At 36.4% G+C, this 69,142-nt stretch overlaps 10 protein-coding genes across 14 annotated transcripts; 5 read left to right on the plus strand and 5 right to left on the minus strand.

Annotated features, from left to right (window-relative positions):
- The first annotated feature begins 13,908 nt into the window (after nucleotides 1-13,908).
- On the plus strand, nucleotides 13,909-15,867 carry LOC124933682 (probable inactive receptor kinase RLK902). Its single transcript, XM_047474124.1, has one exon. The coding sequence runs from the start codon at nucleotides 13,909-13,911 to the stop codon at nucleotides 15,865-15,867; it is 1,959 nt and encodes a 652-aa protein (XP_047330080.1).
- Nucleotides 15,868-17,224: 1,357 nt separating this feature from the next.
- LOC124934439 (protein C2-DOMAIN ABA-RELATED 7-like) lies at nucleotides 17,225-17,973 on the plus strand. Its single transcript, XM_047474973.1, has 3 exons — nucleotides 17,225-17,335; nucleotides 17,403-17,498; nucleotides 17,617-17,973. Exons 1-3 carry the CDS (start codon nucleotides 17,225-17,227, stop codon nucleotides 17,971-17,973), a joined length of 564 nt encoding a protein of 187 aa, XP_047330929.1.
- On the minus strand, nucleotides 17,445-20,891 carry LOC124934438 (uncharacterized lipoprotein syc1174_c-like). The gene is made up of 9 exons (XM_047474972.1): nucleotides 20,443-20,891; nucleotides 20,191-20,325; nucleotides 19,842-19,958; nucleotides 19,609-19,737; nucleotides 19,241-19,420; nucleotides 18,980-19,120; nucleotides 18,665-18,883; nucleotides 18,456-18,527; nucleotides 17,445-18,379 (listed from the first exon to the last, which is right to left on the minus strand). Exons 1-9 carry the CDS (start codon nucleotides 20,587-20,589, stop codon nucleotides 18,260-18,262), a joined length of 1,260 nt encoding a protein of 419 aa, XP_047330928.1. The 5' UTR covers nucleotides 20,590-20,891; the 3' UTR covers nucleotides 17,445-18,259.
- A 479-nt stretch (nucleotides 20,892-21,370) lies between these two features.
- On the minus strand, nucleotides 21,371-29,186 carry LOC124936677 (sulfhydryl oxidase 2-like). Of its 3 annotated transcripts, none has more exons than XM_047477195.1 (12): nucleotides 28,744-29,186; nucleotides 28,442-28,466; nucleotides 28,243-28,335; nucleotides 27,819-28,003; nucleotides 27,373-27,442; nucleotides 27,210-27,278; nucleotides 27,065-27,138; nucleotides 26,822-26,975; nucleotides 26,689-26,729; nucleotides 22,354-22,500; nucleotides 21,829-22,272; nucleotides 21,371-21,628 (listed from the first exon to the last, which is right to left on the minus strand). In XM_047477195.1, the coding sequence occupies exons 1-12, from the start codon at nucleotides 28,962-28,964 to the stop codon at nucleotides 21,607-21,609; spliced, it is 1,545 nt and encodes a 514-aa protein (XP_047333151.1). In that variant the 5' UTR covers nucleotides 28,965-29,186; the 3' UTR covers nucleotides 21,371-21,606. The 3 variants fall into 3 exon arrangements, with proteins under 3 accessions (XP_047333151.1, XP_047333150.1, XP_047333152.1); XM_047477194.1 differs by having other exon boundaries at nucleotides 21,787-22,272; nucleotides 28,744-29,185; XM_047477196.1 differs by lacking the exon at nucleotides 28,744-29,186 and having other exon boundaries at nucleotides 21,787-22,272; nucleotides 28,442-28,489.
- A 6,518-nt stretch (nucleotides 29,187-35,704) lies between these two features.
- On the plus strand, nucleotides 35,705-37,073 carry LOC124933683. The gene has a single exon (XM_047474125.1). It carries the CDS (start codon nucleotides 35,705-35,707, stop codon nucleotides 36,878-36,880), a length of 1,176 nt encoding a protein of 391 aa, XP_047330081.1. The 3' UTR covers nucleotides 36,881-37,073.
- A 166-nt stretch (nucleotides 37,074-37,239) lies between these two features.
- LOC124936715 (probable histone chaperone ASF1A) lies at nucleotides 37,240-38,748 on the minus strand. The gene is made up of 3 exons (XM_047477234.1): nucleotides 38,384-38,748; nucleotides 37,921-38,036; nucleotides 37,240-37,791 (listed from the first exon to the last, which is right to left on the minus strand). Exons 1-3 carry the CDS (start codon nucleotides 38,490-38,492, stop codon nucleotides 37,372-37,374), a joined length of 645 nt encoding a protein of 214 aa, XP_047333190.1. The 5' UTR covers nucleotides 38,493-38,748; the 3' UTR covers nucleotides 37,240-37,371.
- Nucleotides 38,749-39,051: 303 nt separating this feature from the next.
- Nucleotides 39,052-43,105, plus strand: LOC124934190. 2 transcript variants are annotated; one of them, XM_047474684.1, is made up of 11 exons: nucleotides 39,053-39,561; nucleotides 39,664-39,741; nucleotides 40,083-40,305; nucleotides 40,660-40,763; nucleotides 40,912-41,014; nucleotides 41,122-41,222; nucleotides 41,353-41,527; nucleotides 42,120-42,290; nucleotides 42,378-42,478; nucleotides 42,577-42,665; nucleotides 42,760-43,105. In XM_047474684.1, exons 1-10 carry the CDS (start codon nucleotides 39,241-39,243, stop codon nucleotides 42,628-42,630), a joined length of 1,431 nt encoding a protein of 476 aa, XP_047330640.1. In that variant the 5' UTR covers nucleotides 39,053-39,240; the 3' UTR covers nucleotides 42,631-42,665; nucleotides 42,760-43,105. The 2 variants fall into 2 exon arrangements, with proteins under 2 accessions (XP_047330639.1, XP_047330640.1); XM_047474683.1 differs by having other exon boundaries at nucleotides 39,052-39,561; nucleotides 40,083-40,763.
- Nucleotides 42,845-44,788, minus strand: LOC124934191 (probable serine/threonine-protein kinase WNK6). Its single transcript, XM_047474685.1, has 2 exons — nucleotides 43,407-44,788; nucleotides 42,845-42,971 (listed from the first exon to the last, which is right to left on the minus strand). The coding sequence occupies exons 1-2, from the start codon at nucleotides 44,547-44,549 to the stop codon at nucleotides 42,939-42,941; spliced, it is 1,176 nt and encodes a 391-aa protein (XP_047330641.1). The 5' UTR covers nucleotides 44,550-44,788; the 3' UTR covers nucleotides 42,845-42,938.
- A 585-nt stretch (nucleotides 44,789-45,373) lies between these two features.
- LOC124934023 (glutamine--tRNA ligase, cytoplasmic) lies at nucleotides 45,374-53,157 on the plus strand. Of its 2 annotated transcripts, XM_047474480.1 has the most exons (23): nucleotides 45,377-45,623; nucleotides 45,909-45,959; nucleotides 46,029-46,100; nucleotides 46,595-46,694; nucleotides 46,994-47,089; nucleotides 47,717-47,778; nucleotides 47,892-47,993; nucleotides 48,077-48,169; nucleotides 48,836-48,988; nucleotides 49,081-49,136; nucleotides 49,406-49,496; nucleotides 49,567-49,653; nucleotides 49,862-50,059; nucleotides 50,161-50,259; nucleotides 51,046-51,177; nucleotides 51,277-51,413; nucleotides 51,500-51,599; nucleotides 51,688-51,783; nucleotides 51,915-52,015; nucleotides 52,083-52,188; nucleotides 52,258-52,347; nucleotides 52,432-52,561; nucleotides 52,823-53,157. In XM_047474480.1, exons 1-23 carry the CDS (start codon nucleotides 45,486-45,488, stop codon nucleotides 52,918-52,920), a joined length of 2,388 nt encoding a protein of 795 aa, XP_047330436.1. In that variant the 5' UTR covers nucleotides 45,377-45,485; the 3' UTR covers nucleotides 52,921-53,157. The 2 variants fall into 2 exon arrangements, with proteins under 2 accessions (XP_047330435.1, XP_047330436.1); XM_047474479.1 differs by having other exon boundaries at nucleotides 45,374-45,623; nucleotides 51,046-51,413.
- Nucleotides 53,158-61,111: 7,954 nt separating this feature from the next.
- On the minus strand, nucleotides 61,112-62,278 carry LOC124933689 (adenylate isopentenyltransferase-like). The gene has a single exon (XM_047474129.1). It carries the CDS (start codon nucleotides 62,276-62,278, stop codon nucleotides 61,112-61,114), a length of 1,167 nt encoding a protein of 388 aa, XP_047330085.1.
- Nucleotides 62,279-69,142: the final 6,864 nt, after the last annotated feature.

Consider the following 69,142-nt stretch of genomic DNA (forward strand, 5'->3'; position numbering starts at 1 on the left):
ACATCATAAAAATAAAAAATCGCGCCTCTTTCTCTTCTTCTTTCCCGATTTCTTTTCTCTCTTCTCCTCTCATCTCCGCCGCCCTCTTCTCTCTCCCCGACGAACAAGACGCTGCGCCGCCTCCCTGCTGAAGACCACCGAAGACCTTGCGCCGCCGCCCTGCCGAAGACCACCGAAGACCTTGCGGCGCCGCCCTGCCGAAGACCACCGTAGCCTTTGAAGAATCGCCCTCTGCCGTCGCCGAAACTTGAAGAATCTCCTCTGCCGCCGCCCTGCAAGGTAAGTTTATAATTTATTTTGCAATTAGGTTAGATTATTGTTAGATTGTTGCAATTAGGTTAGATTATTGTTAGATTTTTGTTAGATTTTTGCAATTAGGTTAGATTATTGTTAGATTATGTATATATTATTGTTAAATTAGGTTATAATTTTAAGATTAGGTTATTGGATTAAATTTTCGAATTGATTTTATAATTTGATTTAGGTTTGATTGTGGTTGGTATGATTTGGGTTTAATTTTGATTTAGGTTTGATTGTGGTTGGTATGATTTGGGTTTGATTTTGTTTTAGGTTTGATTGTGGTTGGTATGATTTGGGTTTGATTTTGTTTTGATTGTGACTGGTTTGATTTGTGTTAGATGTTATTTCATTTAGGTTTTGGTTTGATTTTGTTTTGATTGTGATTGGTTTGATTTGGGTTAGATGTTGTTTCATTTAGGTTTTGGTTTGATTTTTTTTTATTGTGATTGGTTTGATTTGTGTTATATGTTGTTTCATTTAGGTTTTGGTTTGATTTTGTTTTGATTGTGATTTGGGTGTAATTTATTGTTTTTAGGTTTGGATTACGAATTTCAGCCGCCCCCTGCCCGCCCGTCAATCTACATCCGCTGCTCTTCTTCGTTGCTCTTTTTGTGCAAGGTTAGTTCTTCTTTTTGTGCAAGGTTAGCTTTTCATGTTAGATTTAAGTTTGATTTATGTTCGATTGGATTTATGTTAGATTAGGTATCATGTTTGATTTATGTTTGATTATGTTAGCTTTTCATGTTAGATTTAAGTGATTTTTTTGTTTGATTTGATTTATGTTAGATTAGGTATTAAGTTTGTTAGATTATGTTGGATTAGATTGGGTTTGAATTAGATTTGATTATAGGTTAGAATTGTTAAATGCAATGAATTATGTATGAATAAAATTATGTTGGATTATATTTGATTGCTTCGAAAGGTGTATGAATGATATAATTCTAGATTATATGTATGTTGAATTTTGGTTGTATAATGAGACATTAGATAGAAATTATGTTAGCATTATGTAAGCCTAATTAATTTAGACAAATTTAAGTAAATAATAATGCGGATTGTTTTCCATTTTATTAGAAATATGGAAGTACCCGATAAAAGCTGGATGACCTTACGTCGAGATCATCCAGATTACGAGGAAGGCGTTGACAAATTCCTCGAGTATGCTGTTAGGAGTACATCCCGACAAACCGTGAAATGTCCCTGCGTGAAATGCTTGAACACGCCGTTTATGAAAATAGACGAAGTGAAGACTCACCTCATCGTTTATGGAATAAATGTGCATTATGAGTATTGGTATTTTCATGGAGAAAAAAGACGTACTACTCAAGTGGTGAATGACGATGTCGATGAAGATGCCGATGACTTCGATGATGATGATGATGACGATGATCAGTCGGAGGATGCCGTGCCGGAATTCAACGATGCGAGACCGGAGATGAATAATACAGTTAATGAAGAGGTCAACGAAGAATGTTATATGCACGAATTTATAAACGATATGTTCCCCAACGTTAATGACGTCCCGGATAACGATGAACCAGTCGAAGATGCGCATAGATTTTATAAATTGCTTGATGATTGCAAACGGCCATTGTATGAAGGTGCTCGAATAACGAAATCATCGGCACTACTGAAACTACTTCACATAAAAAATGTATGTCAATGGACGAATTCTTCGTTCGATATGTTGCTGCGTCTGCTTAAAGACTACATATTACTGATTGACGCTCAATTGCCAAACTCATACTACGAAAATAAAAAATTCATTACTGATATCGGGCTAAAATATGACAAGATAGACACATGTAAGAACAACTGTATGCTATTTTGGAAGGACGGCATAAATGAAGATTCTTGCAGAGTTTGCGGTCTTTCTAGATGGAAAGTCGACCAAACAAGTGGGACAGTTCGGGAGAAGCAAAATGGGAAATTCATTCCAAAAAAGGTGTTGAGATATTTCCCTTTAATACCAAGACTGCAAAGACTATACATGTCCTCAAAAACGGCTCCAATGATGAGATGGCATAAAGAAGGAAGAGTTGATAGTGATACGTTGAGACATCCCGCTAATTCCTTAACTTGGAAGACGTTTGATGAAAATTATACAGATTTTGCTTCAGAATCTCGAAACGTAAGACTGGGTTTATCAAGCGATGGGTTTCAGCCATTTGCAAATGGGAAAAAATCATACAGTGTTTGGCCGGTTATTCTCGTTCCTTATAATGTGTCACCCACGACTTGCATAGATTCTAGCAATTTCATATTATCTATGTTAATTCCGGGTCCAAAGAGTCCGGGAGATGCAATTGACATATTTCTCCAGCCATTGATCGAAGAGTTGAATGAACTGTGGCAAACAGGTGTGAAAACGTTTGATGCACACACCTCACAATACTTTAACATGCGAGCGGCGTTGTTGTGGACCATTAACGACTTTCCCGCATACGCGAATTTATCAGGCTGGAGTACGAAAGGTAAATTCGCTTGTCCTTGTTGTAACAACGACACGGTATCCCTTCGATTGGTTCATGGTTCCAAACAATGTTACTTGGGTCATAGACGTTTCCTTCCACCGAAGCACAAATACAGAAGGGATAAAGAGTCGTTTGATGGTCGAACTGATTATAGAGATCCCACTAGATTGTTAACGGGGCAAGAATGTTACGAGCAAGCACGAGACCTAGAAGACATAATTTTTAGTGCGGATCTGAGCAAGAGAACCAAGATATATCATGAAACGCGGGGAGACAATTGGAACAAACTTAGCATTTTCTTCCGTCTGCCTTATTGGAAATCGCTATTATTGAGACATAATTTGGATGTGATGCATATTGAGAAAAATATTTGTGATAGCGTGTTGGGAACAATAATGAATGTGAAAGAGAAGACTAAGGATGGTCCTAAAGCCTGTAAAGACTTAGAACTCTTAGGCATAAAATCATGGTTACATCCTATAAATGATGAAGGAGTTGTTCATTATCCAGAAGCGCCTTTCACTTTGACAACCGAAAATAAAATACGTCTTTGTAACTTCTTGAAAGATCTCAAGTTGCCTGATGGGTTTTGCTCAAATATCGGCGGTTGTGTAAATTTGGAAGAGAAAAAGCTTTCGGGATTAAAGAGTCATGATTGTCACATTTTATTGGAATATCTAATTCCTTTAGCAACTCGTGGATTGGTTCCAGAGTATGTGTATGATGCGTTAGTAAATTTGTCTCATTTTTTCGGTTGTTGTACTTCAAAGAGTTGATTTAAGAGGACCTGGAACAATTGTACATGGATATTACATTGACACTTTGCAAATTTGAAATGATTTTTTCGCCGTCAATCTTCGACATCATGATGCATCTCCCGGTTCACTTGTCATTTGAGGCTTTGCTTGGAGGACCTGTTCAGTATCGATGGATGTATCCGTTTGAACATTACATGGGTACAATGAAAAGATATTTGCGGAATAATAACCACCCCGAAGCCTCTATAAGCGAGAGCTATCTTGTTAACGAAAGTATTAGTTTATGTGCCAGGTATATGGAGGAACAAGTTCAAGACAATGCACAACCTGAAATCTCGGGCATTTCAATATTTGCATCATTGGAAGACCTATCTAACGGAAAAGTATACAACTTGGATTATATCGATCGAGTGACAGCTCATTCTTACATTTTGAAAAATTGTCCCGAAGCAGAACCTTTTTACATGTAAGATTCAATGTTGCTGTTACTAATTAGCATTAAAGAGTGTGCTATTTAATATTCGATCTATTTGCAGAGATTATAACAACGAGTCTAGTGGAGAAACGTTTGCCGCCTATTTCAAGCATCGAGTGAGTAAATTACAAACCATATATCCTAACTCTTTTTATTCATATTAACAACTACATTTCGGATACATATATAGGTCGCCCATTTAGCAGAAATTAACGACATATCAAGAGACCTCAAGATCTTAGGAGAAGGTCCAAGTATGTACTCGTCTATGTATGTTTGGTGTAAAGTAAACGGATTCAAATTCTGTACAGAAAAACACGACGAAGGTTTGACAACTCAAAATAGTGGGGTGGTTGTTGAGGGGTTCAATGGGTCTGAAACTATGTCATACTACGGAGTTTTGACGGATATAATCGAAGTACAATACTATTCTCACAAACGAGTTGTTTTATTCAAGTGTAAGTGGTTTGATACACACTCAGGGGAACTAGGAAAGAAAGTGGATAAATATGGCTTTGTAAGTGTAAATGTAAATCGAATTTTGAAAACCCAAAGTCAAGACCCGTATATATTGGCGAGTCAAGCAAAACAAGTATTCTACGCCCCTGATATTTCAGCCCGACCCGGTTGGAAGATTGTGACAAAAATAAAACCGCGGTTTACAAACATATAGTTCACATTAATTAATTAGGTAGATTTAATTATGTTTTTAACTTTATATTCATTTTTATTACTACTTTATTTCAATTATTCACTCGATTTTATTAATGGTGTGAATTAAGAATGTCTGAAGGTCCTAAAACAACTTGGAAGAGTATGAGGAAGACACCCAAGAAATTGGATAAAAGCTACCAAAACCTACTTGCCCAATCCGAGTCGTTAAAGCTTCGAGGATCGTCTTCTAGAGACCAACTACCGATTGTTGTGGTCCCAATATCTACTGCGCCTCCCCCAACAGACGAGGATGTTGAGGCTAGTGAGTTCCAAGAGTTTATAGAGAGCACATTCGCTGATATGGTGCCTAGCGATGAGGCTGAAGACGAGGGTCTTGAGGAGCCTATCGAGGAGCAGGATGACGAGGAGGAGCACGGGACCACTCCCGACCCATCATCGACAGGTATTTCGTTTACAAATAAGTTAGTGTTTCAATTGATTGACATATTTAATTATGATTTTGATAATTTTGAAGAATCTTCTGTCCGCAAGAGACGGGGGAAGAACAAGAATATTGCGCTGTCTAAGAGGGTAGCGGGGACGAGGATCCCTCTAAAGTTTAGAGAGAAGGATGGGAGGCCAGGCGGTACAGACGTGGAAAGAACACGGTGGTCTAGACATGTGGGGTCGATTATCCGGGACCCCGCAGCCGTCTCACACCGTCTTCTCAAGTGGAAGGCTTTAAGTGCAAACCAATTGGATTCACTGTGGACTGTTATCAAGGTAATACTTATTACTTCATTATACATTACGTCATTAAATAATTATTTTTAACATTTGGATGTTATTTTTTTCAGGATCCGTTCGAAGCGACTAATGGTGACATTGAGTATTTTCGAAAGACCGGGTTGGGACACGCCAATAAGATATGGGATAGATGGCGGTCGGATTTGAACAAGACATATATCCGCGTCCACAAAGGAGACGAGGCGGCGGTACTGGCTAATCCTCCACCAGACTACGATCGAGATGATTGGGAGTTTGTGTGTCGCAACCATTTCTTCACAGAAACGTTTAAGGTACGGTTTCATAATTCAAAAAAAAAGTTGATATTAATTAATCTAACTTCATTTGTTATTTCAAATACAGAGACACAGTTCTACAAATATTAAGAACCGGAAGAATCTGAAATTCCCGCATCGAACGGGAAGTAGACCGTTTGCACAAATTGAAGACGAGTTGGTAAGTACATTATTTGTAATAACTTAATATAAAGATTGTTATTAATTATATAAATCATTTATTTCAACAGGCGATTGAAATGGGACGGCCACCGTCTGTAATTGAAGTATTCAAGAGGACCCGTACACCAAAACCGACACAAGAAAACCCAACACCCGTCCCGGACGAACACGTGCAAGAGAAAATTGTAAGTGAATTGAATATGCCTAGTTTTTTATTATAGAAATGATATTTTATTTGAATTGTGCAGGCTGAGATGGAGGAGGTTGTTAGTAATGAACCGGGAATATCGGATTTTGAATTGACGGAGAGGGTGTTCGGACAACAAAAACACGGGGTAGTGTTCGGAATGGGATCAGGCGTCCGGCCCACACACTTTCATGAGGATCGTCGTAGTGGAAACAGTTCACAGCGAAACAATGAGCGATTGTTAGAAGAGAATCAAATAATGAAGCTCAAGCTGGAGGAACTAGAGAAGAGGGATGAAGAAAGAAGGCGCAGAATGGAAGAAATGCAATCGGAAAAGGAAGAAATTGTGACAAGAATGGAGAGGGAGAAGTTAAAGATTACCGAAAGAATGGAGAGGGAGAAGTTAGAGATGAACGCAAGAATGGAGATAATCGAATTGTATATGAGGCAACAACCACCTCCTCCCCCCACAAGCTAAGGTTGTTTCGATTCAAAACATGTTTTCATTAGTGGTTGAATTTAGAACAGATTGTTCGGAATATTAGTTTGGTTTCGAATTTTGTAATGTTCATGATCAATTAATGTGATCGTTTAATGTATGTTGCATTTCTTTTATCATTAATATATTGGTTTGGCTGAACAGGTTTTGGTTGCGAGCAAAATAATCCGCACATTTTTAAAAATTTACGGGAAAAAACCGAAAGTAATATTGAAATCTCTCGGTTTTTCTCTTTGTGGAAAAACCGAGAGATATTAGAAAACTCTCGGTTTTTAGCCAAAGAGAAAACCGAGAGTTATATGAAAACCCTCGGTTTTTACCCAAAAGAGGAAAACCGAGAGTTTTGATTGAACTCTCGGTTTTCCTCTTCGGGTAATAACTTTCGGTTTTTCTCTATGTGGAAAAACCGAGGGTTTTGCAAACAACTTTCGGTTTTTCTCTTTGTGGGAAAACCGAGAGTTATTAGAAAACTCTCGGTTTTACCCGAAGAGGAAAACCGAAAGTTTTGTAACAACTCTCGGTTTTCCCACAAAGAGAAAAACCAAAAGTTGTTTGCAAAACCCTCGGTTTTTCCACACAGAGAAAAACCGAAAGTTATTTGTAAAACCCTCGGTTTTTCCACAAAGAGAAAAATCGAAAGGTCTTTGTAAAACCCTCGGTTTTTCCAAAAGAGAAAAACCCGAAAGTTTTCATATAACTCTCGGTTTTTCTCTTTGTGGAAATCCCGAGAGAGTCAATACCGAGGGATGGCGAGAGTAACTAAAACCTTCGGTAAGGTGTCTTCAACGAAAGTTATAGGGTCAAAACCGAGAGTTTTAACTCTCGGTTTTGACCCCTTTTTCACCAGTGGTACCAGTCCATGCAATAGGCCAATTCAGGAATTTCTTTTTGCTCAAAAGATTATAGCTATTACACTAATAAGGGTAATAAGTGAAAATATTAATACCTTTACTAAAATAAAATATATTTGCACTAAACGAAATATCATGTTGTTATCAAATGATATATTGATATTATTAAATGAAAGACTTTACGTCTAAAAGTGAATATGTTTACATTTAAAAGTGCAATCTACGTATGAAGATCTTCTAAGAAAATTGTGATGGATAGATTAAACGTTATAATCTATATATATTTTTGACTTATGTCAAAAAATAAAATATTTATATGCAAAATATATAATCGTTTACACGAATGCAAACTAGTTCAAAGACATTTTGTCTACTAGTTAGCCAAGTAAACAATATTTTCATAAAAAATGTTTAAATGGTAAGCATGTACGAATGACTATATGCTTCTTATTAGAAGATATTTCAAGATTATCAAATAATGTACCAACGGAAATTTCTAATTATTGTGATAATAATTTGAAATTGGATAATCTTAGAGTCTATGACAAGTCTAGACATAAATGTCTTAGACATAATGTCATTAAACTATACTTTTTAATAGAGTTATCACATTTGACTATGTTTGTCAAAGATAACATTGTGGATCCACTAATCCAGGGGCGGAGCTAGGATTTTAAGTCTATCCGGGTTAAAAATATTTTCACAAAAATTAATATATATAACAATTTTTTTTAATAGTCCATGATATATTAAAAAATATGAATCGTTAAGCACACAACGAAACAAAGCATGACATTAGTTCATCGTCCAATCTCACGTTCACCATAACAATAGAACGAGCAATTTCATTAGTTTGAGTTGAATGTAACTCGGTATTACGTTTTGAAGAAAATGTAATAATATTGATAATAGTCGTCATATTCAAAAGAAAAGGCATATAAATATTTCCTTTTCAACGTCGATAAGAAAAACAATACACATAATACGCATAAGGGCAATATTTAAGAAATAAAACTTGTAAATTATAGAGATTTAATACTTAGTAAAAAAAATCAAATTTTTAAAGTAACTATTATTGTTAAGGATATATTTTTTTAGTTAAGCTAAATAAATTATATATAGTTTAACGTAGATAACTAAATTTAATTAGGAAAGAATAAGTTAGATGTTTTTTAATTTGGAAGTTATAGATTTTATATTATTCAGTGGGTTATTTATTTAGAAATTAATAAATTAAAATTTTCTTTAATTATGAATAAATATATTATATAATATATTAGTATAAACTTTTATCTATTTATTTAAAAATTAATAAATTAGATTTAAATTGTTTAAATATAATTAATATATTATAGAATATATTAGCTAGATTGGGACATATTTAGCTAAATATATCTATAGACATATTTAGTTATATAAATATATATATATATATATATATTATAATATATTTATTAAGTATGGTGGGCCTTCGAGCTATTAAGTAGAAATTAATAAAGTAAGTACTTATATGATTATATACTATATAATATAATATAATAGTAATAAGGACATAAGTCCTTCCGGGCAGCCCGATTACCGTTCTTACTGGCTCCGTCCCTACACTAATCAAATTATTGAATAAAGAGTTAGTTTGAAATCTTTTGAAACATTAGTCTACTATAATTTGGTATGAAGGAAAACTCAACTTATTCAGACTAGAGATCTCAAAACTAGGTTTAATGGGACAACCTAATTATACTGACTTAGAAAATTATTGTTGTGGATTAATCTTATAACGAAACAATACATATTTTGACGAAGATAAGCATAACACTTTTAATGACTCTTTGTGAGCAAAGGTGAGGGAGAAGTGGGGCCGCTTCGAAAGAATTGCACGACTCAATTCTAGATCCTCTCACAAAACCAGGCGTGTGTTCCATGGTCAAAACGGACACAACCATGAGAGCTTGACATGTATCAGGGAGAAATTCTACGTGAAAGTGTGTAATCGTTTACACAAAAGGCAAAATAGTTCAAGGACATCGAGTTTACTAATCAGCTAGTAAATTTATATGTTTTCACAAGGGAAGGTTCAAAGGGTTACGCATACCTATACTATGTAGAATTCAACTACTAAACTTTTTATCGAGTTAATCTTTTAATTTTCATTAATGTGGGGGATTATTGGAATTAAGCTAATTTCATTAATGAATGAAAATGAGATTGTGAATAAATAAAATCAAATAAAATTCACACAAATTCAAACGTGAATTAAAAGTGAATTTAATCCAAATTATAACTAAATATTAATTGTTTAATTAATATTTAATGCCTAATTAAAAAATTAAAGTTTAAATGTTATGAAAAACATTCAACTTTAATTAGCCAAATCAATTGGCAAATTATGATTTTTCAATTAGCTAACATTAAATGTCTAACATTGCATTTCTGCAAATCAATGTATAGGCCGATGTGAATGAGCAATATTTATTGCTAATAAACGTTTGAATAGTTTTATTTGAAGGTTTAATTCTCAGCAATATATACACATTCATTATTCATTTCATATCACTTCATCCTTTATATTTTCTCACTCTAAAATTTCAAAAGCTTTCTTCTTGTTCTATGAGTGTTCTTCGCTCGATATTTTCAGTTGAAACCTGGTGATGGTTCAGGTACTTTATCAAGTTCGTTGCGTAGTGATTTCGGTGCTGAATCACTATTATATTCGTTGTACCTAAGGATGGAAATTTGAAACCGCCCCGCGAAAACCAAACCGAATTGTCCCGTTTGGGACGGTTTTTCCCCGAAACCGAACGAGGATGGGACGGGGATGGTATTTGTGTCCCCCGCCCAGCCCCGCCCCGATTTCACCCCGTTTTTACCCCGATTCTGCCCTGAATACCATAAACATAATTAAATATATTAAATCACCAATATATTTATTTATTTACTATATTTTATAAGAGTATTAAAATTATATCTTTATAATAATATAAAATTTTAATATATTACAATATATATTATATTAAAAAAAATGGTTTATATAATTTTATTATATAATATTTATTTATTTTATTAAATAAAAATTATTAACGGTGTCCCGCGGAATTCCCCGAAACCGAAAAAAACCGAACGGGGCGGGGATGGTATTAAAAAAATCCCCAAAATTAAAACGGGGCGGGGATGGTAATTGCATTCCCCGCCCCGAACCGCCCCATTGTTATCCCTAGTTGTACCCTGGGAGACAGCCATATGTGATAAGCTCCGGCACAAACGGAAAACGATGAAAATATTTTAAGGGAAATGTGCTAAACATATGCCTCAAATCAACCATTTATTCGGTGATATTGTTCTTCACATATTTTATTTATTTCATTTATTTGTACATCATTTTATATATATTTATGTAATTTATTTCAGGACAAAAATTTTAATTGTGCCTTATTTGGAATTTGGATCCGTGTCAAATGTAACATTTTTTAATCTCTTTCATTGTTAAAGTTTTGGTTAACATTTCATTTCATTCATATGTGATTTTGGTTTAATGCATTCAAGGATAAATATCATGTTTCTCGTTCCACCGGATTTAAATAAATCATGATAATATTATCTGTTGCCAATTTCACTATTGATTATCGTTAGCTCAATTTAAGATCTAATTGAATTACAATGAATCGTATTTCTAAAAGTTGAAAAATCTAATTAGAAATGTATAAGGAAAGATAAAAATTAAAAAAAAAAACGTTACCCAAATTAATTGAAAACTTATGAAAAAATAAGTCACCAACAAAATTAACCACTAGAAAATTTTAGTAAGAGAAACATTTAAAAAATTATATTTTTTTTATATTTATTGTATTTTTCTTCTAGTGATAGTTTCATTATTTATTGTCTCAATATTTATTGTAATTTTTTCACTAATAAAAGTTAAAAAAAAAAAAATTGTAAGGAAGTTTCATAGTCTTGAAATATTTTTTAATAAATAAATAACAATTTATATTGATATTTTATAGACTATGACTGTGTTTGTTATGTAGTATTAAACTGTAGGGATAGAATAATAATACTAATACTAAATTTACTAAGTATTTAATTGATTATTTTATATAAACAGTATTTAAAAGACATATAAATTATACTTTAAACTATGTACAAATTTATATCTAGTAGAACCAGTTACAAGTTTATATAAAAAAATATCTTCCATTTTTACCCTTATACTTTTATTATTTCTTTTCTTTGAAAACCCTATTTTCATATTTACCTTTATATTTTAATTATTTTTTTTCCTTCCTATTTGATATGTATTTACATTTTTTTTAATTACAGTTTACTATTTCTTTTCTTTGAAAACCCTATTTTCATATTTACTTTTATATTTTAATTATTTTTTTCCTTCCTATTTGATATGTATTTACATTTTTTTTAATTACAGTTTACGAAATATATATATAAGAAGTTTAATATAGTGCTCATTTACTCCCTCAATTTCAAAAATGTTAAAATTATATTAAAAATATATATAAGATATAGATTCTATTTAAATATATATAATATTAAATAATAAATAAAATTTAAATAAATTATTGGTGCTATAAAATATATAAGATAATTTAATACATTGTGATAAAATTTAATATATCGTGGTAATCTTAAATAAGATAAATAAAAGTTACTTATTATTAAGGCGGTGATAATTTAATATAGTGATAAGAAATTTGATAATTAAATTAGATCTAAAGAGTAAGATTTTCCATAAAAAAAATAAAAGAATTAAAAGTGAGAAACAAAGATTCAATATTCAACCTAAACAAAGATCAACATTTGTTAATAAAATTTTATAACCTAACCCAAAACATGTTTACAAATTATATGTAATAATAAAAAAAAACATGAATAAAAAAAAATAAAAAAATAAATAAACTAAATTTATATAAATATAAAGGGTAAAAATATCTTTTACATTTTATACAACATTTTTATACTACCAACCAAACAAGAAATTATAAAATTTATACAATTTATAATTTTCTTATATTTTCAACCAAATACCAATAACGTATATAATTTATACATCTTAATACTCTTTTACAACTTATACCCTTTACAATTAATACTTATATAATTAATACCATATAACAAATGCTACCTATGTATATTAATAAAATATTAAATAGAATGATAGTTCAAAGGATCTGAATATTTTGAAAAAACGATAACAATGAATTTATCGATAAAAAATCAATCAAACCGATATGTAAAATTAATTTGATCTCTAAAATAGTTATTGTTTATGTGATCGATCTAGGGATGGCAACGGGTACCCTACCCGACGGGTAGTAAAGTACCCATCCCCGAACCCGATTTTCATTTTACTACCCGATCCCGACCCCGAACCCGACGGGTATCTCTACTTCTATACCCATCCCCGATTCGTCGGGTACCCGATCCCCGACGGGTACCCTATTACCCGATTAAATTATTTATAAGATTATAAAGTTTGAAAAAAAAGAAACACAACTTTAATAAATATTTTTAACATCAGTAATATCAAAATATTAAAAATAAAAATAAAACCATTATTTACCTATTTCATAATTTTTGTAAATCTTGAAAAATATAAACTAGTGTGGAATAAAAGTAGAATGAACATTGAAAAAAAACTAGAGATTGAATATGAAGAATTATGAGAGAGAGTAATATTTTGTTATTAAAATAAAAATTGAAGTTATGTAGAGAAATATTGTTTTGGGAATAAAAAATAATTAAAGTTGAGTGTAGTGTATTTATGACTATGGTTGGAGTGAAGTGTGGATAAGATCAAATTAAATGATGCATATTTATTATACATTTGCAATGATGAAGCATTTTTGAAAAGTCACACATTAACCTTTAATAAAAAAAATCAATAATATTAATATAACCGGGTATCGGGTATCGGGTTTGGGTTTCGCACACTCCCCATCCCCGACCCCGTACCCGACCGGGTACCTTCTCCCTCTCCCCATGCCCGACCCCGACCCCGAACCCGATTTAAAATACCCGAACCCGACTATCGGGTACCCACGGGTATCGGGCATACGGGTACCCATTGCCATCTCTAGATCGATCCCCTTCTATACCTCTCACATAAAGAGTATAACGGTCAATTTTTTTTTTATTTTTTTAAAATATGACCGTTTCCCATTTTATAAGTTGAATCGAGGGATCCCATAATAGGGTAGGGGAGAAGAAGGAATGGAAGTTTCGAGTTGTTGTTGACTGATTCTGAAAAGGAAATCAATCAAAATTCAAAGGTAGGGTAGGGTAGAGTAGACAGACAAAGTCCTCCACCCACCGTGCTGCATTTTTATTTTATTTTATTTTTTAGGCGTCATTTTAATTGGTTCAATAAGATATTATATATATGGACTTATTATATATTTTTTCAAAAAGTCTAGTACTCTCTCTTCTCTATAGTATTTATTAATTATTGCAAAATATGGCCCCCGGCTCTCTCTTGTTTCGCCTGCTCTTCTTCTTGTTGTTGTCTCTCCTCCCCGTCTACGCCGACCTCGCCGCCGATCGGTCCGCCTTGCTCCGCCTCAGCTCCTCCATCCTTGGACAAACCCTCCGCTGGAACCACTCTCAATCCTCAGACCCATGCGCATGGGAAGGCATTCTCTGCCACAACAACTCCACCACTCGCCGCGTCCTTGAGCTTCGCCTCCCCGGCGACGGCCTTTCTGGCCAAATTCCCACCGGCTCTATCGGGAATTTGACGCACCTCCAAGTCCTCTCTCTCCGCCAAAACTCCCTCTCTGGACAGATTCCATCGGATATTGGTCTCTGCACCCAGCTGCGTCAGATAAATTTAAAGGGTAATCAGTTTTCCGGCGAAATTCCGGCGAGCTTGTTTGATCTGACAAACTTGATCGATTTGGATGTTTCTGGAAATAAGCTCTCGGGCGAGATCTCCGCCAGGTTCAATAACTTAATCCACTTAAAGACTATATACCTGGAGAACAATCAGTTGAGTGGCGTAATTCCTAATTTGAGTACCCAACTCGCTAATTTCAATGTCTCTAACAACAGATTAAACGGGACAATTCCTTTGAGCTTGACAAGGTTTGGTTCCGATTCATTTCTGGGAAATTCTCTCTGTGGTTCACCACCTCTTAAAGTTTGTAGTAGTAATAGTAGTAGTAGTGGTACTAAGGAGAATAAGTTATCTGGCGGAGCAATTGGTGGAATAGTAATAGGGTCGGTTTGCGGGGTGATTTTAGTCCTGTCTGCGGTGTTCATTGTGTGGAGAAAGGTTAGCATCGAAAATGAGCCTAGGGAGAGGTCGTCGGTAAAGCTGGCTCCAATAATATCAGAATTGGAGGGAAGTAGAAGTAGTTCTACTGGGATAGAGAGAAGAGGAAAAGAAGGAGCGGTTGGGAGTGGTGATGATGGTTTGATATTCTTGAAGGATGGGGGGTTTAAATCATTCAAGCTGCAAGAACTGTTGATGGCAGCTGCACAAGTAATGGAGAAGGGGAGATTTGGGACAACATACAGAGCCTATTTAGGTGGTGGGGGTGATGATTATGATAACGATGATGAGAAGAAGAAGAAGAAGAAAAATGTGGTGATTGTGAAGAGATTGAAAGATGTGTGTGCTAATGTAGGAGAAAGAGAATTCAGGGAAAGGGTAGAAGCGATGGGGAGATTAGATCATGAGAATTTGGTACCTCTATTGGCGTATTTCTATGGAAAGGATGAAAGGCTCCTTGTTTATGGTGGTGGTGATGGTGATGACGACACTAGGGAAAGTTTAGGTGCTCTATTACGAGATAGATCAGCAGCAATAATGACATTGACATGGGAAATAAGAAGGAAAGTGAGCTTGGAGATTGCCAAAGGCATTGAATATCTCCACTCCTACTCCTCTGACCCCTACTTCTCACATGGCAACATTAAGTCATCCAACGTTCTCCTCCAAACAATAAATAATAACATCATCAAGGCCTGTCTTTCTGAATTCGGAATTTCGCCCTTAATTTCCAATGACGACAACAACAATGGTGGCTATTGTGCTCCGGAGGTAGTGGACTCTCAAAGAATAACCCAAAAGGCAGATGTGTACAGCTTTGGCGTCCTCATTTTGGAACTTCTGACCGGTAAAGATCCGGAGGAGGGTGGAGGACTCGATTTGGTGAGATGGGTTCATGAGTCCGTTGTTGTTGTTAAAGACAAGTACTCCACATCCACATCAACATCAATTGATCAGGTGTTTGATCAGGAGCTGCTGCAGCCAACCCATCATGGTAGTAATAACAACAGCAACAACCACCAGCAACAACAACAACAAATGGTTCAGCTACTACATCTTGCTATCTCCTGCACCTCTAGGCACCCGGACAAGCGTCCATCCATATTTCAAGTCAGGGAACGAATACACCAAATTATTATATAATGTCCACTACTTCTTCATCATCATCATCAATTCATGAAAAACAATTACATTATTCTAGCTAGCTAGCTAATTCTTGTTCAATCTATGTAACTACTTCAACTTTCTGTTTTCTTCTCTTTTATATATACACATAGCTTATGCTCACGTCCTCTAGGCTCCATAATCAGATTGATAACAATAAAATCAACCACTTTATAATGATTAGCTTAACTAACTAAGAGACAAGAAATCAACTTTCACATAATCAACCTTCTAAATCTCCATAGGCAAGTAGTTTCTTACATTCACCATTCTTGTAGAAAAGTCCAAAATCAAATGAACCCAAAATTCTCTTAGTTTGTGCCAGTACAGTCTATAAACCTACTTACTGAGATTTGAAGAAGGTAAAATGTTCTGAACCGGAGTTGGATGAGAACCGCACTATTATTGTTGGATGAAAACCGTGAAAGAGGAGAATCCGGCTGAAAGATGGTCCAGATAGGGAGGAGCAAGACTATCATAATCGAGAGTCTACGTAGAATTTAACTAGTTATAAACTCGTAAAATTTAGAATTTACATGAAATCGTAAAAGTTTAATTTGTTATTATATATATATATATATATAATTAATTATTTTATACCTAATCAATTTTAAAAAATTATATATTTTAATATAAAATTAATTAAACAATAATAATAAATAAATAACACTATAAAATATTATAATTACAAAATTAGTTATATTAATTAATTAATTTAAATAAATAATAACTTTATTTTTTAATTTCTAAATATAAATTTATTTATTTTTAAATAAAATTGTATAAAATCGTAAAATCAAAATTATTTATAAACTCGTAAAATCTTATTATCGTAAATTTAAAATTGTAAGAGTTTACCCATTTAAGAGTTTACTTAAAATCAGACTCGTTAACCTAATATAAAATCGTAAGATTTTAAGAATCAACTCGAGATTTTAACCGAGTTGGGAGAAGGGAAAAGGAAAGTCTGAAAGAAAAAATACTATAACTTTTTTTTAAGATTCTTTTGATATAAATAAAGCTTTATTATGACCTTATTACATAAATAAATTGTTTTTAATATATAAATAAATTCAATACCTCAATATTTTGAAACTTAAATGCTTACTTGGCCAAGCTTATTCAAATGTTTAATGATTTATGGATATATATATATATATATATATATATATAATGTCATGACCTAGTCTAGCTGTACTAAAAATAGATAGGACGTAGCCAGCCACGTACTCACACAGTAAAACTCCTTAATTAATTTTGAATAAAACAATTAAGAGGTCATAGTGAAATTTGTGTCTTGTCCGATCTAATACCGGAGGAGAAGGAGGAGTATACGATGGAAAAGCTTTTGGGTCTTCTGAGGATTCGAGTGAGACGAGGAATGAATCTGGTTGTTCACGACACACTCAGCAGCGATCCTTTTGTCGTGGTCTCCATGGCAGATCAGGTCCCCATTTAAATTTATTTATTGTCCATGCCTAGATTTATTTATTAATTCATTTGCATGCATGCAGAAAATGAAAAGTGTTGTGGTTCATGACAATTGCAATCCCGAATGGAACGACGAGCTAACTCTTGCTATTGAGGATCCAAATGTTCCAATCATCCTAGTAAGTAAATATATATATATACATATATATAGTTGCTATTGAGGATCCAAATGTTCCAGATATCATAATCCTAGTTAGTAAATATATAATCAGAAGATAAGTTATCAATGCATTGCAGAGTGTGTATGACAAAGACACGTTCACTCCACATGACAACATAGGCGAAGTTGAGATCGACATAAAAGCTTATATGGAAGCAATGAACAGCTCTCCAAATCCCCCGGAGAAGGAGAAGGAGAAGGAGGATGGTGGAGGAGAATTAGATGATCATCATATCATCAAAAGGGTTGAAGCGAATACAGAATTAAATTCCCTAGTTAACGACAGCTGCGTATATTGGATCAAGGGGAAATTGGTCCAAGACATGCATCTGAGGTTGAAGAACGTTAAAACTGGGGAGGTACTAATTCAAATCGAGTGGATCCATCTTCCACCCGCAACTAATTCACCTGCTACTGCACCCCCCTGCACCTAATTCAGATCACCTACCTACCTATCAATTCATTTCATACTTTTTTCCTTGTTCAATCATTTATTATTATATATGCAATCATTTATTATTAAATGAGATCAATACACTTTAATTAATACCTATATGGACGGACGGACATTGCAAAAAATATATATGACTTTGATTTCGTTTTAGGGAACCTTTTGCTACTAGTAGACTACTCCAAACTCACCTCCTGGACATTAACAACTGACTTTCCAAACGGTCTTTGGGGCTAGCTAGTTCATCATCATCATGTTATATTATTAATTTAAGAATGCATGGAATAATTAATGTTACTTATCTTGTTTCTTCTAAGAGAATTTGGTTCTACTCCTGCCTTGTGAGCTGCAACAACTCCTATGGCCTCCCAATAATTCGACACTTTTATCTACAACAAATTAAATACATATCTTTCAGTCACCAACTACATAAAGACTTGTTAAGTACACAAATAACAGGCTTACCGCTTCTATTCCAAGTTTATCCGGTGTGTCATTGAGAACCGTATCATTCTCTTCAACAACAATTATTAGTGGCTGTAAGTACATATATAATTAGTAAGTAATACACACACAAAAAATTAAGTATAATTATTTCGAAATTAATCCATCTGCTGCTCATGTTGTTGGTCTTATATTAATGGACCAACAACTTTGTTTCTCTTTTTAATTACCTTGATCCTTTTGGGAAAAGTTGCAGCAAATGCTAGAGCTCCATCCCCACCACAAGCATCTGCCGGGAGAATTACGCTATCCACGTCACTCGCCATTAAGCAATCCTTTTGCAACACTAATGGTCGGGGGGAAGAGGAGTCTAAGTAATTCGCCGCCTTCAGGTACTGTGGTGCACTACTTAAACCAGCAAGCACGCATGGCAAGAATGTGTATCCTATCTGTCAAACCAAACAATTTCCTAATTAATTCACAATAGTAACTATAAACAAGAACAGCAAAATGCAGGGATCGAATGAGAGGACGGACCACCTCACCTCTTCTGCAGCTGATTTTGGACTCAAAGATGTGGTGAGAGCCATCGGTGGCAGAGCAGGAGCATGAGCACAGGGAATCTCAAACTCCTTCACAACCATATGGCTTATCACCGCCTCCACTCCTGCCAACAGATCAATTCCCTGCAGGTAATAGTACATCCATACATAACAATCCCAAAATCAATCAAACAGGGTTAATTCTTCTAGCATGAGTACTACAACATATGATATATATCAAGTGTTATGCGAAAAATGTTGTACCTTTCCCTGTCTGTAATCATCCACATCTTCACTACTGTTATCATCCGGGAAGCGGGCCACAACAGCAACAGCATTCACCCTTGATTGATTTACCAGTGCACTAACGGCTCTCAGTAGTGAATCGGGGTGTTTCATCCTCCCGGTCGACTGTCCACTCATCGGATCCACCCATTTTTCCACCTGCCATACCACACTTATTATTATTATTATTAGTTCAGCCTCCTCTTGCTTGCCTGCCTGCCTGCCTGACTGTTACTGGACAAGAACTAACTAACTGTGTCTTGAAGACCTCCTAACCCTAAGGAAGGCACATAGTTAATGATGATATATATATATATATATATATATATAATATGCCTCGTAAGTACCTCTAAAGGGGTATCAGTGACAATATACTCAATAACCGGTAGTCCCAAGGAAGCCCTTGTTGCATCAGCCACTTGTAGATGCCGAACTCTGAGTTCTTCCTCCATCCCAGCATCAAGAACCAGTCCCACCTACAATAATTTCAAACATCACATCTACTTTATTGAGATTCATTCATCATTAGAGATACTTTCAAACGTGGCAGGCAGCTAGAGCTTTGGATAGGGATTATTACCCTGTTTTGATGTACAGGCAACAATGACCATGCACCTTCCGCAAATCGATCAAGAGCATAACCCTCTACATACAATACATTAGGCATTGGCCAGTAAAGCATTGCAGCATTAAGAACCTGTTATTAGCAAAAACAACTACTTTAAGTGCAGGACCAATATGCAGGTATGTGCATTACAACTGTGAAATATGCGCATTGCTGCTGCTCTACAAGATCAATGCAAATGAACTATGAGAGGCTTCCTAACTAACTAACTAACTAACTAACTGATGGATGAGTGCATCTATCAATGAATTATTTATTAGAGAAGTAGAATAAAGAAAGAATAGTAGCGCGTGGGATTGGATACATTTGGATGGGAAATAAGGCAATCCACGACGGATGCAAGAGTTCGAGCAACGGGCAAGGCATCGCCGGCGAAGCCACCAATAGATGCCCCTATTCCAGTCGGGACAATCATAACGCTCGTATACTCTCTTTTGTACTGTTAGAAACAAAAATCTCCTCATTAGAGCGAATAGCAGCGACTAGAACTTAAAAAATAAAGACACACACACACACACAGAGAGAGAGAGAGGGAGCTACATATATATATATATACCTTGTTCGTGAGACGGGCGTGAGAACAGGAGACTTTGAGTTGGGTAGGAAACAACCGGTGCTCTGCGAAGGAGAAACATGGCGATAGAAGGCGGTGGTTGCTGCAACCGATGTGAGGAAACGGCTGGACGGCATTTACCAGCGGCATGGTTCGATTCAAGTACTCCTCCTCCGAACTAGATAATAATATTATTTAGGTTTTGTTATATTTTTATGTGCATTCACGAGGAATCTGGTGGAACACTGGATCCTTTGTCAGAAGAAGAAGAAGAAGAAGCTGAAAAGCTGAATTAAGTGCATATCATAAATCACAATGCATCTTCCTTAAAATCATGTGTAGATAACTGGGTATTGGTTTGTTGTTGTTATGATAACTGGGTATTGGTTTGTTAGTATAATATGCAAAGCACCACCCCTTCCTTCAACCCTCTCAAGAAGAAGTTGTTTGTTTCTTCTAGGTTTGGTTAGGTTTAATTATGAAAGATAACTATTATTGTACAGTCCTTTGTAAGCTTTTGTTTGATTATATGTCCCAATGCCCATTCATTCTTGTTCATTTCTCTTCTTTGATCTTTCCCCCAAGGTATAATAAATTAAGACCACACTTCACACTGTATTTAAAACAAAAACAAATGGTATCAAAATGCGACATAATTTGTTTTCATTTCATTAATATCTCAAGAATGGCAGACCTTGCTATTAGGAAAAAAGGTAACACTTGTGTTTTTATTTCCATTTGATGAGATTTTTTAATTTGTTCAGTTTAACAGAAATTATATTTTCAAATAATTTTATTTGTTAGTTAGTACAACACATAAAATATTATTGTGATGGCAGCAGCCAGAGCCCCCTTCTTCTTCTTCTTAGAAAATAATTATAACTTTTACTTTGAAGTTCCTAACAATGCGCATTTGTTTTTTCATCAGACAGACATGGCAACAACCCAAATGTAACATTTCCATAACTATATGTTAATAAAAAAAAAACACTTTACAATCTTCTTCACAACGAGATTTCAAATGATTAGTTAACACTGAAGTCTGTCTGTTTGGTATCTAAAAGTGTCCCGACTTCTGACTGAACAACAACTGCTTCTTCCTCCTCTATATTAAATAGATCCCAGAAAAATTATCTTTCAGTGTGAACTCTCAAGTAATAGGATCTCTCAGCTCCAGCTTCTCCTCGGCCTGAAAATGCAGAGAATTGCAAACATGATTATCGGCCTCTACCCATAAGAAGCACTTAAGGGGGTCTCTAAATTCATACACACAATTCCTTTTTCATTTTGCTCTTCCCATAATTTCTCTTCTTTTTCTTTTTTCATTTTTTTTTATAGAAATCATACCCTATAGATAATTATATGTTCTTTAAAGAGTGATGTAAGTACTTCCGATTCTTCTGATGTTGGCGCCAGAAGCAAGCGAGGGCTCCAAATGCACAACTGGCCAATGCAATGGCCAAAGCAGCCCCTAAGGGAACAACAACCGCACTTGTCGAGACTGCCAATTCATCAGCAAGCCCGCTCCCTCTCCTCTCTTCTTCCAATGGCAGCTCTTTACTCTTTGACAAAGATACAAGCATCTTGCCATAATATTTTACCAAAAAGATGAAGACTTCATCCTCATTCCATTCCACAATTTTGTTCCCACTTTCAGAATGAGAAAGATAGCATGATGGGCAAAGCTGCTTTTGAGGCCATTGACTTTTGGGGAATTTAGGATCACCGGTTCCCATAGACTCTTCTACTTCCATCAGTCTCTCGTTGACTTTATTATGTGTTCTCCACAGCCAAATGGCAAAATCACGTGTCTTTTTGAACGGAGTAGAAACACTGAAAATACAAATAAAAAGTTGTTCCTAGTAAAAAAAAAGATAGCTTGATCTCAGTAAGCAAGACAACTCAGTTAGTTACCTGGAGCACATTTCAAAAAAATGTTGACGACACTCATCACAGATGAAGAAATTGTGAATAAAATCACATATGGCAGTAAATGTCAAGTGACTTTCTTCGTCGTCAACCCTCACAGAAAGGGAGTGTAATAGAACCCATAATCCACAGCTGCAAAATGAGGAGCACATGTTACTTAAATTGTGTTGTGAATATGGTAAGTCAAAGATGTAAAAGATTAATTGTTAAATGCAGTTATCCACACAACTGAAGTCAATCAAAGAAAGAAGTTCCATTTTTATTTGTTTATGTAAATGTTGATTTAATTTTCTGTAACATATAATAGGGTTTAGGGTTATTAGTTAGGGCTCTAAATAGTGAAGAGAACTTTAAATTTATTATATTAGTTAATATTAATCACTCAAGTCACTAGGGGATTGTTAGTTGTTTTAATAGGTGCACCATATGGTTATAAAGAGGGTGATTTATGTCACGGCCCGCTCAGGTTGGGTGAATATGTCAAAAGGCAAAGTATGTATATACTAGAAGATTCTAGATTTTGCTAGGTCTTTCCTTTCATTGAGTTCTCTAGATTTCTCTAGGAGGTCCTTATTGTAAGTAGTTGAAAGAACTCTCTAGATGTTCTCAAATTTAGATAGACAATAAAAGTTTTAAAAAGACCTAGGACAAGAAAGATCTAGAAAGATCTCCCCACTTGTATATAAACAAGTTTTGGCCATAAACCAAGCACCAAGTAATATTGAATATAATCTTAATCTCCAAGCTCTCACTCTCTCACTAAATTTCCTTCTTGCATTTTCTAAAAGGTTGACTAGTTAGCATTGTGGCAATACTAACCTAGTACCGCACGGGTCGAGAAGTAATTCAATCGATCGAGTTTTAGCCCGTGACAAGTGGTATCAGAGCAAGAATTTCATATTTCCGCATTCAAGTTGCAAGAGATGGATTCAGGTTCTAACGTCACGAAGGTTCCGACCGACGAACAGAAGGACAAGGCGCCCAAGAGGGGAAGATCCGTCGAGAGAAATGCTGCCATAGATGTTCGGTTGACCCGACTGGAGGAATGCATGAGCGAGCACCAGGAAGCTCTCGAGGTGTTTAGCACGGTGGTCGACAAGGTGGCAACATTGGATGAGGCAAGTGAAAAGTTGGAGAATGAAGTCATGAAGATCATTAACAACTCGAATCGTAGCATTCGGGACAAAGTGCTTGCATCGGTTCGAGAAGATGTTAATGCTATTCAGAATGAAATACTCGAGACAATCCGGGGAGAAGTCCAAACGATGATCGATGCCTTCCGGAGGGAAATGATGGGAAGGCTCAAGGCGATCGAAGGCCGGATTGGAGGGGAACTTCGAGGTGCGGCACCTCGTCGGATGGATGTTCCTAAGCCGACTCCATTCAAGGGCTCGAGGAATGCAAGGGAAGTTGAGGATTTCCTTTGGAACTTAGAAAGGTACTTCCGGGCATCCAACATACTTGATGATCGAACCAAGTTGGATACAGCATCTTTCTTCCTGGTAGAGATGGCGCTTCTGTGGTGGAGGAGGCGTGAAACAGATATTGAACGAGGCACACTGCGAATGGAGACGTGGGAAGATTTCAAGAACGAGTTTAAACGTCAATTCTTCCCAGAAAATGCCGATTTCGAAGCTCGGAAACGACTAAGTCAACTCGTGCACAACAAGTCAATCAAAGAGTATGTGAAGTGTAGAAGTTTAAGAGAAAGAAAATTGTAGAGAATTTGTATTGTTTGTTTATTGTTTACATAAGAAGTCTAATGCTTAAATAGTGAAGATTACATTTACATGGAAAAAAATGATTGAAACACTGAATCAAAAAAAATCATATGAATTTAATTTGATTTGTTAATCAGCAGCAGATCTTCAATGAATTATCAAATCAATTAGTCTAATTGATTTAATACTGATTAATATTTCATTCTCGGTCAGTTAGCAAATCAATTAGATTAATTGATTTACTGACTTTTAGTATTTCCTTCCAAGGAAAATTGAGAGAGAATTCTACAGAATTTCAAAAATTGATGCTCGAGTTGCCAAGTCTCACCGAACATGAGTCTGTTCACGTTCATCAACGGCCTGAAGACATGGGCACAGTTAGAGCTCCAAAGGGCCAAGGTGTAGAATGTTTCCGAAGCCATTGCGGTCGCGGAAAGACTGATCTAGCTGAAAGTGTCCGCGGATAAGTCAAAGTTCAACAAGGAGAATAAGGAGAAAGGTGGGGGAGACTGCCCAACCAAAAAGTGGCATCCAAACAACAACTCGGGGAGGCAAACCGAGGAATTAGGTAAGCAAAGAACTTGTCATATTTGTGGTGCTACTAACCATTTGAAGTTTATATGCCCGTTTAAAGGGAAGAAGGTTGCGGCAGTTCAAGGGACCGAGTCATCCGAAAAGAAGAAGGGACTCAAATGTGATCCCTAAAACTACTTAATGCGGTGAAAGCTAGTGTGGTAGAGTCGATCAAGGGAACAAAGAGGGGCTCAATGTTCGTGGAGGCCTTGATCGGGGGAAAGCGCGTCAAAACACTAGTCGACACGGGAAACACCCACAACTTAATGCGCAAAGGAGTGACCAAAGCGTTGGGTCTCAGCGTCAACCCAACAAGAGCGACCATCAAGTCCGTAAATACAACAGCCAAGCCGGTGGCCGGGGAGGCGAAGAGCGTACCAACTTAGATCAGAAACTGGAAGGGGATAGTCTCATTCACCGTAGTCCCTATGGATGATTACGATATAGTGATGGGACTACGATGATTCGACTAGGTACGTGCTTGCATAAGTCTTTATTCTGATTCTCTAATCATTTTGGACCATGAGAAGACTATTGCGATACCAACAAAAAGAGAATTAGAGGGGAAGAGCATGCTCTCGGCGATACAATTCAGCCGAGGTCTGAAACGCTGTGAAGAGACGTATGCCGCTTTTCCTATGTTGGATGCTTGGAAGTACCTTTCTAAGTTCCAAAGGAAGTCCTCAACTTCCATTGCATTCCTCGAGCCCTTAAATGGAGTCGGCTTGGGAACATCCATCCGATGAGGTGCCGCACCTCGAAGTTCCCCTCCAATCCGGCCTTCGATCGCCTTGAGCCTTCCCATCATTTCCCTCCGGAAGGCATCGATCATCGTTTGGACTTCTCCCCGGATTGTCTCGAGTATTTCATTCTGAATAGCATTAACATCTCCTCGAACCGATGCAAACACTTTGTCCCGAATGCTACAATTCGAGTTGTTAATGATCTCCATGACTTCATTCTCCAACTTTTCACTTGCGTCATCCAATGTCGCCACTTTGTCGGCCACCGTGTTAAACACCTCGAGAGCTTTCTGGTGCTCGCTCATGCATTCCTCCAGTCGGGTCAACCGAACATCCATGACAGCATTTCTCTCGACGGATCTTCCCCTCTTGGGCGCCTTGTCCTTCTGTTCGTCGGTCGGAACTTTCGTGACGTTAGAACATGAATCCATCTCTTGCAACTTGAATGCGGAAATATGAAACTCTTGCTCTAATACCACTTGTCACTGGCTAAAACTCGATCACTTGAATTACTTCTCGACCCGTGCGGTACTAGGTTAGTATTGCCACAATGTTAACTAGTCAACATTTTAGAAAATACAAGAAGGAAACTTAGTGAGAGAGTGAGAGTTTGGAGAATAAGATTGTATTCAATATTACTTGGTGCTTGGTTTATGGCCAAGACTTGTTTATATACAAGTGGAGAGATCTTTCTAGATCCTCGTTGTCTTAGGTCTTTTAGAGACTTCTATTGTCAATCTACATTTGAGAACTCCTAGAGAATTCTAGAGAGTTCTTTCAACTACTTACAAGAAGAACTTCCTAGAGAATTTTAGAGAGCACTGACAAGTGAAGCACTGAATAAATTTGTTAGAAATCAGTTAATTTATGTGTCAACAATCATTCATGTGCAGGCTTTCAATACATACTAGTTAAATGCATTTCAAATGGTATTTGGGAATTTTTGTTACAGCAAGGAGACTTGTTGAAATAGATTCATAATAATACAATGTCTTGTTGAAATAGATTCATAATAATACAATGTCTAATTTATATTTCCTTCAATTGGTAAGGAAAGTAGCATTTAATCGGAAATGTCCCAAGGCATAAGAAGTCAGGAAGTGTCCAGAGTTAGAGTTAGAGTTATGCTTGTGGCAAGCAAATTGGTATTAATTTTCAAACTAAGTCTAATACTGTACATAATAATAAAGACCATGTCCCAAAAGAAAAAATTCCCAAAAAGATAAAGACCATAAAATTAGTATTAGCAGGTTATAAAAAGACGAAGAGTCATAGACAAGTACCTGAAGCCCCTTGTATCATTCTTGCTGCCACGACAAAACATCTGAAAATCAACGGAATGTCTTTTAAAAGTAATTGACACAAAAAGGTTTAGATAATAATTAAGTCTTCAAGAGCAGCATAAAAGGTACCAACCCAATATCCGCGTGGGACTTCCTTTCCACATATATTGAAAGACTTAAAAGCGTATTTCCCAAAATTGGTGCCTGATTCTAGTTTGGCAGACAATATATCAGATGGCAATATGTCATCAAAGTTCACAAGTATCTCTGCACTTCCCTTCCTACATCTAAATATAGAAGCATTTGGGTGGTTAAAAAAAAGTACATTATGTTTGACGTGAAGCAGAAAACAGTAAAAAAGAATGAGATAGATAACCTCCTAGATGGATGATGAGCCACAAGAACTTGAAGGAATTTTACAAGTGATGCACGAGTCTCTGATTTGATCATCTGCAATAATTTCATAATTTATGATTATTTGGTGTATAACACCCAAAAGCTTCAAATATAAATATTCTTACGTTGTGCTCCATTATTATATCAAAAGCAGTGTTTGTTGCCTCTTCAACGTCGTAAACTGCACGTGCTATCTTTTAGAAAACCACAAGATAACAAAATCAGGTCTCCTTATTATGCCAACAGACTGAATAAACACAATAGTAGAGCATTAAGCTCTAAGATGACCTGTCCGGGATCTGAAACATTGGAATGAAGATGCTCATTCTCAAATTTCTCATCATCCAAACTAAACGAGCTGTAAAAGGAACAACATAATTACACAAGGTAAGAACAAAGTCATATAAGATTAATAAACTATGCAGCAATATACACAAATAAAATTTGGTTCTTCTACTACTGTAGATTTACTGAAAATAGCTCAAGATGTTTCTGTTCAAATAATATAAATCTAGGGAGAAGCTTAATTCCTATTGTATAAATCCATGCAACATGAAATTGTAGATCAGATATGGTAACAAAATAAACTAAGGCGATCTCAAAGGCAAAATGAAAAGTGATAATCACTGTGTCACATAACTTGAGAATTAAAAGTTCATTTACAAAGAAGCACTTAAAATGAGGTGGAAATAATTAATTTTTTCAAAGCTCTAGTTATGGAGTGAATGCCTTACCTGCCAATTTTCTTATTAATCCAAGCAAGTAAGCGATCAGCTGTTCGGCCATCATCAATTTGTTGAATTTCATTCTTGTCTTGTTTCGGTTCCCAACTACCACCAGATACAAACTTAGAAGGAGGGCCCCAAAAGAGCATGGGGTAGTGACTAATAGAGAATCTGTTGCAAAGATCAATATTTGCCTGTGCTGCCGAACAAGTAAACAGATGAAAAGGTAACTATTAAGCAATGTAACAACCAGTCTAGGGGACCTTCCCTTAAACTCTAACAGAATACAAAATCCCCTAAAGGCATGAGAGTCACATTTTTCTAAATTAAAAAGCTCAGTGTAGTAACAGGACATGGAGAAAGAATATATTCCATTAGATAGACTAACTAACAAGTGAAAACAGGAAACGGAGAAGGAAATTTGCAGCAAGACCTTCAGCGCACAGTCTACCCTTGTCATATATATGATCCCGGGATGAATAGCATCTGCTCCATTAAAAAGTCTTGCTACCTTTTCATACTGAGGCTGCAAAATCGTGGGTGGCTCAACCCAATAAGAACATAGCCCAAAAAACAAAGAATAAAAACTGGTTTATAATATATGACATAATGAGTTCCAGAATATTGAGTACCTTATAATTTCTACAAGCAGGACACCTGCAAGACCATAAGTGGCGCATAAAGTCCTTAGAAATCGTGCAATATAAGCAAAAGTTTGATGATCTCATTCAAAAGTAGAAGAGAAGTTTCCAAATGGATGTAAAGAATTGATAAATAATGGAGCAAAATAAAATTGAAATTTGGTGATCATGTATGTATGTATGTAAAGATTCAACATCGTAGGTGACAGAGTAAAATGTTATGGAACTTCAATTTGGTTATGTTGTCAATAACGAAATAGAAAGTCTTGATAAAAAAAAATGAAGTGACTAACCAGTTAGCGAAGAACTCGACAACGGCGTGCGTTGCCGGAGTGTCCTTGAGAGCCGAAGCGAAATTGGTAATATTTAGATCGACTACAAAATCAGGTGGATCGGCGGTGTTTCCGGTGATGGCACGGAGAATTGATCGAGATCCAGGATAAAGAGGCGAGGGAGATGACGTTGCTATGCAGGTGAATAGAAAGACAAGGAACAGCAACGAAACAGGAGACATGTAAGGAAGGGCGAAGGAGATCGAATTCGAGCTGAGACAGCTTATTAGCTTAGTTAGCTAGCTAGATTGAAAGGAAATGTGAGCTTCAATCTTTACAATGATCGTGTGATGACTACTCTTATGGTCCTTATGGAGGAGGAGGAGGAGGGTTTTTCACGAGGTTTGTATTATTGTATAATTATCGTTGAAGAGAACTCTGAAGAGCGATTCCAAAAAAAATAAACAAATGTTCTTCGGGAATGAAAAGTTGCAAGTTATGTGCTAACTTAGCTAGCTTAGTTAGAAAAATATATATATATATATATATATATATATAATAATAATAATAATAATTAAAATAAAATTTTAAAAAAAAAGGGAGAGGAATGAAAAGTTGCAAGTTATGTGCTAACTTAGCTAGCTTAGTTAGAAAAATATATATATATATATATATATATATATATATATATATATATATATATATATAATAATAATAATAATAATAATTAAAATAAAATTTAAAAAAAAAAGGGAGGGGTCAACAAAGTGTAGTTTTAATCTTCAAATTATTAATCTTCTTCTCCCAATCCAAAAACTCTAGCTCGTCCTAGCTCATCCTATATATTTTTAGATCTAGTTATACAAAATATTTATTTTATTTTTTATTTGTATGATAAAGAACTTATTCATGTTTAATGTTCAGGAAATCAACAAAAACAATATCGCAGTAGATGAAACATTGAACAAATCGTCCGTTAAGCTTAAATGTACCGATTTCTTTGCCGAAAACCTATTTTCAAGATTTCAGTTTGAGAAGTTGATGCAAATTTGGGAACGTTGTAATGAAATCTGATGTGGGAATCTCTATCGTGTGAACTGAACTGCATTAACTTCTCGAGACAAAACTTGTTGATGTAGAAGATTTTTGTTAGGAGCTGATGCAAATGTGCAAATGTTCACACAAATGTTGAATTATCTCCGCAAATGTTTGGGGAAATTTTTGGTTGGAGCTTGTGAGAATGTGCACATTCAAGACACAATATTTCGAAAATGTGCAAGTCTGGGACATAAATATCTCGAAATGTCCCGAAAATGTGCATATTCAAGACAAAATTATCCTGAAAATGTGCAAATTTGGGACATAAACATCCCAAAACGTCCCAAAATGTGCATATTCGGGACAAAATCGTCCTGAAAATGAACGTCCCGAATTATAAAAGTTCGGAAGAAAACGTCCCGAAAATGTGAAAATTCAGAAGAAAATTTCCCGAAAATGAAAATTTTCGAAACGATTTTGTCCCGAAAATGGTTCAAAGTAACATATTTTTTCAATTACAATTATTTTCAGTTTAAATGATCAATTTGGAATACCTTTCGTAGTCAAATTTCCAATATTGGAATGGCATTTTTCTCCGAAAAGGAAGTTCGTGATTTCTACATACCATATACTCGCTAACTGGATTTAGCGTTAGCAAGTTAGGGACCAAAAATTTATGTGGTAAGTAGAAATACTTCAGCATTGGTTGTGCCAAGAGTTGTATGAAAGAATCGATGGTCAAAACTAAGTTTCAACATACACCTACAACTAAGACAAACTGTAAATGTAAGATTAATGTAATTGTTCGGAATGGAGGGAAATATGTGATAACAAGTAGGGTCGGCCCATTGACTGTGCAAGATGTGCACTTGCACATGGCCACAAAAAATGTAGGGCCACCAAAAAAATTATTTACATATACATAAAAAAAATTAAATACATATATGATATATATTAAAAAAATGAGGCTCAATCCTAGGGCCGGCTAGCTAAACCCATCCACTCCAACACCACACACCAAAGCGGCAAGCACCCAATATGTGAATTGTGACCAGCCGAAGATTATCTCCAAAGTCCAACCCCGTCCTCTCTCCAAACTCCGACGTTCGACCATCGTCTCATCTCCTCAATTGTTGATAATCTCTACTTTTTGGATTTTAGCTTTAATCATTGCAATTTTAAAAATCAATTCATTATTCTTCCATCACAATTTATTTTATTGTCATTGTCATTTGTCAACTATGTTTATTAATGTGATGAAATTTGAAATGTTAGAATGACTCCTATAACTATAAGAAAGCATGAATCGGGTAGTTCCAAACGCAAAAGAATAAAGGAACGAGACAAATTTATTCAAAGTCAATCAGGAGTTATGGATAAATTTGTTTTCAATAAAGGGAACGAAACACAATGTTCAAGGGATATAGGGGTAGATGTAGATATTAATGTTGATGTAGAAGAAAATGTGGAGCAATCAATGGAGACTCAAACACCTTCTGAGAAAAATGTTGATATTGGCCTAGAAGAAAATATAGAGAATCAAATGGACGAACCTTTTGAAGTAGATATTGATGTTAATGTAGAAAAAACTATGGAGCCTGGTTTGGAAGGGAATGATGATATTCTCAACATTTTTTATCCTAAAAATTGGGATAATCTTGCTCCTAAATTGAGGGATTTATTGGTGAAAAAAGGTCCTCTAAGAGATGTGTTGACAGGAAAAGGTCCGAAAAATGGATCAAATAACATGCGTTCATATCTGAATTCTATACTATGCACTTATCAAATGGGTAGAAGCATCATCGAGATTGGCTTGTGTATTGTAAGGATTTTGACAGAGTATTCTGCTTCTGCTGTAAAGTCTTCAAGACCAAACGACAACTTTCTCAATTAGCACATGATGGAATAAGGGATTGGGGGCACATTTCTCATATATTGCTGCAACATTAACGAAGTTCAGACCATATAACTTTATACTTGATTTGGGTTGAGTTACGTGAACGACTAGAAACTAATCAAGTAATAGATAAAGTTTTGCATGATCAAATCAAATTAGAGACTGAACATTGGCGAAAGGTACTATAAAGATTGTTTGCAGTCGTGAAATATTAAGTTAAACAAAGCTTGGCGTTTCGTGGAACTAATGAGAAGATTTATGATGAAAGCAATGGAAATTTTATGGTTTTAGTTGAAATGGTTGTTGAATTGGATTCGACCTTAGGGAGCATTTACGAAGAAAACAAAATCATGAAATTCAGTTTCATTATCTCAATCACAAAATTCAAAACGAGTTGATACTCTTGATAGCTGCTAAAATAAAAGGTATAATCCTGAAAAGAATAAAAGAAGCCATTTGAAATAAATTCAATAAGCTTTACCATAAAATTTGCCTTGATTTTTTTTATCTTTTTGTTGTTGTGATCTTAATTGTTGGTATGCGTAGATATTTATTTATGATATTATGTTTGTAGTTTTGGTGTTTTTCTTTTTTTGGAGTACTTAGGGCCGCATTTGATATCTCGCACAAGGCCTTCAAACATATTAGACCGACACTGATAACAAGTGTATGTCTTGATCGTAACCAATAACTAAGCCCTGAGAAAATACGTCATATTAGATCCTATAAAGTAATAGACATAAATGTAAAATGAAGATTGGATACAAACGATGAAATTGTAATAACTATGGTAAAAACATATCAATCCCTTGTAGTGAAAGGTGGAGTGTATGATAACACGTGTTTCGATAAGAGAACATGTAGAAATTACATTACAAAGCACGAAAGTTAAGGTTAAGGAGTGGGGATGCTGAAGCACTCACTAATTATTTCTTAAGAATGAAAATTATGTATTCTAACTTTTTTTACTTGATTGATTTGGAGAAGGAATCTCGAATTAGAAACGTGTTTTGGGCAGATGAAAGGTGCATGATTGTCTATGAGTATTTCTCTGATGTTATCACTTTCTATACAATCAATTTGACAAATTGCTATGACATGCCATTTGCTTCATTTGTCGGGGTCAATCATCATGGTCAATCTATTTTACTTGGATGTGCCTTATTATCAAGTGAAGATTCACAGTCTTTCACTTGGTTATTCATAACTTGGTTAAAATGTATGTTTGATCGACCTCTAAATGCCATAATCACATACCAATGCCGGTCTATAGTAATTGCAATTGAGAATGTATTTCTCAAAACTCATCATCCTTTTTGTTTGTGGCATATCATGAAGAAACTTCCTACAATATTTGGAAGTCATGCTAAATATAAACTAATAAAGAAAATGTTGAAAACATTATATACAACTCCATTAATATTCAACAATGCGAAGACGATTGGATAAGACTAATAGAAATTATCAAATGGATATAATGACGGGTTGAATTCTTTATTTTTATAAAGATCTAAATGGATACATGTTTATGTAAAAAAGTAGTTTTGGGCAGAGATGTTCACATCTCGACAAAGTGAAAATATGAATGCCTTTTTTGATACGTGCAATATGATAGGGATTTATTGAGGATTATTGAGAAATAAAAAAGAAACTGGATTTTTAAATAATTAATTCTATTATACCAACTATAAGTGGTTATGCCTTTGAAAGACAATTCCAAAGTTTTTACATTCAACAGTTATTTAGGTTGGTTCAAGAACAAGTTAGAGGGATGTTGTTCTGCGACATCTCAATATTGGAAGAGGAAATGACAACTTAAATATTTCAAGTTAAGGAACACATTTTAAGGTTAATGGAAAACATTAAAAATATATTTTTTTACAAAGTGCACTATACCGAACTGGACTGCAATGTAAAATGTCAATGAATGTTTGAGTTCAGAGATATTTTTTGTATGCATATCATGACTTTGTTGAGAAAAATGAGGGTGAATGAGGTACCAATGTGTTATATCAAGGCACCAGTGACGTAAAGATATACAACGTGAGTATCAAACTATCACCAACATTTACGATTCATATATGTATATAGGGAATTTTTTTTTACAACCGTCTAACTCTCTTGGAGAAAAATCTAAAAAAAAATAATTGTTATTGCTCAACGACATAAAAGTCTTCGAGGAATATTTTTTTGTCTATGAATGATAACAATGGGAACAAATGCACAAAAGTATCTCCATCAACTTTGATACACTCTCTTGTCAAAATTAGAGTTCGATAACGACTACCAACAAAGAAGAAACAATCTTTTATTGAGAAAATCTCGAAAAAGTCGTCCTCGAGATCACGAAAAAATGTTTGATTGATTGCATTAATCTTTGTCCTAATTATTTAGAATGTTATTAAAGTTTTGTAAATGTGCAAAATCGGAACGTTTTCTCCCGGAAATGAAAACTTTCAAGAGAAAAACATCTAAAAAGTTTTCATTTTCGAGAAAAAACATGTAAACTTAATTACAGTTTTGATTAATTAAATAAATAATCAACAAAAATTATAATTTTTGAATTGAACTTGAACAAAATAATTAAATTTTTAGTGAGTGTTTAACTACCACCAATTAGTGAGAGAGAACTAATGTTTATATATTATATATATTATTATATAATGGATAGTAATTATATATAAAACAAAAGTTTAATAATATATATATATAGTTTTTGTTTTATTTTTTTTTTTGTTGAATTTAAATTTTATAAAATAAATTTTAATATTTTAATTAATAAATTGAATATTTTGATAGTTAAAAGAATATATAATATAATAATTGAATTTTGGATAATAAAAAAAATCACATCAAAAGTTTGATTTGATTGGTAAATAGATTAAATATACTTAAAATTATTAATTGCATAATACCCTATTATATAAGTTATAATTGAAAAACAAATAGAGTATTGTTTGTATAATTAAGTTATATTAATTAATTTATTGTATATTTTTGCTTTAATCACTTGGGTATTTTTAAGATTTTGTTAGATCTTCCAACTGAAATTTTTTTATAAAGGGATTATTCTCTTTACTTTAGAATGAAATATAGTTTTAGAAGATGAATGAATTTGAAGACCGTACGATAGGGGAAAGACAAGGGTTTCCCATATATTATTACTATTAGGAATAGGAATTCGGCCATTTTGTAATTAGTTATATTTTAATGATTAAATATTGAATATAAATTTCAAAATAGTTATGTTTTCTCTATATTTATAAAAATGTATTAGAATTTTTTTTTAAGGATAAAACCATATTAATATATACATAAAAGAAAAAGGATTTTTCTATATAAATAAATATAATATAAATTAATTAATTAGTACCCATGAAGTCAATAAAGTGAATAAACTTTAAAATAATTTTGGATCCTCTACCATCATCAAAAGAGAAGAAAGAAAAGCTCCCATATGATGATCCAAGCTTAGATGAGAGAGAGAGAGAGAGAAAAAGACGTTTGTTTGTTTGTTTTTACTGAAGAAGATCTGAGCTGCTGGATTGGATGATGGGGTCCCCGCCACCAGTCGGTGCCGCTTCCGATCTCGACCTCGGCGTATCATCATTTTCCTTATGATTCTTTCCTTTCATTGCCTGCCTGCCATGCCTTCCTTTCGCATAAATTAAGATTTATCATATGTATATTGACGGCCGCAAAGCTAATCAATTACATGATTTTTTGCTCCCTTTCATTCTCCTCACCTCACCCGGCCGGGACATAATTACGTACGCACCCATATATCCTATGAAACCATGAGCGATCGATCGAGCTAGCTAGCTAGCTAGCTTCTTCACGTTTTCACGCACATCCTTCCTCCATTAGATTTTGCTCAATTCTCATGTACACAACCAGTTATATAGCAAATTGTAATATTTTAATTAGTTGTTTGGAAAATACATATACCTGGGATTTATTATTGTATTGTATACATAACTGGGAGGGAGGGAGGGAGGGAGGGCTTTGATCCATTAATTAATTAATTAATTAATTAATCCCTCTAGAATGATGATGATGATGGAGCTTTCAAGTCGAACCAGTGCTAGGACCAGCTCCATCATGGTCGATGAATATTACGACGACAAGGACGTCGTTGATGACGATTCAATAATAATTACGTCCACCTCCCCAAGTCTTGAATTGGAAATACCCTTGGACCCAGTTGTTGGGCGATCTCACGATCACGATCATGAGCACGAACATGAATTCCGTTCCATGAACGCCTTGGAGATCTTGAGAGAAACAGTTCGCATCCTGCGCTTTAATTTCATGGGTTTCATAGGTATAACCGTGCTGCTTATATGCCCAGTGACGGCCATAATATTGTCAAATGTTCTGGTGGATTCCTCTGTAGCCAGGCGATTGAGTATAAGGCTGTTGTTGCTTGCCCAGAGCAGTGGACTCCCCATCAGGCATTTCATCAAGCAGTCCTGCTACAAGTTTGCAGAAACATCAATCTCCTCCGTCGTCTGCTTTCCGCTCAACCTCACCTTATCCCTCTTGTCTAAAGCTGCAGTTGTTTACTCCGTTGATTGTGCCTACTACAGAAAGAAGTTCGATTCCTTGAAATTTTACCTGATAATGGCAAAGATTTGGAGACGCCTCGCCTCTACCTACTTGTGGGTGTGTATGGTGATATCTGGCTGCCTCACATCCTTCATAATTCTGCTTGTAGCCGTCTGCAGTTTGTTCTCCGCAGTTGGGTTTGGGGCAGACGCTGTAGTTTATGTATCGATTGGACTGGGGCTTATCTTCTCAATAGTATTTGCAAATGCTCTTATAATTGGCAGCATTGCGGTGGTGATATCGGTGTTGGAGGATGTCTCTGGGCCAGAGGCTCTGCATGGGGCTAGCTTGCTGATAAGAGGACAGACTCAGGTGGGTCTTTTGATATTTCTCGGATCCACCATGGGGATGGCCTTTGTCGAAGGATTGTTCGAGCACAGAGTCAAGACGCTTAGCAGCAGCAGTTTTGATGCAGCTTCCTCAAGAATATGGGAAGCCCCTCTTCTGGCAGTAATGTATTCATTTGTGGTGCTTGTTGATTATATGAACAACGCCGTTTTCTACTTCAGCTGTAAGTCTTATCGGATGGAGAATTCCCCCACTGGGGAATGCCGCCATTCCTCCTTGGAGGCCATGGCCATTTCTTCACCCTTCTCTGACTCAGAGCAGCATTAACCAATTATTACTATTCATTTTATATCACCAACCAAAAGAAGGAGAAGAAGAAAAACAAGAAGAAGCTACAGAGAAACTGCAGGTTAACAAATTTCCTTCTTTTTTTTTCTTGTATGTATATATGTATGCCTACTTCTTATTCTCTTATAATTAGCTAGCTAGTTTTTTTTCTTAGCCAGTACTGAGTTTTTCCTTTTTCTTTTCAATTATAGCGTGTTGTTCTTTCTCCATTCAATACTATCAATTTTTCATTTGAGGATTTTTATATTCACATTTGCTACATACCCGGTTCTATTTTAATCCTACTTCTGATTTTACTATCACATATAAGTTATATAAAGGTAAACTACATAGCAGTATCAAAACAGTTCTAAAAACCTCTCCCATATATCAAGATCAAAACAGAACTAAAAACTACTTCAAACTATAGCCATCACCATCGTCGTCAACCTGACAAACAACAAAAGGGGGAGAAAGGAGCAAAACCAGCTTTATAGGGAGGCGGCTTGACTCGACTCTAGTTGTTCTTGCACATCATTTTGGCGAACTGGGGAAGGCAGTGGCGGTGGTTGATCTCCATTTTCAGCATCATTCACTTGGGTGGTAGTAGTAAAATCATTGGGTGGTGAAGGAGGAGGCAGTTGATCTTCATTTTCTTCTTCATTGTTTTCGGGATGGAAATTGATAGGGAATTTAGTAACTCGGGGTTTATCTGCCAAGATATTTCTTTGAACCCTATCGATTAAGACCTTTTGGGGAGGCTCCTCTCTAAGTTGTTCATCATCATAATCATTGTTGACATAGTATCCCACCCTTATAAATTCTTGACCCAGATATGAGCATGTCAATAGCAATACAGTTACACCAATGATGTCCTCTTCACGGATTTTTGATGAGTCTGGAGGGTCAGCCTGCAGCATGCAATCAAGAACCAGAGGGAGGAAGTAAATAATCAAATATAATAAACCAGGCCAGGCCAGGCCAGGCCACCTTGCTTCTTCTTCTTCTTCTGTACATTAATCACAAATTTATTATTGTACCTCAAATACAAAGCGGTAATTGCCTACATTTACAGGCCCAACAAGCACACTTTCTAGAAGTTGATCTGAATTCTCATCCTCAGCTGATCCTACATAAATAAGCTTCCATTCCAAATCTGTAGCCAAAATAGAAATAAACAGGACTGAACTTTGCAGGGTTTCACATAACATCATAGGGCACAATTCAAGTTAGTTACATAAAAACTGAAAGATCTGATCAGCTAACGAAAACAAAACGGTGAAATTATACAAAAGAGTATAAACCAGGAAGGATACACCCCACCCCCATACCAAATTATCCCAAGTCTCAAACTTTAATAACACAAAATCACACACACAGACACAAATATGTATCTTATATTTTTCTCAACCCTTATGCAAAAAAATCAAGTTAAGGATAAAAAGTATGAAGGTTTGAAGGACTCGGGGTAAATGAAATTAGGTAGCAGAAGTAGTATAATACCATCTTTGAGGGGGATCAGGCACTCGTAGGATATTTCGAATTGAAAAGGGTGGAGGAACGGCGCCGGATTGTCAAGTACGGTGACATTCGTAATATTTACTGCACTCATCGCCGCCGTCAATAAGCAGAATTGCACCACCACCAGCAGCAGCAGCAGCAGCAGCAACAGCAACAGCAAAGAGACAAACAACAAAATAAAATAAATAAAAAACCTACAATCCCCCAGAACCGTCAAGCCCTAAGATTGGATCTAGATAGAGATAGATATGCGATTCTTTCTACCGCAAATATGCGTTTGCGACAGATAAGACTCTCTGCACCTTGGCGGGAGATTTTTAACAATTTGGGAATGAAATGAAATGAAATTGAAAACCCCCCGTGGATGAACTGAGTTGAGTACTTGACGACAGACATGTAAACCTAGTCATTTTGTTTTTTTTATTAATTCATTCTTTTATTTCTTAATTCAAACAGCAAATAAGGATTATTATTATTATTATTATTATTATTATTATTATTATTATTATTATTATTAAATTGGTGTAGAAAAAAAAAAAGAGTCGATTTAAAAAAAAGATGAATATAAAGGACATATTTATAATATTTTGGAAAATCTTGGAGTAAATATGCATTTTAAGCCATACAAATATGTGTTCGGCACCGAGCCACAACCGGCGACCGCTTCTCAATTCTTCTTTTTCTTCTTCTTCTTCTTATTATTATTTGTGTTTAATTTCCAGTTTACATACAACAATTATTCGTGTTTGTTTCACTCACTCCTCCTCCTCCCTCCGTAGATTCTCTTCTCTTTTCTTTCGCTCACAGAATCTGATTCTGTAAGATTTGGGAAGGCCAAAATGGCATCTTCGATGATGCTTCACTCCGACTTGCGTTCGGCCATACAGATCGCCTCAACATTTGGCCGCTTCACCTTCAACCGCCATCAACGTCTTCTTCTTCTTCTTCCTTCACGCCACCCTTCCATCTGGTCTCCCATCAAATCGACACTTCCAACTGCCAGGTCTATCTCGATTGCTGGGAATGAAAATGGGACCTCCACATCTGATCAAAAGGTATCAAACAAGCCTCCCGTTTGTACAGCAGACGAGCTCCATTTCGTTTCCCTCTCCAACTCAGATTGGAGGCTCGCTCTATGGCGCTATATTCCTCCTCCTCAGGTCCCTCTCTCTCCGTCTCTTCCTAGATTTCTCTTCTCCGATCCAAAAAAGAAAAGAAAAAAAAGAATTTGATGTCGTCGGTCGTCGTCGTTTGCTGTGCAGGCTCCTCTTAGGAATCGTCCATTGTTGCTATTGTCCGGTGTGGCGACTAATGCTATCGGATATGATCTTTCTCCTGAGGTAGTATAGTAACTTCACATCCCACCTGCCACTACTTCCTTTACTTAATAATGAAGATCCTTCCTGATGGAATTGTCAATCATCCTTTTTATCAATAATATGTACTGGTGTCTTTACCTCACACTTTCTTATACGGCTTTCATTTGTCATCATCTATCTCTATGCACTCTCAATCTTTAGAGTTGAGAGTATCAAATTTCAATAAGCTGGTTTAGCTCGTCTTATTTCCACCTTCTTTCTAACTTAATTGGAACAGATTCTTTTGTCATTTCGGAAACTTAAATTATTGTGCATGGTGGAGAGACTCCAATTCTAGCTTTTCTTTTCTCCTTGTCTTGCAGTCTTCCTTTGCTCGTTACATGTGTGGGCAAGGATTTGATACATGGATTCTTGAAGTGCGAGGTGCTGGATTGAGCATGGAGCAACCAAATTCTAATGAAATTGAGCAATCTGCCCATAAAATATCTGAAGAAATGGAAGCTACTGCTGAGGAAGGTGCTACGAAAGGAGTTGCTTTTCAAGAAAAGGACTCAGCTGATACCTCCAATGATCTGTCTATGTCAGGTACCTCTATAATTGAAGGACATCCCAGTGGGTTACCAACAGTATGGGATGAATCTGAACTAGTTTCAAAATTGACTGAAACTTTTATGAGATTGTCAGAAAGACTATCTGGCTTTCTGAGTGATAGCCAGTCAAAAATTATGTCAACAAAGTTTTTGGATCAATTATCACGTCTTTTAGATGATTCCTTTTTGTTTGAGCGGTTCAATGAAATAAGAGGCAATATCTCAATCTTGTTGGAAGCGAGGGAAAATTCTGCTGTTTCTAGCCAAATCAAGGATTTGAGTAAAAAACTTGTAAATATTCTTGAAGAAAGTCAACTTTCTGTCTCACCTCAGATCTTTAATTTGCAAGACCGTTTTTTCTCAACAATTGAAGATTTCCAGAAGCAGTTAGACTTGATTGTCAAGTATGATTGGGATTTTGATTGCTATCTGGAAGAAGATGTCCCCACTGCGGTAAGGTGACTTTTTTCTTTCATTTACCCTAGTGAAATCTGCTCTTTTTCAATTGACTATCATTTCACTATGTTGCTTGATGCATCATCTGCCATAGCCTGATTTACTAATGCATTAAAGAAATATGCACTTGGTTGTTATGTTTTAGATGGAATACATAAGAGCACATAGTCAGTCCAAGGATGGAAAATTGTTTGCAATTGGACACTCAATGGGGGGTATCTTGCTGTATGCCATGCTATCACGATTTGGTAAGAAGATACTGCCTTATTCAAATTTATTATCCATTGTTGCTGCATATATCTAATTATTCTTCTTTCTTTGGTTATTGTTATAATACGTGCTTCACTTATAACAGGGTCAGATGGAAAAGACCCTAAATTGGCAGCTGTTGTTACTTTGGCATCATCGCTTGACTATACATCTTCAAGTTCATCACTCAAGCTGCTTCTTCCCCTTGTAAGTTGACAAAGATCCAGTGAGGAATGAGCGAAATCTTCTGCTATTTTGTGGTTATTTGACTTGTTGTTGCAAGTTATGAACAATTTTTTGTGAGAATTTCGGATATGAGGAGTATTTTTCTATGTAGGTTGATCCTGCTCAGGCTCTCAATGTCCCTGGTATTCCTCTAGGGGCAATGTTATCAGCAGCTTATCCTCTTACATCACGCCCTCCATTTGTGTTATCTTGGCTTAATGATCTGATATCAGCACAAGACATGATGCACCCAGAGTTGTTAAGGAAGCTTGTGCTAAACAACTTCTGTGAGTAAAACCAGAAGATGGTCATATTTTTTCTATGTTGCTTGACTGAAGTTTCGTTTGTAGCATGTGTCTTACTTTACACTATATAAGTATGTATTGTTATACTAGGTGTTGAAGATGGGAAACTTTTATTCTATCCAGGCTCTTTCAGGGTAAGGTTTGGAGAGAAGGGGAAACATTTTATTTCCCAAGAGCTTTGTGGTGGAAATTGAAAAGTGGTTGATGTGATTAAGAGTTAGCTGTTCTTTCAAAATTGTACATTAAAGAATTGTTAACGAATTTGGAGTGTCAAGCTCCTAAAGATATGATAATTGGAGTTAACTGCAAATTCTCGTTTTGGTTGTGAACTTCTTGCATCTATGACATTTAGACCATTTTCAAAGCATATTTCGGAGACATTTGTGTTTATATTGGTTTTTCAACTTAGGACATGATACATGACATACCGGCACAGGGATTCTCTTTGGGGGTGCATAATTAAGACAATTTGATTCTAGGTTAGGGTCTTGTGTGTGGGATAATATAAAGTTATGTTTTCTTGTACATTGTTTGATTTCATTTATTTAACAGGAGTTCTGATGGAAAATGGCAGGTACAGTCCCAGCTAAAGTAATATTGCAGTTAACGACAGCTTTCCGAGAGGGTGGACTTTGCGATAGAAGTGGTAAATTTTTCTACAACGATCATCTGAGCAAAAGTAATGTTCCTGTCCTAGCACTAGCTGGAGACCGAGACTTAATTTGCCCACCTAAAGCTGTGCATGGTATATGAATATATTATTAAAGAAGTTTGGGTTTTCCTCTATTTTGTGGCTCAGTAGTATTATTACATTATTGTTGTTGTTAAATAGAAACTGTGAAGCTGATCCCGGAGAAGTTAGGCAGCTATAAAGAATTTGGAGAGGCAGATGGTCCCCATTATGCACATTACGACTTAGTTGGCGGACGACTGGTGAGAAGATATTTGAAAGCTCCTTAATCCTTTGAACTAGTCAGGTATCTGCAGTAGTAAACATGATCAATAGATATTCGTGGTTTTATTTAATGCAGGCTGTTGAACAAGTATATCCCTGTATAATTGAATTTCTTACTCGCCACGACTGAAAAAGAACTCCCCCCGGGTAGAGGAAGGAAGCAAGGTATCCATCCTGTCGTTTCTTTTTCATAGCTTCTTCCTCACCCAAAAAGTAAATATATAAATAAATCATTTGTGTCTGCTTCTATTTTATTCAGTTGTGCTTGCTTTCCGAACAAATGAATATAGAGGGAGGATGTAGATTTACTACTTGTTGACTGCAAGAAGAAAATGACGGGGATGGATAATGAAGCTTCAAAAGGATATGTGACATTTACTTAACTTTTGTACATGAAGAAGAAGAAGATGTTTCCCATTCCTCCTCTTCTTTGGGTTATTATTGTTGTTTATAGTTTGTGGCTATGTGCATCTGGAACAAGACAAAAAAAAATATAAATATATATATATACTAGTTTCATGATTCTTGTAACTTAAACAAACAATTGTACATGTACGAGACAATTGAGAATGAATTAATTGCATATGGTTCGGTTCAAAACAGTACAGAGATGGCAAGACTGTTTATTTAGTTTTTAATTTATGAAACAAACCAGGTTTTCCTGACTCAATCCAGACAGTTGCTGCTTAAAATACAGAAATTGGTGTAATATATAACTGTTTAATGTGAATCAATGAATAAATTATATGAAGAAAACAAAATATACAGTAAGGGCAGAACAATTGGGAAGGCATTAAAATGTGGCCAAAGATAAGTAAGGTATATATATATATATATATAAAAAGAAATAGTTAAGTAGTGAATTTAAAAGGCAAGAACTGGTTTGGCATTGGCTGGGCGCCTTACACTAGCAATCACTCTATCCATGAGCTCTGCAATCAAGGCTACATCTTCAACCGCCAATCCCAGATCATCAACCATCTCACCAGCCACAGACACAGTTGTATCAGCAGACAGATCAAACATGAATTCTATCTTCTTCTTAGCCTCCTCTCCTCCATCATTCAACAATTGCTGCTGCTGCTCGATGAGCAGCAATCTTAGCAATATTACATTTTCACTACTCCCCTGCTCTCCACTTAATTTGAACTCCTTCTTCTCATTCGAACACCTGTATTCACATTCTGAAAGGGGACATATTTCACATGAAAATAATGCATCTTTCAACAACTCTTCCACTCTTGTCCTCCTCCTTGTACAGCAAATGCACCTCTCTATGAATTCCTTAACCAGGATGTTTCCCACTTTCTTCAAAGACTCCGGTTTACTGCCCCAACCTATTTTCCTCCCGTAAACCACCTCCCACGATCCATCATCTTTACATTCACTAAACGGTATTTCACAGGTAACTAACTCCAGAATACACAAACCAAATGAATAGATATCCATCAAGAATTTATCGTTATTACATGCCGCCTCCTCTTCCTCCTCCTGCTTCTTCTTCTTCTTCTGTGTCACTGCTGTTGCAAGCCCAATTGCCCCTATTTTCACTTCTCCAGTGTTTCCATTGATGAAAACGTTATCACAATTCAAATCACCATGAATTACAGCCGGATTGTGACTATGAAGATAAAGCAATCCCACAAGAATCTGCTTACCCCAATTCTTAACAGCTGTTAAATCGACTCCCTTGTGCTTCTTGCGAAATTGTCTCAGTGTTCCTGAACTGAAGGCCTCAGCCACGATGTTAATAACTCCACTCTGGCGATCCAGCCAGGAGGCCCGAGTTTTAAGGATGTTGGGATGCTTTAAGGATTTCAAAGTCTGAAGCTCCACAGAAATCCTGGCTTCCAGATCATCGAGAAATTTTTCCTCCATTGTAGATTTGTCCATCTTAACTTTGCTCCAGTCCACCTCTTTTCCGGCGACAGTATCAAATCCTCTGTAGACCACCTTTGCTGCCTCTGTCCCAATGCTTAAAACTTGGTCGTACCTAATGAACCGACCCGTGGGTGATTTCTCCGCAATATCGGAATCGTCCAGATCCATGGAAATAGAAAAAAAAGTAGCAAACTTTTGGTGAATGAACCAGAAAACCTTAATCAAAGAAGTTGAAAAAAATTTAATATGAATGAGTACATCAAAGAAGTTGATGTTCAAAAAAGGCTTCACGAGATATGAGAAAATAATCAATGGCGGATGTTGTGAAGATTGATAATGAACGAAACCCTAAAAGCGACATAGTTTGTTTTCACAGTGCAATTAGGAGAAAGCAGATTATTATAGACTCCTCGTTAGCGGCCGTGTTATGCATATATTTATATATATATAACTCTGAAGATATATAATATATTATATATAGACCGAAAGAGTTGTTGACATTTGTTATTTTATATATTTTTATTATTATATAATTATATTTTGATGAACAAAGTCATAATACTTTTTATTTATTTATTTTTTCCCAAAGATTCAGAATTTCATATACACGTGAGCAGGGCCGACCTTTATATAATAGGCGGAAGAGGAGGAGGATGATGATGATTAGGCCGGCCACCAAGTTATTATTAATATATAATATTAGCCCTATCACCACCGCTCCTCAAAGGGCCCAAGACAAGACAAGCCAAGCCCACAATGAAAAATCCCCAGGGGCCATAAATCCCATTTCTCAAACAAATCATGATCGGGTTCGGGTATATATTATTATCCGGACAGTAAACCCGTCTTCCGGGCCGATCCGGATCTTAGGTATTTGGATTGGGCTTTACACCCAGGTCTGACTATTATTATTATTATTATTATTAGCGTTTAAGACTAGGTAAGCGTTGTTGAGTAATAAAAAAAAATATACGCCGAAATCTTCTTCTTCTTCTTCTTGAGACTCAATCAATCTTTTGAAGAAGTGTACCGCTAGCTAGGGTTTGAGTATTGTTTTCCTTCCTTGTTAATTGTAACAGTACGCTTGTAGAGAAGCAGACAACGATGGGAGGGAAGGATAAGAGTGACCAGGACAACAAGCTTCTCGACCTGTTCATCAGTATCGGTTTGGATGAAAGGACAGCAAAGAACACCCTTTCTAATAATAAGGTTACGGCCAACCTTACCGCCGTCATTCACGAGGTACTTCTCAATCTTCCATTCTCGACCTCAGATTGTTGCATGTCTTCAATAGAATCACACTAATAATAACACCCTTTCCGAAATTAAAAACACCGGGTCTTCTGAGTTTTGCATGTAAGGTCTAAATCACCCTCCTTAGCATTTTAGAAGAAGATCATTCTAGTGCCTGCCTTCAATGTATTTAATTGGTCAAATTGACGAATTTAAAGTTTGAAATTGAAATATCCTTGTTTGATCTCTTTGACAAATAGGGAGACTTATTGATAATCCTTTTTACCTCTTTAGGCAGCTGTCATACAAGGTTGCGATCGTTCTGTTGGAAATCTTCTCTACACGGTAAGACTTAGCTAGTAAGAAATAATTATTTCATTATCTAATCTCTCACTTCTGATGTTAATGCGGCAGGTTGCTACTAAGTTCCCTCCAAATGCTCTTGTTCATCGGCCTACCCTTCTGCAATACATTGTTTCACTTAAGGTCCTGAAATATATTTTTTTTAAACTTTTTTGTTAATTGAGAAAGAAGCAAGAGTTTGTTTGATCTTATGAGTTATTTGATTATTTTAAATAAACATCCTTTATCGCATCACCTATCTCTTCAACCATCAAATCACACAATTCATCAATCAAAATACCCTTACTTTATTTTCTTAACTAAATTTTAAATACAAAAAGACTTTCTAATAATTTTACCGAAATAATCTCAAATACCCCACTTTTTTGGAACTCATGGCTTTGGCGGACATGAATTCTTGCGCTCTAACACACTGAGCTAATTGAGTCTTTAAATTACCCACTTTTTCATCAAACAAGATTTTGATTTCATATCCTAGAAATTTTCAAATACCCCATGTCAAACAAGCTCCAATTCTTTTACTTTTTCTCATTGTTTCCGAGTATTTTGTTTAAAAGTGGATTACTTACATGAGTGTCAGTGTTGAAGTATTTCATATAAAACTGTATCTTATGCAGATTAAAACTCCAGCCCAGTTAGATGCGGCTTTCTCCTTCTTTCTTAATACTGGGGCAGAAGATTTTAAAATTAAGGATTTCGAAGAGGCTTGTGGTGTTGGTATGTTTATTTATCTAAGGATCATTTGGTAGAGTATTTAGGTTGGTAGAATTATCTAAGGAATATGTAGAACTAAATAGAGAATGAAATTCATGAATATGCCCCTGTACAGAAATCAAAGGTAATGATTATTTTTAACTATACATTATTAATGATATTTTCTCTCTAAGGTAATGATTATTTTTGTTGTTTTCTATTAGTAAATGATAATATCCCTCACCTTGTTCATTAACATCGATTTTTGCTTCATATGTCTAGTTTTTAATGAAATCCTGGTTCAACCTTCCTTTTGCAAACAGGGATTGAAGTCTCTGCAGAAGATACCGAACGTCTTGTCAAAGAAGTCTTTGAAGAGTATAAGACTACAATTTTGGAGTTACGCTATAAGACGAATGGTTGGGTTTGATTCCTTTGAATAAATCTATTTTGTTATTCATTGTTTCTAAGTTGCAAAATGAACAAACAAAGTATTGACACTTATATATGTACTGTACCCTTTTCTCCTTATGGTATTACATGTTTAGCTTAAGAGTGGTGAGCTTCTACTAAATATTACAAGCATACTAAAGAGTTCAGATTAATTGTTGTAAAGTATTTTCAGACTTGATGTTTGTGATGAATAGAAAGTGTGAAGTACTTAGGGGAAAATTGCCACTGTTAGAAATTGCTGCAAAATTTTACATTTTAAATAATTAGTTGAACATGAAAAATATCTACAAATGCTATGGTAAATGCATAGGTGCTTACTAAAAACTACCTCAGCACTGTATATGTGCTTCCTAGACAAACTGTTGCTTGGTTAAAAAATCACATTCTGTAATCTACAATAGGTTGAAAATGAATTCTCTCGAAGCTTCTGATTATTTGGTAATCTTCAAGAAATTACTAAATAAACTTTAAAAAAATAGAAATTAGATTGGTTTACATTCTTGCATGGGGTAGCTCGTCAACTATGTAATTATAATTTAAACAACTTTAACTCCAGGCTTCTGCTGAACCATACCTCTATTGATATTTTATAGTTGGTGAGCTATTTGGCCATGTGCGGAAGAGGCAGCCATGGGCAGATCCAAAACTTGTTAAGGTAAACTGTTAGTTTCAGTGGAACATTGATGATATGAGTTAATATTATTATAGGTAACATAGACAGAAGTGTCTTCATTATGAAATCATCTTTTCCCATTTAAATCCTTGCAGCAACTCATTGATGCCAAGATATTTGAGCTGCTTGGTGAAAAAACTGCTGCAGATAATGAAAAACCCACTAAGAAGAAGAAAGAAAAGCCTGCAAAAGTTGAGGTACCTATGACCTCAGGTTAGCTTATTCACCACGGAACACTCTGGGAACAGTTTATCATCCTTTATTCTATTCTTTCATATAGGAGTCTACAGCTGCCACAGATGAACCAGCCAAACCAACTGAAGAAGAAATCAATCCCTTTTTGATATTCCCTTCTCCAGAGGATAACTTTAAGGTGTTCAACTAATTACTTGCACAGCTTTGCTTAGTTTGCTTTAAGGTGTTCAACTAATTACTTTGCTTAGTTTTATTCTGTCTAATTATTTGCATCAACTATCTGTTACCTTCTAAAACAAGTCTTGCATGGTGCTCATGTTAAATCGAGTGTACCGCTAGACAAGTATCTGATATGTACTAGTTATTTATGTGTAGGCTTTGTTTAATTTTATTTATCTTGATCTTAGTTGTAAGAAATGAATGTGAATGTAGGCTTTTGAACAGAACATATTCCGTTTTATTATTTACATTAAAAAAATCCTCAACCTTATAATGTTTAGGCATGGTGCTCATGTTAATATGTACGTAGTTATAATGTGTAGGCGTTGCTGAATTTTATTTATCATAGTTTATGATATAGGAAATGAATATATGTTTGTATTTAGGCAACATGTCAAGAGTCCTATCAAATAGAATATATGCTCTCTAATGGTTTGAATCAATTATCCATGACCACTTTCTTATACTATTGTATTGAGGATTACGAAGTAGGCTAAGAAAAATAATTTTAAATAAGCATGCAGGTTTTTTTGTGTGTATATCCGTGTTTAAACTGATTCCATTGTTGACAAGTATGACAGGTATCTAATACAATATCATAGCTGCTGAACTGTAATTTTTTCAGGTGCATACTGAAGTATTTTTTAGCAATGGGCCAGTGCTAAGGTGCTGTAACACAAGGGAAATACTTGAAAAGCACTTGACATTTACCGATAGGAAAGTATTTACACGCTTCCCTCCAGAGCCAAATGGCTATTTACATATTGGTCATGCAAAGGTAATTATTGTATTAATTATCATATTTCTCCTTAACCTTTCAACACAAAGCATTCTAGGTATATTTATTTTTTACGAACTATCCTTGTACAGGCTATGTTTGTTGATTTTGGTCTGGCTAAAGAACGGAATGGGGGTTGCTATCTGAGGTTAGGTTATCTGTCTATCCTTATCCCTATAAACAAAAGTTGTTCTCTGAGTAGTATTGAAACAATGCATGTGCTTAGAAAAAAGGTGATTTTCATCTGACACAATGCTTTACTTTTTGTATCTTTAAGTCACAGGAGACCTTTTGTCTTTTATTAAACACCTAGAAGACTTAGTATTACATAATAACTTGTGCATTAGGTATTTACTATTTAGTTTAAGTACAGTTGCTTTTGTTGCTGGATATCTATTAGACTTTGTGATTGTTTAGGTTTGATGACACAAACCCAGAGGCTGAAAAGAAGGAATATATCGATCATATTGAGGAGATTGTAAAATGGATGGGATGGGAGCCCTTCAAGGTAATTTTTTGATTTGTGAAAGTATCACTTATATTTTCCATATGGTTTTGATAATTATAAATATCTGCAGATTACTTATACAAGTGATTATTTCCAAGAACTTTATGAACTGGCAGTGGAACTGATACGAAGGGGTCATGCCTATGTTGACCATCAGGTTTTCTTTTATACTGTTTTCAGTTAACTATAGTTATTTCTCTAGAATGGTTGTATGCCACATTTTACTTTTCTTTCCTAAACAATGCTGCTTCAGTGAATTACCTCCCCCCTTCCTATAAAAAAGAAAACCACCAGCCATTTCTGTGTCTCCCACAGTAGGAAAACCAAGAGAAATAGAAAAACCCTGACCTCTGCTATTCATCCAGACACCAGAGGAGATAAAGGAGTATAGGGAGAAAAAGATGAACAGCCCTTGGAGGGATAGACCAAAAGAAGAATCACTGAGACTGTTTGAGGAGATGAGGCAGGGCAGGATCGACGAAGGAAAAGCAACACTTAGAATGAAACAGGACATGCAAAGTGATAACTTTAACATGTATGACCTCATTGCATACCGTATCAAGGCAAGTGTAAAGTGGTTATCTTCTCTTCTTTTCTCTAATTTTGAAGGGTTTCTTTAACATGTATGACCTATGCTAACATGATTTGGCATTTTGTTGTACAGTTTACTCCACATCCACATGCAGGAGACAAATGGTGCATCTATCCAAGTTACGACTATGCTCATTGTATTGTTGATTCCCTTGAGAATATTACACATTCGGTATGTTTATTTTCACTTTGATTTTTTATCTACTTTTGTTTTTTTCTTCGGGGGAGGGGGGAAAGGAAAATCCTTTTATTAATAAAACATCTTAAAGTGTTTAATGAGTGGCTCTCAACACATAGACTTCATTCATCATACAACACAATTTTCAAAACCAGAACTAAACACATCTTGTAGTACAGAATCTCACATACTGCTAATTATGGCACTAGAGGTTTAGTGCAATCCATTCCCCATTCCAAACAAAGGAACCAGTTATTGAGTGATCTTTTGAATCTTCCCCAATTCTGACTTAGGATATGCAGCTTGAAAACACCTCTTTTCAGACTTGATCTTCATCCTTTCCGATATTTTCCTGAAAATCTCATAGATTGTAGCTCCAAGAGAAAGCATTTAAAGACACTTGAGAATATATTCTTTCACTCAGATTTCTGAATGATCCAATCCTTGATGTTGCACCAACTTCTTGGGAAATTAGCTTCCATCATACACCCTATTATCTTTGTTCCATATCTTTTATGAGAAGATGCATTCAAAGAATAGATGCTTGTGTGTTTCATTTCACTTATCACATAATGGGCATAATAGATATGAATTGACCTTGGAGCCGTTTTACTTGACAAAATCACTTTATGCCACTTAACAACCTCTCCTCTTGTTCTAATTTCTTCCATTGTATATCTACTTTTTCTTATTATAATGTTTTAATATATATTCTTGCCAATTGTTGGAATCTCATATTGTGCACTTTTAACAAAACAACAATATGTGACTGTTGTGCAGCTTTGTACACTTGAGTTTGAGACACGTCGTGCTTCCTATTACTGGCTGCTGCATGCACTAGGACTTTATCAACCCTTTGTATGGGAATACTCACGCTTGAACATAACACATACAGTGATGTCAAAGCGCAAGGTGAGCAAAGCAAATACATTTAAATTTCGTTTTTTCTTCCTTCCTTTAAACATCATGCAACATTATATATCTGTGCCTTGGTTTTATATGATGTTCCAGTTAAACCGTCTGGTGACGGAGAAGTGGGTTGATGGCTGGGATGATCCTCGGTTGATGACATTGGCTGGATTGAAACGTAGAGGCGTTACCTCAACAGCAATTAATGCTTTTGTTCGAGGAATTGGAATTACTAGAAGGTTGGATTATGCAGAATCTTGTGTGTATAAAAATAAATCCAATTGATTTAATGCCTTAATTGACACCCCAATTGACTTGTCTGCAGTGACTCTAGTTTGATACGGCTTGACCGCCTTGAGTATCACATAAGGGAAGAACTAAATAAAACTGCATCTCGCGCAATGGTTGTGTTAAATCCCCTGAAGGTAGCCTCCTAGTCCAGTGTATCTTTTGCAACTTATTTTGCACATTCATTGTTGATATTTGACAAGGCAAATAATTCTCTACTTGCAGGTTGTTATTACCAACTTGGAAACTGGGTCCATATTGGATCTTGATGCAAAGAAATGGCCTGATGCCCAAGAAGACGATGCATCTTCTTTTTACAAGGTAGTTCGTCTAAATTTAATCTTGTTGTATTCTGTAATTGTGGTGTTCATGTGCTGCTTAGGATTTTCTCGTAGCAATATTTTCCTTGTCCCTTTTTACTTTCCTTCTGATTCTCTGAAATCCTCTTGTAGGTCCCATTTTCCAATGTTGTCTACATTGAGCAGAGTGATTTCAGGATGAAAGATTCTAAAGATTTCTATGGCCTTGCTCCTAACAAATCTGCTATGCTGAGGTGTGCAATTTTATTTTTCCTTGATTTGTATTACATTGTAAAAATTGTAATCATAATCCCTGTGCAGATACGCATTTCCGATTAAGTGCACTGAAGTAATTCTCGGGGATGACAACGAAACTGTAGTTGAAGTACGGGCAGAGTATGATCCTGCAAAGAAAACAAAACCAAAGGTTATTTTCTTAAAACTGTTTGTTTATTTTTAGTGTAAAAATTTGAATGGTTAACAAAATTTTGTTCAGGGGGTTCTTCATTGGGTTGCTGAAGCATCTCCTGGAGTGAAGCCTCTAAGTGTTGAAGTGAGAGTTTTTGAGAAACTGTTTATGTCTGAGGTCAGTTGAAGAAGAACTACACGTGAGATTCTGGTATTAATGAAAATCGTAACTGATAGTGTTTGTGGTATTAATTTTAATCAGAATCCGGCTGAAGTTGAAGATTGGCTTGGTGATTTGAATCCTAATTCAAAGGTAGTTGTTCCAGCTGCCTATACAGTACCTTGTCTAAAAAATGCAGCAGTGGGTGATACATTCCAATTTGAAAGGCTTGGTAAGTTGCTGACATCTTATTATTTATATAGCTTCTTTTTTAGTGGTAGAGCAAGTGTGTTGCATTGCTTTTGCCCAGCTGTGGGTGATACATTTCAATTTACATTCTATATCTGCATCTTTATATTGATTGTTGTTTCTAGTTGATATTTGAGTTGCATTTATCTTTTCAGCTGTTTTAGATGATAGTGTTTGCAGCAGGTTACTACTACTACCACTACTACTAAAGTTTGTACAACAAAACCAAAATATCTTTTTGCAGGTTATTATGTTGTTGACAAGGACTCCACGCCAGAAAAGCTTGTGTTCAATCGGACAGTCACTTTACGAGACAGTTATGGTGGCAAGGGTGGGAAGTAAGTCGTAGGTGTGTGTGTGTGTCTGTCTTGTCTGTTGAAATATATGGGATATGAATATCCTTTTCTTTTCTTTATATTTACACTATTTTAGTGATAATTAGAAAGTGTAAGTAAATCTGGAAGACATATTTCGTTTTATGGGGGGGTTGTTTTCTCTTGCTTGCTTGCTTGCTTGCTTGCTGACTGACTTTTAAGATTTTATCATCCATCATCAAATATATTTATTTTGTTTTGTTCAGTTTCTTAATTTTACATGGGCCTTTGATCAAGTTTAAATCTTTGCTTTCATCTGCTTCATGTTCTCCATTCATTGAGATTTGTTGTTGAAATGAGTTATTAAGAAGAGTATGTAATTAAGAGGTCAATATTGAGTGTGTTAAGTTATATAGATGATCCTGGATGTTTTTAAAAATAGAAAATTTATATATAGAGGGAAAGAGTATAAATGGGAGGAAGAGCGGCAAAAAATCTCCTTTTTCCTTGGGTTGGTGTAGTAGTTTGATGATGGCATGCATTAATGGAGGCCAGAAATAAGATATTTTTGGTCCTCATCTTCCTTGGTTGAAGAGTTTTAGGTTATCAGCATGCTCCGGCGGCGCAGCATCTAGGTTTCCTAAGGTAGACTTTTCTCTTACGAACCAATCCGAGGGAGATGTGTATTATTTTTGTGACTTCCCAGGGTACGATATTAAAAGTGGGCGAATTTGGTGTTTACATTTACTACAACGATCTACTAATTCTCTTTTCTTTCCTCTTTTAGATTTTCAGTTTTCTTACTCATCCTTGTTAAATGTATATTCTAGTATTCAATTATTCATTTCTCAACAACTAGTAGTATTTCCTTTTCATTTCTCTTTGTCTAAATGAAATGACGGCAGACAAGATAGATATTAAAATTTAATTCTATTGAAAAAATTATGAGATATAAATCTACTAATAGGAACTATAGCAAAAAGATAATTAGAAATTTATTATTTATAGATCGATGGAGATATATAAAGCATATTATAAGTGTGAACGCATATTATAAGTGTGAACGGAGGTACATGTTTAAAGGGGGAATTTGAGGAAATGACCCCAAAAAGGGGCTAAATGCGTACGGTGCGGGGATAACTTTTATAGTGCTGGTGACCCCAAACTTTTTAATGACCATTATACCCATGTGTCACGCACCCTCCAGATGCGTGACGCACCCTAAACCCTATAAAGTCTTAATTTTTTTTCATTTTCGATTCATTTTCTCTCTCATCCACCCCTTTCTTCCCCGTCTTCTCCGTTCCGCCGTGAACCCTAATGGTGGCATACAAGGACTTTCTCTTCTTTTTCATCGCTGAAGAACCAATCGAAGAGGCACCGACGACCATTCCACCATATTCAATGGCCTATAGCTGCGAAGAACTTCCAAAGGAGACGAGTTTGCACAGCGTTGAAGATTTTGAACAAATTGACATTTCATTCGACCATTCCACTATATTTTGTGTTTATTTCGTTATTGTTTGTTTCGATTTCCTATTCAGTTCGTGTATATTTCCTTTACAGAACGTTCCTCATTGATTCGCTGATTCGTTGAATGCAGGTTGTTTGTTTGGTAGGATGCGTCACGTAGGATGTGTCACGTAGGATGCGTCAAGATGGATGCGTCATCTCGGATGCGTCAACATGGATGCGTCAAGATGGATGCGTCATCTCGGATGCGTCAACATGGATGCGTCATCTCAGATGCGTCAACATGGATGCGTCAAGTAGGATACGATGCGTCACATTTATTTTTATTTTATATAAAAATCCAAATAAGCCTCGACCACTATTCATGCTCTCTCTCTCTCTCGCACCCGACGACGCACCTGCCTCGACGTCTCTTCATGCTCGTCTTTGTCTTCGTCTTCTCGTTCATTCATTGACTTCATCAGGTTAGTTTTAGTTATATTGGTTTATGTTATGGTTCGTTCATTCATTGATTTATGTTCATGTTAGGTTTTAGGGTTGGTTGCTTCTTGTTTGCAAATGGTTCATTCATGGTTTATGTTAGGGTTTAGGGTTGCTTCATGCTTGCAAATGGTTCATGCATGTTTTATGTTAGGGTTTTAGGGTTGCTTCTTGCTTTCAAATGGTTCATGCATGTTTTATGTTAGGGTTTTAAGGTAGGTTTCTTCCTGCTTTCAAATGGTTCATGCATGTTTTATGTTAGGGTTTTAAGGTAGGTTTCTTCCTGCTTTCAAATGGTTCATGCATGTTTTATGTTAGGGTTTAGGGTAGGATACTTCTTGCTTTCAAATGGTTCATGCATGGTTTATGGGTTGGGCTGCGTCACTCAGTTTCGTCACTCAGTTTCGTGACGCAGTTGCGTCACGAAGTTGCGTCACGCAGGCTGCGTCACGCAGTTGACAGTTGTTTTTAGCTATTTTGACGGTTGCTTTTCTTCTCGTTTGTTTATATTTGTTGTGAAAGGTTTTCACAAATATTGTTGTTTTTGTTTTTCCCTTTTGTAGATGGAAGACTTCACGGTTTATGATTTTCCTGGTAGGATTTCATTGAAATCTGTCATAGCCCTGAAAAAGTATCTGATAGGTTTGAAGCGCTGGGTCTTATGGAGAGGGCTCTAAATTCCCAATTTCAGTATTTATTGATAAGAGTTCCAGACTTGTTGTTCTCAGGGACAATTTTACATCAGTTGCTGCTTCGGAAGGTGAAGACCAATTTGAATAGGATGATTTTCAACTTGAATGGGGAGAAATATATTTTTGGTCTGAAAGAGTACGCATTGATTACATGCCTCAACTTCGACAGATTGCCTATATACAAATATGAATGCCGAGGTTGTCCACCCTTGCTGATAAAATAATTCAAAAGGAATACGACAATTCGAATGATGGAGTTGTAATCTATTTTTATGAAATGCACCGATAAGGAAGACGCATGGAAGATCGGGCTGATCTGCTTGATTAACCAGTACCTCTTCTCATATGACCCAAAACGGATTTTAAATCTCAAAATCATCCATATGGTTGAAGATGTTGAAGATTTCCTCCGATTTCCATGGGGGAAGGTGTCCTTTAGATTCACCATGAGGGGTCTTGACCAAGACATGAAACACCACAAGTCCGTATATATGTCTAGGAAAGGGAGTGGAGTTACTAATTCTTTTGCTTATAACGTGTATGGGTTTGCACTAGCACTACAAGTGTGGATCTATGAGATCATTCAAAACTTTGTCCCTAAATTCGCCACAAGGAAAAACGTTGATGGCCCTTTTCGCCCAAGGATAATGTTGTATCAATCCAAAAGGAAGAATACATTTCAGGAGGTACAATCTGCCTTTAATAGCGCTGTGTTTTCTAAGATGGAAGAGTCCTCCACAGAGACGAGTTTGTACAGTGGGGAGGATTTTGAACAAATTGACAATTCATTCGATGACTTGTTTGAGGGAGTTACTGATGGGGAAAAAAAGAGAAAGGCTGATGAAGATGTTGATGAAGATGATGATGAAGATGTTGATGAAGATGATGATGAAGATGTTGATGAAGAACCTACTACTGTCCAACCTTCCAAGCGGAAGAGGAAGAGGAAGGTTAAATATTATGATATATCCCCCCTAGCAAAGCAGCCATCAAACGTCGTAGCCTGCGTAACATGAGTCCCCCATCCGCAACTTCAACACCTCCATCATCACCGGCACCTGCACGTGAACCGGCACCGACATCTCCTGTTCAAATAAAGGATGCCGAAGTGATCAAGAAGGATGTCGAAGAGATAAAGAAAGATGTCGAAGAGATGAAGAGAGACATAAGAGACATCAAATTGAATCAACAAAACTACTTTATTCGGTTTGAAAAGATGATTCTCAGTCTAAGCAACCAGTTCGCCAGCCATGTCACCAACCAGGTAATTCTGTTTGAGCCTTCTGTTTTTTACTACTTTCTGCTTGACGCAGCTGCTTGACGCATCCTGAATATAAATTCTTTTCAATTTTGTAGCAGGAGCAAAAGGAGAATGACATTCGTGACGAAGAAGAGGAAGAAAAGGAGAATGACATTCGTGACGAAGAAGAGGAGAATGCCATTGGTCTGAATGACATTCTGGATGAAGAAGAGGAGCAAAAGGAGAATGAAAAGGTTAATAATGGAGCCATTTTGCAGGACAATGTTGAAATGGAGCAGAAGAAGATTGAGAATGAGAATGATCCGCCGATAGAGAACATTCTTCATGAGGCAGTTGTCGAGAATGAGAAGGTTGTTGAGGATCCGCCGATAGAGAACATTCTTCAAGAGGCAGTTGTTGAGAATGAGAAGGTTGTTGAGGATCCGAATGACAACCTTGTTGAAGATCCTATTGAAGGAGAGAACAAAGAAGAAGTGGAGATTGAAGAAGAAGGGAGAAGAAACAAGAAGTGGAGAAGAAGAAGGGGAGAACAAAGAAGAAGTGGAGAACAAAGAAGAAGTGGAGAACAAAGAAGAAGGGGAGAAGAAAGAAGAAGTGGAGAAGAAAGAAGAAGGGGAGAAGAAAGAAGAAGTGGAGATGCCAGTGAAGAGAAAGCCTATACAAAAGACTTTTCAGAAGAAGGTGGGGAAGAAAAAAGACGAAAATGATGAAGATGAACTGAAAATAATGAATACTCCTCCTCCTCTTCCTAAGAAAGTCATATTGGTCACGAGAAGGAATAGGAGGTCGAAGCATGATCCAGATTTCACCGACCCTAATCTGAAACAGCCCAAGTTAAAAGATCCTATCACCGTCAATCCACTTCTAAAATATGACGATCAACTTCTTCATCAATTACAAACATGGCTTAAAGATCCAAAAACTGACAACACAAAAATTGAGCTCCAGACTACGTTAGGTGATAAGTCATTATTTCGCCGAGTGCTAAAAAGGTTCACCTTGCTGCAAGATGATGTAAGTAATATTCATGTTAGAATAATTTTATATTTACAGATTGTATTTTAAATGTTTTTCTCTCGTGTAGGAAATCGATGCAGGCTGCTTCATTCCGAGAAGAAGATCTTGACTATATCCAAAGACATATAAGAAGAACTTCTTTATTGGAGATTGTTGGCTCCACACCAGGTTCACTACTAATTACCCTGAATTTAAGAAAAGTCGTATTGAGTTTGACATTGAAAACATTTTCGAATACTTCTTGGGAAATGAAAACAACTTTATGAATAGTTGGAAAGAATGCGATCATATATATATTTCTTTGAACATCAAAGATGTCCACTGGATACTTTGTGTTGTCCGTCTACAGCAATGGCGCGTAGACGTATATGACTGCGATCCTGGATGTTATTCTAATCTTGATGAGTTTGTGCTACCGATGTGCGAAATGATTCCGGTTATATTTGACAAGGCATTACCTCTTGAAGATAAACAAAGATTTCCTCTGCTTAACCCTGATTCCGTTTTTCCATACACAAGACTTCCAGAGTCAGAAGTTCCCAAAACAACTAAGAGTGGAGATTGTGGTGTTTTTGTACTAATGTATATTGAGTACTTGACTGCAAACCTGAATCTAGCAGAAGTGACCTCAAATGAGATGAAAGCTTGGAGAGAAAAGTGGGTAGTGAGGTTATTTCATGGACTTGTAGATCCATAGGTTATTTATGAAACTTTTGTACTGATATCAAATTTTTGTAGTGTTAATCTCAAACCTTTGTAATATGGTTGATTTAATGATATCAAACGTTGTTAATGTTATATATGTTATTGTAATAGGTTGTGCACCAATTATTTTAATGCCTTAAGTACACAGTTATACAAACCATGTATAATGTAATAGGTTTTGCACTAATGTAAACCATGTTACACAGTTTCGTCACTCAGTTTCGTCACGCAGCTGCGTCACGCAGTTTCATCACGCAGTTGCGTCACGCAGCTGCGTCACGCAGTTGCCTCACGCAATGAAAAACTTTAGCAGTTATCTGAATGCAACATTAGCACCCTGTCCCTGTATTACATTCACCAGAAAACAACATTGACTACAAAAAACACCAGAAAACAACATTCACTGAATGCAAAGACAACATTGACTGAATCCTTGATACAATACACTTTACTTGATAATAAGTCTAAAAAAAACAACATTAACACCTCCACACAAGACTTGACTTGGTAATAAGTCTACAAAAACAAAATTAACACCACAACACAACACTAACAAGTTCATTTTAAGCTAATGGCTCGTAAGATTGAGATGATGGCTCGTACAGTTGAGATGATGATGGCTCATTCTGCTAAGATGATGAGGGCACATGCTGCTGAGATGATGAGGGCTCATGCTGCTGAGATGATGCTCTTGCTCTTGCGGTAGACGGTGCATGCATCACTGCTTTGCATGTTGCTCTATTATGTCCTAGACCTGCACATGAACTGCATCGTCTCGGGACCTTACGGACCTCACCTTGGGATGTCCTACGTTTAGTTTGTGGCCGACCTTTCTTAACCTTCACAGGTGGTTTTAGACACACGCGTTGTTTGATAATATCGGGAAGATCCCAATTCTCTTCATCACCAACCGGATAACATGTCTCCGCATATGCATTCAACCAAGATACAATTGTATAATACCTATGAGAAGGAAAATAAAACGATTAAAAATAGGTTAAATAAATAGGTTCAAAATGATTAAATACCTTGAGCATAAGTCGTAAGGAACCACATTCTTGTGACGGACAGCAGCCAGTGCATGTGTACAAGGAAGACCGGAGACTTCAAATACCCTACAAGTGCAGTCCTTGTCCTTCAAATTGACTTTAAAATGTGCTTCATTATCATGCACATACAACTCAAATCGGTTAAGGGATGATACGGTATAGAATCTTGCTTTCTCAAAACCATCACATAATAACTTTTCATACGTTAGAGATAAAAATTCTTGGTGGTTGGACGCTTTTTCTCTTCTATCATTAAACCACCCTTGTAATGTTGTTCTTAAAGACTCAAGCATTGCTGAAATTGGATACTTTCTGGCTTCCCTGCACTGACTATTCAAACTCTCTGCATAATCACCAAACTGCGTGACGCACCCGGATTCCGCCGCAACGGTGGCATTCACCTACTCATTATCTAATCACTAAACCCTAACAAACAAAGCGTGGAAAGAGATAAATAAAGGAAGGAGGAAGAATACCAGTAGCAGAAAGAGACATTCTGCAGGAGGAGAAAGGGATTCCGCTGTCTTTCGTCGGTTGTTGGTTGTCCTTTTTAGAGAGAAGGAGGAGAAAGGGAAGTGAAGAAAGAGAAGAAGAAAGAAAGAAATGAAAAGAAAGTGAAAAACTGGATTTTTTTTATTATATAGTAAGGGCATTGTGGACTTTTTACAATGCCCTCGGGTGCGTCACGCAACCGGAGGGTGCGTGACGCAATAGGGTATTTTCGGCAAAAATTTTTTTGGGAGTCATCAGTGCTATAAAAATTATTCCACGCACCAAACATAATTAGCTCCCTTTTTGGGGTCATTTCCTCAAATTTCCCGTTTAAGGTTTGAAAAATAAAATTAATTCATTTCTCTCTTCTTTGAGTAAGGACTACGGATGTCAGTACAGTTTAGACCCACCAGGGCCACCACACGTACTGCACACATAACAGAATAAATATGTTATTTTTTTTATTTTATTTTTTTGTATATATTATATTATTTTTCTCAAATTGGACCCATGAAAGTCATATATATTTTTGTTGTGAAGCCAAATTAAATGAGTTTCTCCTTCTCAAATAGGAATGTTAATTGAAACCGCCAAATTATTTTTTATTTTATTTTTTTTTATACCGATTGTTTAGGGACGGGTAGGGATATTTGTGTTATTTTAATTTCGAACACTACAAATATAATTAAATATATAAAATTATTTATATATTTATTTGTTTATTATATTTTATAAGAGTTTAAAATTTATTTCTTTATAATAATATAAATTTTTAGTATATTATGATATATATTATATTTCGTTTATATAATGTGATTATATAAAAAAAATAATTTATTTTTAAAATACGGTATAAATGATGTCCTCAAAATAAAATTAAAAAAATAAATAAAAAACTTAAAACGGGACAGAAATGAAACCGCTCCCACTCTCATCACAAACAAAATTATTATTATTTTAAATAAATATTAAAAATGAAATTATATAAGAGGAGATGAGAGAGAGAAGCAAGTTGGAAATAGGTGGAAAACCTACTACTAGTACTACTTACTACTCATCCAACAAAAAATGCTTCACAATCTTCACGCTTGGGTGTAGAAGTTGGGTTTCCCATATTTCGGTGGCTTCCTCAGCGGATAAGCGTCCTTGGCCGGCCGCAATCGCAGCTCTCATGGCCTCCGTTCCGTCGAGTTTATGCATCTCCCAGCCTGCTCCGTTTGTCAGTCTCCTGATCTTTTCCACCTGCCTCCTCGCCAGCTCACATGTGTTACGCTTTATATTCCCAATCGCCTTCTCCAATAATAACGCAGGCCGATCGCTTTTCTCCTCAACCCCTCCCCTAAAATACTCCTCCAATTCCGCCACCCCTATAGCTTTCCTCAACCCCCCAACCACCGGAGATAATCCTTCCTCCGATTTGAAGAACTCCTCCAGCTCTTCCAACATTCCACACCCCATCATCTCGTCAACTCGCTCAACCAGGTACCGATTCAACACGGGGAATGAAACGTCTATTCGAATGAAACAACAGTCGTACCGTTGTCCGACCACCACCACCTTATCATTACTAATATCATCATCGTCATCATCATCTATGTTGTGGTTGTGGTTGTCGGCTATTAGGGCGTAGATAAAGGAATTGGAGCCTCCCACAACTAAAGGTAGGTTCTTCCTATCGGTAATAAGGGAGATGGCGGAAGCGGCTGCAGCCCGGAAATCGGAGGGAGTAAACTCTGGTCGTCGACGGGGATGAATATCTCCTAGGAGATGGTGAGTCACGGCGAGTTGTTGGTGGAGAGGGATTTTATTAGTGGTAATGTCGAGTCCTCTGTAAACTTGGATCTTGTCGGAGTTGATGATTTCGGAGCTGGGGAAATAACGGGTGGCCAGATCCATGGACAAACGAGATTTGCCGGAGCCGGTGGGACCCATGATAACGACGATCTTTGGCTTTTGTGATGATGATGAGTATCGGCGGCGATTCATAAAATATTGGTGGGGCATTATTGCAGCAGCAGCAGCAGCAGCAACAAGAGGAAGATTGGGCGACGGGGTGGATAGAAGGAAGAAGATCTTCTGATGATGATGATGATGAGATGATTTGTGATGAAGATATGATCCTCTTCTGGAGAGGAATGAGAAGGATAGTAGTAGTAATAGTAGGGTCATAAGAAGGAAGAGATAGATAGAGAGGTTGTTGCTGTTGAGTGCATACATACGTGCGAGAGAGAGAGATCTAATTAAACAAGCAGAAGGTAAAATGAAAAGAATGGCAAATTACTGGTGGGTGTATGTGTGTGATGAGCTGTATTCAGTACACACATAATATGCATGTTATGTATATAGGAAAGAGAAACACCATGAAGAAGAAGAAGATCCCATGCAGCTAGCTAGCTGTTCAAATACTTATAGAATGCCCTTATAAATGAATGATAATGACACCCACAAAATGATAATCACTCACAAATCTAATGTTGTCATTATGGGATAATATCGATGGCCTTGTTTTGCAACCTTATTTCTAAACATGTTGGCGTGTGCTCAATTTTAATGGCTAATGTCTAGGTAGGTATGACAATGTCTCGAACACCTGATAATATATAGGGAAATTGGATCAAATGATCCTCATCATACAAAATAACCTTAATAATTTCATTTTTTATTTTTAACTTTTTTTTTTTAAATTTAGACACTTTTACCCTTACTAACTTTTTTCTTTTTTTCCTTCCTCTTCTTTTTCCTTTTCCTTTTCCCCCATTTCTTTCTGCCCGTTTTTTCTTTCCCCTCTTCCCTTCCCCGCGACGGTTTCTCTCCCCCTCCGACTCCCACGCCCCAAGTCGACTCCCCCACAACGGTTACAGCCCCATCCGACTCCCCCACAATCGCCAGACGCTTACCCCTTTAGCCCGACTAGTCGTTGATCGCCAAACGCTTCCAGGCCGACTCCCGACGATCGCCAGGCCCCGGAGACGCTGAGTCTGACGTTCGCCCAGCATTACTGAGGTTATTAATGCTTAGTTAGTTCTACTCCCCGATGATTTTATTGTTTTTTGCATGTTGAGTATGAAGTTTTATGGTTTTAAGGTTTTAGTTTAGGGTTTAAGGTTGAAATACTTAGTTAGTTTGTTGTTTTGGTTTGAAATACTTTGATTCGAGAAATGTAGTTTAATCTGAATGGGGCGTGGGGTTGGCGTGGATCGTGGGGGTTGGGCGTGGGGTGTGGGGTAGTGCGAGCGTGGGGTTGGGCATGGATGGGGCATGGGGTTGGCGTGGGGGTTGTGCGTGGGAGTGGGGGTTGTGCGTGGAGTGTGGGCTTGGGCGTGGATGGGGTAGAGTTGGCGTGGATCGTGAGGTGGGCGTGGGGGTAGTGCGTGGAGCGTGGGCTTGGGCGTGGATGGGGAGTGGGGTTGGTGTGGATCGTGGGGTGGGGCGTGAGGCGTGGGGGTGGGGGTTGTGCGTGGGACGTGGGGGTTTAGGGTGGGGTGGTGCATGACTTCAATTATTAATATGAGTTTACTGTTTTTGATCTACCAAATATTGTGTATATGATTTTACTGTTTTTGCAGATGGCACAAAACGAAACCATTATTAATGATTTTAATGGCCGTGTTTCATTGAAATCCACCGGCCCCAGCTTGACAAAGATAAATGAGAGGTTTACTCACCATGATCTTTTGGATAGGACTTTGCAGACCCAATTTCAGTATTTATTCAAAGCACCGACATTATATTTTTCAGGAACCATACTCCATCAGATGCTTATCAGAAAAATCAGCTCAAATTCGAAGGAGATAAGGTTCTTGATCAATGGTGAGGAGGTCTGTTGGGGCATGAAGGATTATGCATTGGTGACAGGCCTCAACTTTGGCAGATTTCCTTTGGTGGAAAACAATGAGGTTGAAGAATGTCCACCCATTGTCCTCAAATATTTTAAGGGTAAAATGGATGTTAGACTGAAAGAGCTTGAAGACATTTTCGTCGGATGCTCTAATAAGGAGGATTCATGGAAGATGAGGCTCATATTTCTCATTTACTAGTATCTGTTCTCATCTGATAATAGGAGGAAGATAAGTTTCAGAATCTTTCGCATGGTGGAGGACTTGGAGATGTTCCTCCAATTTCTATGGGGAATGGTGTTCTTCAGAGAAACCCTGCAGGGTATTGACAAAGATATGAAACACCTCCGTGGGTTATATCTCGCCAAGAAGAAAACCTAGGAAAAGAAAAGCATTTTTGATGTCGCTTATACTTTACATGGGTTCGCACTAGCCTTCCAAATGTGGACCTATGAACTTATCAATACATTCGTCCTCAAATTTGCTGAAAGGACACGGCAAGATCCTACAAGCCCAAGGATAATGCTCTATAAATCTTTTATGAGTTATACCCTACTAGAGGTATTCACAGCCATCTAGAAGTGCAATGTTCTAAGCAAAATTGATGAGTCTGAGGAGGAGAAGCGGAAATACTCTTGGGACGACTTTGAAGATATATGAGGCAACATTTATGATGAAATCTTTGAATTTGATGGGAGGAAGAGAAAGATTGAAGTTTGTGGAAGGGAAAACCATGTTTAAAAAATTCTGAAAATGTTCTAAGTATGGGGAAGGGTAAAAACCGAAGGTTTATTTGAAAACTTTCCGTTTTAAACCATGTTTAAAAAAAATCAAAATTATTTCTAAGTATGGGGAAGGGTAAAAACCGAAGGTTTATTTGAAAACCTTCGGTTTTAACCCATGTTTAAAAAAAATCAAAATAATTTCTAAGTATGGGGAAGAGTAAAAACCGAAGGTTTTCAATTGAACCTTCGGTTTTGACCCATGTTTAAAAAATTCTGAAAATTTTCTAAGTATGGGGAAGGGTAAAAATCGAAGGTTTATTTGAAAACCTTCGGTTTTAACCCATGTTTAAAAAAAATCAAAATAATTTATAAGTATGGGGAAGGATATAACCGAAGGTTTGCAAATAAACCTTCGGTTTTGACCCATGTTTAAAAAAATCAAAATAATTTCTAAGTATGGGGAAGGGTAAAAACCGAAGGTTTTCAATTGAACCTTCGGTTTTGACCCATGTTTAAAAAATTCTGAAAATTTTCTAAGTATGGGGAAGGGTAAAAAACCGAATGTTTATTTGAAAACCTTCGGTTATACCCTTCCCCATACTTAGAAATTATTTTGATTTTTTGAGTTATACCCTTCGTATAACTTTCGGTAACCAACTAATAAATTAAAAAAAACTCTTCTCTTTCTCTTTTCCCCGTTTCTTCTCCTTTACCGCTTTCTCTCTCCCGCCGCTTCTCTTCGCCAGCGCCGCCAACAAGAAGCCCCCGCCATCCGATCGACTCCCTCCGGCTGAAGAAGACCCGTAGAAGACAACGCCGCCAAGACGCCGCCCCTGTTGAAGCCGCGAAGACGCCTCTCCGGTTGAAGAACTGCCGCGGATCCCGTTGAAGAACTACCGCCGCACCTCCGCCGCTCTCAGTCGTGCCTCCACCGTCCATCTGATTGAAGGTCAGTTTCTAACTTTTAGGATTATTTACATATATAAGTGTTATCAATGTTAGATTTTAGGGTTAGTTTTTAGGATTTGTTAGATTTAGGAATTATTAATGTTATATATGTTAGATTTTGTTTGTATATGTTAGATTTGGTATGTAATCTGATTGGTAATATATGTTAGATTAATGTTATATATGTTATATTCGGTTTGTAATTGTTAGATTTAGGTTGATTTATGTTAGATTTTGTTTAATTTAGGATTATGGTTTAAAATTGGTGTTTATTGGTTTAGATTGGTTTGATTTTGGTTTGATTGAGGTTTGATTGAGGTTTGATTTTGGTTTGATTGAGGTTTGATTTTGGTTTGATTAATGTTAAAAATTGGTTAGGATTGGTTATTTGGTTTGATTGATGGTTATTGATTTTGATTTAGGTTTGGTTATTAGGTTTGATTAATGTACAAAATTGGTTTATATTGAGTTTGTTTTTAGGTTTGGTTATTTGGTTTGATTGATAGTTATTGAGATTATGTTAGAATTGAATTGTTTGGATTAGATTTGATTAATGTTAGATTTAGGTTATATGTTCAATATTTTGGTTAGATTTGGTTTTTATATTGATTTGTTAGATTAGGTTTGTTATAGAAATTGTGCAAGACAAAAGAAACCCCAACACCCGTCCCGGACGAACACGTGCAAGAGAAAATTGTAAGTGAATTGAATATGCCTAGTTTTTTTATTATAGAAATGATATTTTATTTGAATTGTGCAGGCTGAGATGGAGGAGGTTGTTAGTAACGAACCGGGAATATCGGATTTTGAATTGACTGAGAGGGTGTTCGGACAACAAAAATACGGGGTAGTGTTCGGAATGGGATCAGGCGTCCGGCCCACACACTTTCGTGAGGATCGTCGTAGTGAAAACAGTTCACAGCGAAACAATGAGCGATTGTTAGAAGAGAATCAAATAATGAAGCTCAAGCTGGAGGAACTGGAGAAGAGGGATGAAGAAAGAAGGCGGAAAATGGAAGAAATGGAAGCGGAAAAGGATGAAATTGTGACAAGAATGGAGAGGGAGAAGTTAGAGATGAACGCAAGAATGGAGAGAATCGAATTGTATATGAGGCAACAACCACCTCCTCCCCCCACAAGCTAAGGTTGTTTCGATTATGAACATGTTTTCATTAGTGGTTGAATTTAGAACAGATTGTTCGGAATATTAGTTTGGTTTCGAATTTTGTAATGTTCATGATCAATTAATGTGATCGTTTAATGTATGTTGCATTTCTTTTATCATTGATATATTGGTTTGGCTGAACAGGTTTTGGTTGCGAGCAAAATAATCCGCACATTTTTAAAAATTTACGGGAAAAATCGAAAATAATATTGAAATCTCTCGGTTTTTCTCTTTGTGGAAAAACCGAGAGATATTAGAAAACTCTCGGTTTTTAGCCAAAGAGAAAACCGAGAGTTATATGACAAACCCTCGGTTTTTACCCAAAAGAGGAAACCGAGAGTTTTGATTTAACTTTCGGTTTCTCTTTGTGGGAAAACCGAGAGTTTTGATTTAACTTTTGGTTTTCCTCTTCGGGTAAAAACCGAGAGTTTTCATATAACTCTCGGTTTTCTCTTTGGCTAAAAAACCGAGAGTTATTACAAAACTCTCGGTTTACTTCAAAAGGAGAAAACCGAGAGTTATTAGAAAACTCTCGGTTTTTCCACAAAGAGAAAAACCGAAAGTTATTTGCAAAACCCTCGGTTTTTCCACAAAGAGAAAAACCGAAAGTTATTTGTAAAACCCTCGGTTTTTTCACAAAGAGAAAAACCGAAAGGTCTTTGTAAAACCCTCGGTTTTCCACAAAGAGAAAACCTGAAAGTTTTCATATAACTCTCGGTTTTCTCTTTGTGGAAAAACCGAGAGAGTCAATACCGAGGGATGGCGAGAGTTACTAAAACCTTCGGTAAGGTGTCTTCAACGAAAGTTATATGGTCAAAACCGAGAGTTTTAACTCTCGGTTTTGACCCCTTTTTCACCAATGTACAAGATTGGTGCATATACGTATATGACTACGAACATAAAATCTTCCCAAAGGATGTATATGACGACTTCATGAAACCGATGTGTGAAATGATGCCATACTTGCTTGATTAGGGGTTCACCAATGTCAAAAAGTCCAAGTTTCCACAGTTCAAATTGGAGAAGATGTCATATTCTATAATACCACACTCAACAGTCCCAAAGACAACCAAAAATGGGGACTATGGTGTTTTTACTATTATGCATTTGGAATACCTTACTACCTCATTGGATATATAAAATGTGGTCTCCAAACAAATGACTTTTTGGAGAAAGAAATTGGCAGTAAGGCTATTCCACCAAATTGTAGACCCTTGATACTGAAATTTTGGCAATTTGAATATGTGAAGGTTTATTCAAAGAATCTATGATTTTGTGGTAGATGTTGCTTTTGTATATGATTTAACTCCATTGATTAAAAAAATCACATTTCATCAATTTTAACTCCAATATGTTTAGTTAACTCCACCACCCTCACGCCCCACGCTCAACCCCCACGCACAAGACCACGCCCCACGCCCACGCCCCACGCTCAACCACCACACCCCAAGCACTACCACACACCCAAGCCTCACGCCCCACGCACAACCCCATGCCCACCCCCACGCCCCATGCACTATCCCCGCGCACAACCCCCATGCCCCACGTACCACGCACAACCCTCACGCCCCACGCACCACCCCCACGCCCCACGCACCACCCCACGCCAACTCCACGACCAAGCCCACACCAACACCTGCACATACATGAAGACAAGGTTTGACATATATAAAACCAATACCTGCACATACATGACAGATATTAAAAAACAAACACATGCACATATATTAAACCAACACTTACATATATATATATAAAATATCATTGTTCATGAAAATCCCACAAAAGAGAACGACTACAGATGCCAAGGTTGTGCCAAACATATAATTAACCAAAACAAATGTTGTCTAGAGAATGTGGCAAAGATGAAGATGGTGAAGGTTGGGCCAACTGTGACGGTTGTGAAGGTTGTGACACTTGTTATCTTGTAGTAGATGGTGCAGGCATCACTATTTTGCATGTTGCCCTGTTATGGCCTCGACCACCACATGAGTTGCACCGTCTTTGTTCCTTACGAGGCTCACCTTGTGATGGCCTACGCTTTGTTGTTGTCCGACCCTTCTTAACCTTGACGGGGGGTTTTATGCAAACTCGTTCCTTGATATTTTCTAGAATATCCCCAGAACCTTCATTGAAAATTGGATAAATTGTCTCCTCATATGCCATGCACCACGCTTGAGTTGTGAAAAACCTGAAAAATAATATTTAAGTAATATAAATTCAATTTTAGAATTAAACATGCAATCATTCTCTAACCTTGAGCGGTACTCATATGGAATAGTTTTCCGGGAACGGGCAGCAGCAAGGGCATGTTTATAAAGAAGACCAGATATATCAAATACCTACAAGTATAAGTTTGAGTTTGGAAGTCAACTTGAAAATCATGTTCACCGTCGTTCACATGAAA

Source organism: Impatiens glandulifera, chromosome 4, assembly GCF_907164915.1.
Source record: "Impatiens glandulifera chromosome 4, dImpGla2.1, whole genome shotgun sequence".
In the NCBI taxonomy this organism is placed as follows: Eukaryota; Viridiplantae; Streptophyta; class Magnoliopsida; order Ericales; family Balsaminaceae; genus Impatiens; species Impatiens glandulifera.

Bases quoted from the DNA above. Each gene is read 5' to 3' on its own strand.
- LOC124933682 (XM_047474124.1), top strand. From the start codon at position 13,909: ATGGCCCCCGGCTCTCTCTTGTTTCGCCTGCTCTTCTTCTTGTTGTTG.
- LOC124934439 (XM_047474973.1), top strand. From the start codon at position 17,225: ATGGAAAAGCTTTTGGGTCTTCTGAGGATTCGAGTGAGACGAGGAATG. The intron at 17,336-17,402 runs GTCCCCATTTAA...GCATGCATGCAG, and splicing joins TGGTCTCCATGGCAGATCAG to AAAATGAAAAGTGTTGTGGT. The intron at 17,499-17,616 runs GTAAGTAAATAT...AATGCATTGCAG, and splicing joins CAAATGTTCCAATCATCCTA to AGTGTGTATGACAAAGACAC.
- LOC124934438 (XM_047474972.1), bottom strand. From the start codon at position 20,589: ATGCCGCTGGTAAATGCCGTCCAGCCGTTTCCTCACATCGGTTGCAGC. The intron at 19,421-19,608 runs GTACTTACGAGG...GTGGTATGGCAG, and splicing joins TCACTGATACCCCTTTAGAG to GTGGAAAAATGGGTGGATCC. The intron at 19,121-19,240 runs GTACAACATTTT...TATTACCTGCAG, and splicing joins ATGATTACAGACAGGGAAAG to GGAATTGATCTGTTGGCAGG.
- LOC124936677 (XM_047477194.1), bottom strand. From the start codon at position 28,964: ATGTCTCCTGTTTCGTTGCTGTTCCTTGTCTTTCTATTCACCTGCATA. The intron at 28,004-28,242 runs GTCTTGCTGCAA...TCGGCAGCACAG, and splicing joins GGGTAGACTGTGCGCTGAAG to GCAAATATTGATCTTTGCAA. The intron at 26,730-26,821 runs GTTGGTACCTTT...GTTGATTTTCAG, and splicing joins AAGTCCCACGCGGATATTGG to ATGTTTTGTCGTGGCAGCAA.
- LOC124933683 (XM_047474125.1), top strand. From the start codon at position 35,705: ATGATGATGATGATGGAGCTTTCAAGTCGAACCAGTGCTAGGACCAGC.
- LOC124936715 (XM_047477234.1), bottom strand. From the start codon at position 38,492: ATGAGTGCAGTAAATATTACGAATGTCACCGTACTTGACAATCCGGCG. The intron at 38,037-38,383 runs GTATTATACTAC...TTTTGGCTACAG, and splicing joins CCTGATCCCCCTCAAAGATG to ATTTGGAATGGAAGCTTATT. The intron at 37,792-37,920 runs GTACAATAATAA...TGCATGCTGCAG, and splicing joins ATTACCGCTTTGTATTTGAG to GCTGACCCTCCAGACTCATC.
- LOC124934190 (XM_047474683.1), top strand. From the start codon at position 39,241: ATGGCATCTTCGATGATGCTTCACTCCGACTTGCGTTCGGCCATACAG. The intron at 39,742-40,082 runs GTAGTATAGTAA...CTTGTCTTGCAG, and splicing joins GATATGATCTTTCTCCTGAG to TCTTCCTTTGCTCGTTACAT. The intron at 41,223-41,352 runs GTAAGTTGACAA...TTTTCTATGTAG, and splicing joins TCAAGCTGCTTCTTCCCCTT to GTTGATCCTGCTCAGGCTCT.
- LOC124934191 (XM_047474685.1), bottom strand. From the start codon at position 44,549: ATGGATCTGGACGATTCCGATATTGCGGAGAAATCACCCACGGGTCGG. The intron at 42,972-43,406 runs GTAAGGCGCCCA...GTCTTGTTCCAG, and splicing joins TGGATAGAGTGATTGCTAGT to ATGCACATAGCCACAAACTA.
- LOC124934023 (XM_047474479.1), top strand. From the start codon at position 45,486: ATGGGAGGGAAGGATAAGAGTGACCAGGACAACAAGCTTCTCGACCTG. The intron at 45,624-45,908 runs GTACTTCTCAAT...TTACCTCTTTAG, and splicing joins TTACCGCCGTCATTCACGAG to GCAGCTGTCATACAAGGTTG. The intron at 52,348-52,431 runs GTCAGTTGAAGA...AATTTTAATCAG, and splicing joins AGAAACTGTTTATGTCTGAG to AATCCGGCTGAAGTTGAAGA.
- LOC124933689 (XM_047474129.1), bottom strand. From the start codon at position 62,278: ATGTATGCACTCAACAGCAACAACCTCTCTATCTATCTCTTCCTTCTT.